The sequence below is a fragment of the Tyto alba genome, unplaced genomic scaffold (genome assembly GCF_018691265.1).
Source record: "Tyto alba isolate M040663 unplaced genomic scaffold, T.alba_DEE_v4.0 Super-Scaffold_13, whole genome shotgun sequence".
In the NCBI taxonomy this organism is placed as follows: Eukaryota; Metazoa; Chordata; class Aves; order Strigiformes; family Tytonidae; genus Tyto; species Tyto alba.
The window spans coordinates 23,459,889-23,523,049 of NW_024881275.1; the positions used below are offsets into that span (position 1 = coordinate 23,459,889).

Here is a 63,161-nt window from a genome sequence, read left to right on the forward strand (position 1 = left end):
TTATAGTGAGTTTTTGCGTGTCTTACAGCCCTCTTGTCTTCCAGATACAGTCAGTAATAGCATCTTGGTATTTTCCACTCCAGAGAAATCATCCATTTGCAGCTTGTTAGACATGGCATAAGCAAGAGACGAAAGCCTTCAGCTGGGGCAGTAAAAGCTGTGGAGCTTCTCACAGGTGCATGTTTCCTGGTGTGAAAAAGCAAACTAACATGGTGTGGATTGACTTTTACCTAGAAGCCACCTCCAAATCAGGGGGTATCATCAGTACCCACAGAAATGTTGACACGGTAATGCTGGAGTAGCCATGACATTTAAAAAGGGACAAACATAGAATTTAGAAATTCATCAGATGAAAAATTTGAAGTCACTAATGTGTCTCAATTTCTTGATTGCTGCCAGTAAGTAAGCAGGAAGCTCCTCTAAAAGGCCTGGTCTACAGCAGAGAAGGTTATCAAACCCTCTCAGGATAGATACAGCTTACACAGCAAGACTGCTTGTGCTGACACAGCTTATTACTACTGCCACAAATGAAATAACCTATATTGACTTGTTTGTCAAAATGAGTTGTATTTGCACTAGGTATTTGTTCTGCTGGCATAAAAATGCTGATTGTTTTATTTTTTACTCCACAACCCTCACAAACATTACTAGACTTGAAAAAGCTCTTTGCACTGACCCATCCCAATGCCTTTCCCTCTCCCTTCTTTATTGTCTGAATTTCAAAAGCTGACTATTGTTCATAAGGTTGCTGGATAGTCATGTTTCTGTACAAGCCCTTAAGCATTTGTTGTCTACTGCCTTTAACAACACTTTCTTAGGAGAGTTATTTTTCACTTTCATTTAATGAGACCCCAGAAATTAATTTTGGAGTGCAATTCTCAGAAACAGGCTCTGGGTGGAAATTATTGGTGGTACCATACGGCACATGCACAATTCCCAAAAGACATGTAGGAACTTCTGGACAGGTTGCTGTGGACCCAGGAGAATATTTATTTCCCCCCCTGACTGTCTAGTCCAAAATCTGGTGCTCATAGATTAAAATTTCTGATAACCCACAGGATAAAGGGTGACTATACAGAAGCTTCTTATATTCTTTCATTGCTTCCAGTGTTTTTCTGCTCCCTCTTAGTCCATATCAAGGAGATTGCAAAGACAAATGACTCTGCAGATGTAGGAATGGTAACCAGTCTAAGGAAAATTGTATTTGCTGGAAAAGGAGAAGTAGGCTACATAGAAGCCCATGTCAAAGGGCAAATAGGACCAAATTCACTTATTTTTAGCACACAGATGCTCTGCATTCCGTTGCAAGTTTCATAACATAAGCGACAAGCAGCAACTGCCAGAGAAAAAAATAATTGAGCATGTCTTTTCAGCTTTTTTTTTTTAATACATAGGTAAAGACCAAGATCCGTGTTATGCTTTGGAAATGCAAATTCTACTCATCTAATCAAAATTTTGGGAGACAACTGGAAATGCAATAATTGTGATAAAGTTGAAGGGGTTTTAGCAACTGTTTGAAAATTATGAAGAGATAGTTATTCTGAATGTCCAAGTCCCCTGCACACTATTCCCTGTGATATAAAGAAGTATTCTGTCACTTAAGGGAGCAGACCATCCTGGTTTTGAAGAACACTTCTGTACCTCCTTATAGATCAGGGAAGCATAAGACACATCAAATGCCTCCATCAAAACAGAAACTTAGCATAATCATGTGTCAAGCTCAGCACTTTCTTTACTCCCTTCTGTAAACTGGCTCCAAGCATATTTTTAAACACTAGATTTGAAAATGCAGTATCAGATGTCATCAGCCTTCCCAAGGTCTTCACAGCAACAGTGCTAACTGCCTGATGATGGAAGATGTAATTATTCACATACACTCTCTCCTCTCCCCCAGTTAAATTAAGGTCTGTAAAAAATCATTCATCAAATTGAATTAAATCGACCAACAAGAGGTTTTTTCCAAACTTGCAGTTTCTTCTGACAATATAAAGAAAAAGCTACAATAATTAAAGACTAGTAATCTCTATGTTCTACAACCTTTTTTATCCTTTATTAATGAATCTGTACTTCCCACATTTTAAGCTTTTCTTGACAGAACACCACCACCTAGTGACTATGAATGCTTATATGAGCTTCCAAGAAGCCAGATTAGCAGTCCTTGAAAAAAGGCGGCTGATAGGAATTAAAAAGAAAATGAGAGTGGGAAACAATCCCTTTTGTTCTTTACATTGGAAAAATTTCCTAAGCAAGATGAAAGAAGACATTCTAATGAAATGCAAGAAGATTTTTGTAGGTTGATTAAATTATTAACAATTAGGTAACAATATTTATCATCTTAGATAAGAAAAGCTAGGCTTTTACTTCACACTATCTCAGATCAGTTTAGTTCAGCAAAATCAGATATAATTAGAACTAAATTGAAACGTAGAATATAAAGAAAAAGGCAATTCAGACTATGTCAAGAAAACCTTCCCAGCAGTGAGAACTATTCAGTGGAGATACAGTGTCTTGATCCTGTGTCATATTTTAAAACTAGGCTGTACGTACCACGGAATTCAAGCCCGTATTTACCACCACTGCATATAGTTCAATGGATATTTTCTTTCTCAGATTTTTTTTTGGCTCCAAGATATCTAAGAATCAAAATAGAGATCTCACTTGTAGGTAAGGTTCTCCCAAATAAATCACATGCTATTGTAACCATTATTAAAGACTTTCTTTCTGTGAGTTCATACCACAACTCCAGTTTTACTCTCTTCAAATTCAAAGCCATTTTACAAGACAGAAATACAAAATAAAGGCTAACATAATACATATTTTACCTTTGCCAAATATTAAAAACCAGACAAACAAAAAACAACAACAACAAAAATTCAAACAAACAAATCAGATTTCTGAAGATGTATACATAGACCTGCAAAATTAAATGCATTACTATCTTGTGCTGAATGTAAGCAGAAGATAATACACATTTAAAAGCCGGTCAAACAATGCTGTTCCCAACATCATTTCTCCAAAGTGGACATACCTAGAGTTCTCAGCTTGATTAGACACTGAACACAGCTATAACTTAAGCTGAGCAGCCTCACAAGTCTCTGCCAAAACTAGCCAGACAATTAAATTACCTCACAGTCAGTTTAACCTGGGAATAATGACCCTGACAGCAAGGACTCTTTCAGGGAAATTCACTCCAGCATATTGGTAGCTTTGCCTCTTAAGATGCTTTCTAAAGCATTTTCTCCCCAATTCTTTCATTGCTTAGAAGTACATTGAAAGAATCATATTTATACCTTTCTTGCCAATAAAATTCATTTCCTGGCCCTGTTCTGAAGCTCTGGGAATTATTTTTCCCACAGCTTCCAGGAGGAATCCTTTCAGGGGGAATTGCACATATATCACTGTGATTAAAAATAACGGCAGCAGAAGTTAACAAGAAAGCAAGCAGGTTAGGAAATAAAGGTGTCATTTGGATGTTCCATGAAGAAAGTTGAAAGTCTGCCTTTTCCAGAACAAACCCTATTCATCAGCCTTAATAATTTGAAATTAGCCCCCAGTGTTTATTATTTTTGTTTACCTTCAGAATCTTTACAGTTTCTCTTGTACAAAAGAAATGCATCTCTCTTTATCACACCTGCAAAGCAGAGACTGTTACTCTTCTAAGCTCTACAAGAAATTATTTAAGGCTGAATCAGGTAGTAAGAGGGAATTTTTTCACCACCTTAAAAAAAAAAAAAAAAAAAAAAAAAAAAAAAAAAACTTCCTAAGTTATTTATTATTTCTAGAGACTGCCCGCTGAGGAAGCATCACTCAAATCAGCCCACACATTTCAAAACCCAATAAAACATTACCTTGAAACATATGGTATTTTGTGCCTGGTGTAGTATATATCTGGATATTTTGTGCATTAAAAAGAAACCACCTATTAAGCCTCCATTTTATCAGTATTCTGCCTCTCTAAGTGTATCACAAACCTCATTACATCGCTAGAGGTTATGTAATTCTGCACATCTAGTAGCATCTGGGAATCTACAAGAAAAGCAGCACAAAATCCTTGAGTCTATTTCATTTGATTACAGACTAACAGATTGACATCAAGGTTGGTAACACCAGGGACCCTGGTAACATTCATTCTTCCTTTTTACAAATGGCAGCAGAGCCCAAGAGCAAAATAACCATAACCAAGCTTTAAGAAATGCAACCAGCTATGCACTTTGGTGTGAACGTACACCCAAAATAAAAGAGGACAAATTCTGCTTCTGGACAGAAGCACAAGCCATCATTCCCTTTGAAGTTCAAGTTTTCATGCGGTGCCAAACTGTCAGGAATTTCTTCAGAAGAGCAGATCTCCACTCTGGTATGCTTAAAGCAGCCTTTGGGAAAAACAGTATCAACCTGTCCTGGAGACACATAACAATGGAAATGCTTCTAATATAAAGCACACTGCATTCCTGGTTATTTTCCAGAGTATTTACCAAGTTCTTGCTGTATATGTCATGGCATACTCAAGCAGAAGTCTAGTCACAAGTGGCTGGAGTTGCAGACAAAAATATTACTACTATATCACACTTGTAGTCCAAAACATTGATAACAGTCACAGCTCTTTGTGCTAGGCATTGTAATTTAATACACATGTACTACCAGGAGTCTGTGTTTTAAATGAAAACAGGCTGCAGTGTGAAGAGCAAGACACCTATAGGAGATTAAATAGGAAGCATTCTAATTAAGAACAGAACACAATTACTTAGGCTAGGTTTATAAATTATCAGTTCCAGTTCAGCTATTTCCAGAACAGAATAATAAATATACAACAAATTAATCCAAGGTAAAGATGGTCCTTTTTGGCTTCCTGACCACAATAACATTGGCAACATTCACTATTGTGCTTCTTTACAATAGCCTATTACAGCTCTGCTGTGTCTGAACAGCACTTTCATAGTACAATATTAATTCTAGTCCAGTAACTATGGCTGATGTAAATTATAAAACAATGAGTATTACATTATACCTATAAAGCCTTAAAATTGTGATCTGGCCATGGGCCTTGTAGATTATTGGTAGATAAACTTGAAGCATGAGTACAGGAAAATATGGAAAACTAGAAACTAGACTTTAATTAAATAAGTCATATTTGGTAGGAAAATAGAAAGGAAGAAGAAAAGTTTCATTTAGAATCAACCCAAAATACAGTGTTTCCTCCAAGGTCTCCTTAACTTTCTTGCTGTTCTCTGGGATCAACCTCCAAATAAAACCACTATTTTCAACTAAAAGAATAAAGCTTTAGTTTTCAAGAATTTCTGACCCAAAACTTCTGTTGGCTAAATACAAACTGACTTTGCCATACTTCTTGCCCCAAAACTACTAAGTTTGTTCTCGGACATTACCATTTTGCTTACCTATTGTCAGAACAAACCCTTAAAATAAATATAGCTGCTTTCTTCTCAGTAATCATAAGGTAGTTTTATACACAGAAAGTTCAGCAGCAACCTCTTCGTGAGTGTCCTTAAATATCTGTAAACCATAAATCAAGAAGGCAATGAAGTGACAGAGACAAGAAATTGATTGTCTGCCATGCAAGACACCCTGTAGTTACCAGGTCCCCTGTTGCCCAGGCAAGCCCGGTTCAGAGCTCTCTGAGCAATTTCTGCATCTGCAGAAACGCAGACCTGCTGCCCGCTGAGTACCACAGGCTGAAGGGACAGAGGGGAAGGGCCTTTCTTCTTCGTGTCATCTTTTGCCTAGAACTAAAAAAATCTGAAAATTGACTCCAACTTCCAAACCACAGTCCTTATGGAAATAAGCCTATTACTGGAGTCTGGAGGCAACATGACTACTATCTCTAACAGCATGGTAAGACTTTGGGTACAAGGTAGGTTTATGCACATCTTCTGTGCTAGGTCAGATTTAATGGTCTATGTGGTACAGGAGGTCAAATTACACAATTTAATGGCTGTTTCTCTCTTTAAAGACTGTGTAAAGTCTGGAAACATTCTGAGCAGAATAAATGGGCAGTCTCCCACAGGAAATAGGAGAGAGAAGACAGCCCTGTGAAGAACAAGGAGTTATTTGAGCCTCAGATGAAATCCAGAGAAAGGAAGAGGGTCACATAGAGGCAGTAATGTATGACTTCCTTTCCTTTCCCTACCTCAACATTTTTTTCACTAGCCTTAAAAATTCTGCCTACTCACCTTGCTCAAGATGTGCACAATCAGGTATTATTTAATTGGCTTTTGAGGTCTGCAGATTATGGTAAGAGCACACAATACCTGTCACAGGCAGAACAAACAAAACAGAAGATAGATGCTTCTGTCAATGAGAAAAAAAAAATCACTTCTTTGCAAACAGAATGCACAACATTCATAACTGAACAATCAAATAAAAAAAAAAATGTGGAAAACAGAAAATAGTCCTGGCAAGCAACAACCAGAACTTAATTGTTTGGACTAACTTCTAGATATCATTCCCCAATTGTATCTTGGTGCATGCACCCTTTTATTCCCCTGGCACAAGCCCAAGGAACTTCAACCACTCTCTAAGCTTTCACCACAGTTCTCTAGGAAGGTCTGTTTGCTTTGCATGTCACAGCAGGCTTTTCCCACATTACACTTCAATTAGGTCTAGGATCACACCACAGCAAAGGAGCCAGGTTAGACAGATGATTTTTCTCCTGATTTTGGTACCTCCAGAAGCAGTACATCAGCCAGATTCAGCTCTGCCTGTATTTGGTATTAATTGCAATCCATCTAAACAGGATTCCCCTGCAGAGCATGAAAGAAGCCCAGCTGCAGCAGGATTCACAGACCACGTGTAAGTAAAGACAGAGGCATGTGCTTTAATGAACACAGCAAAGCAGAAAGAACTATGAAACTCTCTACTTCTTCAGCATGGAGTTCAAGCTTAGCTCCATGCTATACTTACCTGACTTCACCTGACCTTAAAGCAAGTGCAGGTGTTGGGGATCCTCCTGGTGGTGCCTCCAAATTCAGAGATACTATTTTGTTCTACTTCTGCTACTCAGCACCTTGCCTCCATCAGTAAATGCAAACCAAACCCAAACTTCTATTGTTCCCTTAAAGAGTAAATAGGTACATCCTCATTGCCCCACAGACCCGTGAGACAATGCTCCAAGGCACTGCAGAGACATCTAAGGCCAGATCAATACAAAAGCTTTTACCTATTGCTTCAATATACGATGCTTCATACAGCTTCCACTTTGACTGCACAAAGACAAACAAAGAAACAAAAAAAATGCTGGAGGTTAAAGAAAGACATCAGTCCCCAAAATCCATAGTTTGTGCCAAGCACAGAGTACACTGTGCAATGGGAACACTCAGAGGCTGAAAATTTAGTACAAATTTTCTCTCTCCCTTCAATACATCAGCCAGTTTCAGACCTAAGAAAGAGAATACACATTCTACTTTCTACTCTTAGAAAGAAATAAGTTTATTTATTAGGGCATGGGGATCCTCCTAAACAGGCTTCCTCCAAATGCTATGTTAATGAACAGGAACAACCACTTTGATCAGACAGAGGGAAAGGGTTGCAGTCAAGAGAGAACGCAACTAGCACCTTAATTTTTCACAGCTAAACTACATATCCAACGTAAGCTCAGACTCCTGGCTTACAGCATATAAAGCACATGTTTGTAAGAAGTATACCAGTTCCTCTGATTTCAATATCAGAGCTGATTCATTTCAGCAAAATCATAAGGGAGTTACCACCCTTAGTCCCCACTTCAGGGGGAAGATCCTCCTCACCACATTTCTGCAGTTAGACACAGTTAAAATTGCAAGTTACTCAAGAAGTAATGGAGTCAAATCATATACTAGCACAAACGGTAGTAACAGCACAGCCTTTTTCAAAATAAATGTCAAAAAACATTCTTCATATAATGAGCTTCCATTTCTCTCCCATCCCAATTCAGGGAATAAGAGGTTTCTGAAATGCCAATCAGAAATAGCTCCGGTGCCTCCCTTCCATCCCAATACCTAACATGGTTTTTCTTAATTACTGTTCTGCAAGATGTCACTTAGTGTTTTCCCTTATGATAGGGATCATTATTCAACGTTCCTTTAAAAAAGAGAAGAGGAATCTTTGGAGAGTTAAACTGCTTCTGCCCTTCAAGATGACAGGGTGACAGATGGTGTCATTTTGAATATTCATCAAAAGCCAAAAGTGATTATATTTCCAGTGAAGTGGCAAAACAAGTGAGGGAGGTCAAGCAGGGGAAGAGGGCAAGTCAGGAGTCCTCAACAAAGATGTTCAACCATCATTTCCCTTACTAGTGTAGTAGCGGGTTTCTTCACCTGCAAAGAAAGGTTTGAATACTAGAAACTGTCTATTTTGTGACCACATCCACACCCAAAGTCTGGCAACAGAAAAAGGCTGAAATTTTCTGAGCTTTCACAATTCATGGGAACATTCTACAGCTGGAAAACAAAACTTTCAATAATTCCATAAAATGCTTACTGTTAGATGTCCTTTATGGCTCACATTAAACATAGTTCAAGTGTGAGTCAAAACAATTAAGAGGTTATGAGCAGTCTTTGCAAGACTATGTCAGTGGAGAACCCATGTATCTTCATTTGTGCACAAAGTTCAGAAATATTTCATGTAAGTGTCAAAAAATGGGTTCAGTTGATCTCCTGTATACTTTTTTTTTAATAAATTCATCAGAGTCTCTTTCACACTCTCACTTATGCTAAAAACTAATACAAAAATTTACATACTTAGTACATACTGCAAAATTTGAGGGCAGAATAGCAGGTCAGGTACCTACGTTGGATAATTTGTTTTTATTTTTCCTACAGATATTTTGTATACACCCAATCAAGACTATTTTTTAGCTTGCTGTGTTGGTGTTTTCTACTAAGTAGATGCACTCATTTGCCCTTCTTGATCTGGAGGCTCTTTTGCTAGTTTCTTATTCACATTAAATACTCCTCATATTTTATTTCCAGCATTCTCAGCACCTAACTCACATAAAACCCTCTGTTACAGAAAACTGACAGAAGATATTCCCACTGAGACAGACAGTTTTCCCAGAGCTGATTTCAAGAGAGAACAGTTGCAGTGCAGCTGAAAACCAGCTTGCCCTTCCAGTTGTCCGCTGCCTCAAGCAGACAGTGGATTCGAGCAGAACCTGCAAGGCACAGTTTCTTCTTGGGAAGACCCGTTTCAGAAAGGATTTCACCTTGATTGGCAGAGGGAAGTAGTAACATGACAAGAATGTGATTGTTGCCCAAGCACAGGGTTCTTGTAGGCTATCTTCACCATTTTTATATAAATTAAGAGTGCTAACATAGTAATAAATCTATCCTATGGAAATAACATAGGAGATGAGAATGCATATTAAACAACACTACTTGGTGCAAATGAGTATTCTATTCTAGATTCAAGATGAAATCATATATTAATTTTTTTTAAACTTTTTTCTTTAATGCTTAAAGCTTCTTTTTCTTTTAAATCTAGGTATCTCTTTCTGCTTCTTCTTTCTGATCCAGCAAGACATTCATATCCCCAGTAGACATTTTAGTGACTGCACTAAGTCCTGCAGTAGCCTGGTTTAGGTCTAACATAACTTTCTAATGATGCTGTGTTGCAGTTAAGACCCAAAAAGAAACATTCAGTGGTATTGGTCTGGAGTCTTTAGAGTTGGGCACTTAACTTTTCTTATTGTTCTTGTTTTAACATTACTGCAAACAGTACCAGCACATACTATTGCCAAGCCTCAAGCAAGTATAAGACTGCTGAACTTTCTTGTCTCTCTCTTCTGCCTGTTTAAAGCAGTCACTGAGAGCAAAGATGCAGATACCTTTCTGATGCACACAGAACTGTTCTTGCCTCTTCTTGAAAATATAGTCACTAACTCCTTACAGAAGTAGCACAAAAAATAGGAGATAAAATCATAGAATCATAGAATATCTTGAGTTGGAAATGACCCATAAGAATCATCAGTCCAATTCCCTGCTCCCTGCAGGACAACCTAAAACTAAACTATATGACTAAGAGCATTGTCCAGACACTCCTGGAACTCTGGCAGGCTTGGTGCCTTGACCACTTCCCTGGGGAGCCTGTTCCAGTGACCAACCCCCCTCTCAGTGAAGAGCCTTTTCTTCATGTCCAGTCTGAACTTCCTGACACAGCTTCACTCCATTTGTGTCCTACAGCTGGTCACCAGAGAGAGGAGATCAGCACCTTCCCCTCCACTGCCCACCTGTAGGAAGTTGTAGGCTGCGATGAGGTCACCCTCAGCCTTCTCTTCTCCAAGCTGAACAAGCCAAGTGACCTCAGCCACTGCTTGTAAGTCCTGCCCTCGAGGCCTTTCACCAGCTTGGTCACTCTCCTCTGGGCACACTCCAATAGTTTGATGTCCTTCTTGTATTGAGCTGCCCAGAACTGCACACAGTACTTGAGGTGGGGCCGCACCAGTGCAGTGCAGAGGGGGACAACCACCTCCCTTGACTGTCTGGCTGGGCTGTGCTCAGTGCACCCCAGGACACAGCTAGTCCTCTTGGCTGCCAGGGAACACTGTTGACTCATTCAAGTTGCCATCAACCTAAACTCCCAGATCTCTTTCTGTGGGGCTGTTCTTCAGCTCCTCATCCCCCAATTTATACATATAACCAGAATTACCCCAAGCCAGGTAGAGAATCCAGCACTTGTTCTTGTTAAATTTCATAAAGTCGGTGATTGCCCGGCTCTCTAGTCTACTTGGATCTTTCTGTAAGGCTTCCCTATCCTTGAGGGAGTCCACAGCTCCTCCTAGTTTAAAATCATTGGCAAACTTACTTAATGTATATTCTAGTCCCGCATCCAGGTCATTTATAAAAATATTAAAGAGCATTGGCCCTTTGTGGAACCCCAATGGTGACTGGCCGCCAGCCTGATGCCACCCCATTTACTGTAACCCTTTGAGCATGACCCATCAGCCAATTGTTCACCCATCGTATAATGGACTTGTCTACCTGTATGCTGGACATTTTGTCCAGTATGGACATTTTGTCCATACTGTCCATTTTGACAGTACGAAAAGCTTTGCTAAAAAAAAAAAAAAAAAGCCCCCACATTTACTGGCTTCCCTTGTGTCCTGGTTGGGGCTGGCCTAGAGTTCCCGTTGGTCTGTCAGCGGGAGGAGCTGCAGCACCCTGAGACCCCAGGGGCTCCCCAGGGCCCAGTGCCCTCACCTGTGTGCGGGGGCGGGGGGAGCGCAGCTGGAGGGCTGGGCCCCGATTGGCCGATAGTCCATGTCACGTGACATTGTGCTCACTATATAAAGGCAGGAGTGGGCCAGGAGGGGCTCTCACTTCTGGGAGTGTGGCCGTGCGGCCTTTGGGTTGGGGATCGCCGGCCAGGTGCAGGCGGGTGTCGGTCGGCAGGTGGTGAGCAGCTGTATTGTACATTACCTGCTGATACTGCTGTCAGTGTATTGTTCTGTCACTGTTATTAAATTGTTTTTATCTCAACCCGCAAGTCTCCCTTTTCCCCTCCGATTCCCTCCTCGTTCCCGAGTTGGGGGAGGGTGGGTGAGCGGCTGCGGGGCATTTAGCTGCTGAGTAGGCTCAAACCACAACACCTTGGTCAAGTAGATGGGTGACCTTGTCATAAAAGGAAATTAAGTTGGTAAAACAGGACTTTCCACTTGTGAATCCATGCTGGCTATGACCAGCAACCATGTTGTCTCTCAAGTGTTTTTCAGTATCTCCCAGAATAACCTTCTCCATAACTTTACCAGGCACTGCAGTGGGACTGACAGGCCCATAGTTACCAGGGTCTTTCTTCTTACTCTTCTTGAAAATTGGGATAACGTTTGTCAGCTTCCAGTTGATAGGGACCTCTCCAGATTCTCAAGACCATTGGAAATTAATAGAGAGGGGTCCCACAATAGCACTGGCCAGCTCTTTCAGTACCCTGGGATGAATCTCACTGGGCCCCATAGATTCATGTACATCCAGCTGGAGCAGCAAGTCCCAAACAAGTTCAAGGTTGGTTGGGAGTTTATCATTCCTCCAGTTGTGGTCTTCCAACACGGGGCTCTGAGGGTCTCAAGGCCTATTATCGGTATTAAAGACAGAGGTGAAGAAGGCATTAAATGTCTCCGCTTTGTCTATGTCTCTATTTGTGAGGTGACCAATCTCAACAAGCAACATATCAATGTAATCCCTGATCCCTCTTTTGGTTTCAACGTATTTTAAGAAGTCCTTTTTGTTGTCCTTCAAAGTGCTGGTCAGCTTGAACTCTAATCAAGCTTTGGCCACACAAATTTTCTCCCCTCCCAGAATATGTGTAGTCTTCCCATGTTGCCTGGCCTTGCTTCCAATGTCCATACACTTTACTTTTCCGTGTGAGTTCTAGATGATCCCTGCTCAGCCCAGCCAGCCTTCCACCCCGCTTGATTGACCTCTGACACTTTGGAATTGCCTGCTCCTGTGGTCTTAAGAGATGGCTATTAAGTTTACAGCTCAAGCAGAGTAAAACAAAATTTCTTTAGAAAAATTCTGTTGCTAGCAGTCTAGGACAACAGAAATAGCACAGAGCAGGGCTCAGAGTATTACAGAGAAGACTACGGATGTCTGCGTTTCAGCTGAGTGAGGAGTTGCATTTTTCATGTGCTGAGGAACAAAGATCTAATAACCAAACCATTTTTATACACAGTATTTCAGCAAGACATACTTCATGAACATTCTCTAGAAAGCTCCTGACAAGCAATGCAGATAAACATCTAAGAGGCTGGGAAATTATAAGCAATTTAAACACTTTCTCGAGTCATACTAGGTCATGGAGAAAAGCCACGTGAGGGCTGGAAGCTGGATCTTGAACCCTGTCCTGAGCTTACCTTTTGACGTAGAAAAAACATCCTCTTGTCCATCATTTCTTGCAGGCAAGTAGTGTTCAACAGAAGTAATGTTTACACAAGAAATACATTATTTAAACCCTTTAATAACTAACATATCCTCATTGCCCTGATTTCATACTCTCTCCTTTCCATAGGAAGGGGAAAAAAAAATACATAAAAAACAACTTTCAAGACATCTCTTAGTATTTACCTGTAGCCTGGTACCTCTTGTCCTCCTCTTTAGAGAAATGAAAGCTCATAGATAAATATGCCAGATAAAAAGCAACAGGCTAATATACAAATTGCTTATCATAATTCACTGCTTTTCATGGGGATAGGCCATATCATTTGCACCTGCTAAAAAATCTAAGTTTTAAAACAGTCCACAGCAGACTAGAACTTATAAGCTATCCAACTGCACCACCTAGCTTCACAATCTTCAGAGTCCTATTTTTTTGTGGAACCAGTGTTTATATTCCTTGAAGGTGAATGCTTCTTCCAGTATCAGACCTACTCATCTGCTGTCTCACCACTCATACTACAAACAATTCAACAGCTCTGAGATATTCAGAGTTCAAGAAACATGTTGTCTAAAAAAGTGTTGTATTGGTGTTCACAGGAGTGTAACAGAGCTACTTTATTTACCCTTCTATTCTTCTATGTTATGCAGACTGGTGTGACCTTCCAGTCCACAAATACTTCCTATAACTCATGTCTACATTTACCAAAGCCTGGCAGGATCTGATGTTGGTTTGATTCATTACTGAGTGGAGCATCATCATTTAAAACAAACCTCAGTACATACAAGCTCCACCACTTATTGGTTCTGTGTTTAGGAAGTTAAAGTCTTCCTTGGTCACATTTCTGGCCATATTTTCTACTCTAGGGATGTTAAAACAGGTTGCTTGTGATCTCTGACTTCAGTCAAAGTTGTCCTAACTTTTAAATGAAAACTGGCCCATTCCCATTGAGTTTCATTCTGACAAAAGCACATTTTCTGCAGTTTTTGAACTTTAGTATTGGGAAATAAAATAGCAGACTCTGCGTACCTCTGTTGGGTAAATGCACCATGGCACAGTTTTTAATTACTTTCTGACCTCACCTAGCTTCGATGCTCTGAAGAGTGAAAGCAGAACAAAGTAGCTAAGCTTTACCTCAACTTCAGACTAAATCATCATAGAATCATAGAGTGCTTTGGGTTGGAAGGGACCTTAAACACCATTTCGTTCCAACCCACCTGCCATGGGCCTGGACATTTTTCACTAGCCCAGGTTGCTCCAATCCCCATCCAACGTGGCCTTGAACCCTTCCAGGGATGGGGCAGCCGCAGCTTCTCTGGGCAACCTGCTCTGGTGTCTCACCATCTCCACAGGAAATAATTTCTTCCTTAAGGCTAATTCAAATCTACCCTCTTTCAGTTTAAAACCACTACCCCTCATCCTATCACAACGCTCCCTGATAAAAAGTCCTCCCCATTTTCCCATAGGCCCCCTTTAAGTACTGGAAGAACAATATAAATATGGCTACTGTAGTCCTCTTAGTGTCCAAGCTGGGCCACAGTCCTTTGTAACATATTTGCACTGTGCCTCTGAAGACAGAAGACCCAGAGAAATTCACACATTAAATCTACAGTATATACATTACATTCTCAGTTCTAATTCAACCAATGTATGTAACCAGGAAAATGAGACAGAACATCAGTTCATTAGTTTCTTGGAGGCTTCACAGCCTGTTTGTAAGGTGTCGTGTGGCCCTTCTTTTCTCTTTTCTCTCCCTCCTAAATTGGTACTTCTTATCAAGTCCCTAGACCTACCCTAGAATAAAAGTTATATCCCTCTTTCATATAAAAGCTGTGGATAGAGCACAGTAATTCTCTTGGTGATGACACCTCATTTAATATGGTTTTAGGGCATGGTAAAACTTAGCAGTGGCTAAGCTGCTGAAAGCCACTGAAACGCTATCCTTGCCAAGTTGCACTACTAACTTCATTACTAACTGAACTTAAACTAATACAAAAAGCATGAGTACAAAAAGATTTCCTTAATCTGAACACAGCCATGAAGACAATCAAAAAAAAGGAAGGTTTGTGCTCTTATTTTGACAGGACACACTATAAGCTAAATGTCACAGCAAGCTTGTCAGCCCACAGAGTCAGTACCCTCTTCTGCACCGCTTCCTTTTAAAAAGATTATTAAGATGTTTTACAATGGCATAAGATATTAAATCTATTTTACATGCGTCACACAATTTCACTCTGTTTCACTCTGTTTCTGCCAGCATCCAGAACATCCTCATACAGGAGCAATTTTGGCAATTGTGTTTTGTTCTTTAATATTATTTGATTGCTGCTAGGCTTCATCAGATATTCCCTAGAGATGGAACAAAGTGGTACATTATTTAAGAGCCTTGGGCTACAACCTTTGCTCATACAACAACAGTAACAAATACACTATGTCCACTCTCATAGGCAACGTTACGAGATCAGGCTGTGAATCTCAGAGCTGTGCAAGGCAAAAAATAATTTCACACATACACAGTATGGAATTAACTTTAAAACTGCTTCTGGGCTTGACACAAAATACTCTCCTTTCTGGATTACCTAATTCAATTATATGCCATGCTTTTTCATATTTTCAGGGCTCTAACTTCATTCTCTAATGTGATCCAAGGTATTCCCCCAGTATGCTTTCCTGAGAACTGATTTGTCCTTAAACTCAGACTTATACTTTTGTCTGAGGCAACACTCTTTCAATATCAGACAGAAGAATTATAACAATAAATACAGCTTTTAATTCAGAGCAGCACCATCTTCTGTGCTGGGGTATCTGTTAGAAGATGCCACAAAGATAGCAGCAAGATAGTGGCAATGATGGCTGAAAACAACATAGCATAATCCACAGAGTAGGAAACAGGGCAGCTAAGAGTGAGCAGAAAGACGTAGAGCAACAGGAGACAAACTGCTAGAATTATTCAGATGGTAAAAGCCATGACTGAATACATCTAGAAAATGGCTGCTCTGGAACAGTAACTTTAGCTCCATATGAGGGAAAAAAGAAAAGAAAAAATTAAAAACGAGTAGCTGCAGAAACCACTTTAATCCACTATGAAGACAAAGCACCTAGGGGTTACTACAAACTAATCCAACCACAACCCAGAGAAACTGGACTGCCAGGTGTGAACTAGATTGTATTTTGACAACTGCCAGGTGTGAACTAGATTGTATTTTGACAACAGCCAGTGTCAGGCATTTAAATGGAAGCTGCAAAAAATTCCACAGTAGAAGTTTGGCCTACAAGCACTGGAGGAAACGTCTTTGTAGATGTTGTGATGATAGAGCAGAAGTTGTATCAATTCAATAGTGGCAAAAAAATCCAAAAAAAGCAAACATTGAAAAAGTTGCAACAAATAAGCAATTTCAGGCTATAAAACTTTTGACAAAAAAAAAAAAAAACCTTTTAACAAACTTTCTTTAGTTCCTAGAAAAAGGAACTTAATTCTGTGTGTGGCAAAACAACTTGTCACCTTTACCTTACTTTCAGACATATGTTCCTGAGAAGGCAGCACACCTCAGCATTTTCTCACATGAGCCACTGGCAAAGCTCTTTCTTACCATTCTGAGGAACATGACTGGAGTTGTCCTGAATCAGCATGGCTTAGATAAGCTTCCCTCATGTATGAACAAATTTTGCAAACCTGTGGCTGTCATCCATAACCCTATTTCTGTTCCCTTCCTCCTCACTCTAATATTCATGGACAACTGTCTAGCTTGAAAGAACTTCACTTACTCTGAAGCAGAGTAAATCAACTCCTGGCTGACAACCTCCAAGCTGGGATTTTTACTCTTGTATAAAAGATGGTGATGGGCCATTTGTTCCCTTTGTCTTTATAGATACAAGAATTCTGTGAACAGAGTGATGTTGCTGCCCTGGTAATTTTCAGATATATTCACCTCCTTACCCTTCACGATGCTTTTTTTTCACATTCAGTCATTATCAGGCAGACTGGGCATCTCTCAGAATCCTTGTACAGACCCAAAGCACTAGAATTCTTCCATAGACTGATGATACTGCTGGTATCATCACACACGTGGCTGCAAAGATAACTCTCATCTTTGGAAATCAGGGTGATGCAAAGAGCAGAGTGAAAACAAAGAATGTCAGTACACAGCGTCAGGAAACTGGATTGTGCTTGATGGCTCAAAAGAGCGCTTTTCCAAAAGATTCAAAGTTGTGGTTTTATTAGATGTAACATAAAACCAGAGCAGAGGATTCTGTGGAAATAACTATGAGAAAGTTCATTGCTGCACAGTGAAATAACTGTAAAGCCATTTTGCATGGATTTTAGTAATGTCTAGCCATAAAGACACCATTACTTTCACCAGTGTCCTGGTTTGGGCTGAAATAGAGTTAATATTCCCTTTCAGGGACTAGATGAGTGCTGTGTTTTGGATTTAGCTTTGGGGTTGGTACGGGAAGAATGCTGATAGCACACTGGGGTTTTCAGCTGCTACCGAGACTCCAAGGACTCTCCGACTCCCCATGTCCTGCCCGTGCGCAAGGGCACAGGGAGCAGGGAGGGAGCACGGCCACAGCACCTGACCCAAACTGGCCAGTGAAATATTCCATATCATGGAACGTCATGCTCACTGTATAGAGGAGGGGTGGCTGGGAAGGAGCTCTCTCTCGCTTCCGGGATTGCGATTGTGGGATCTTGGTATCTCGCGGTCGCTGGCCGGGAACGGGCTGGGGATCGGTCAGCGGGTGGTGAGCAATTACGCTGTACATTGACTGTTTATATATTTCTTTTTCTTCCCTATCGTCGTCATTGTTCTCGTTTTATTGCCATTATTAACCTGTTCTTATCTCAGCCTGCGAGTCTCCCTTCACCCCTCTAATCCCCTCCCCCATTCCCAGGTGGGGAGGGGGAAGGGAGGATGACCAGCTGCGGGGGTTGGTTGCCCATCAGGCCCAAACCACGACAACTGGATGAAACCTAGCAAAATTTGTATGGATGACAATGCAGAAAAACAACAGAAGTTTATCGGAGAAAAAAAGGTAACTTTCCTCTGAGTTTCAAGAGTGGAATATTTTGTTGTAGACATTCAGCCAAACTCACTCAAAAATAATTTATTCTGATTTATTGAAAGTTACAATTCAGAAATGTGCATTACTATGGTATTACCAAGAAACAGTTGTTCATTTCAGATTAGAAAGGAATGACATAACATGTAATTTTATTTAGAAATAACATATTTCTGCAAATGACTATGCACAGCAAAACAAGATTAGTATGAATCACATTGTTCAGTATTATTTCATTCAAAATCACCCCTTCTAGTAATTTAGTTCAATTATAAAACCCTTAAATATACTATAGATATAAAATATACTATATGATGTTCCTTGCAGACTGTGGCATAGAAGTGTTGCACTATTGCCGTTTATGGAAAAAGCATTTACCTTCTGATTTACAGACCATGTTATTGTTACCGAATGACAGAAGTCCATAGGATGGGCAGCAGCAACTGCAGGTTAACTCTGTCTTATAAAGGTGGTCTCAGAAGTCATTAGGAAGCACTGATACACTGTGGCACTGAGCATACAACTAGAGAGATCAGAGGTAACCTTTTCTTTTTAAATCATCATTTAAAAACCAGCATAATTATCTCCTTACAGATGAACTTTTGATGCTTCGGTAGCTTCAAGGAAAGTCCCCTGGATCCGTTCTCTGGACACTGCTCAACTCTGATATGGTCATTCCTGAGCTCATATACTAATAGCAACCCTAAATGCATATCCATGAACTAATGTGCAACTTCATGGGAAATGGAGAAAAAGCAGAAAATACAAAGAGGAAAGGAAGACAGAGTACAACTGAACAACAGATTTTCACCTTCTCAGAACCAGAAAGTATTAAGTAACTGTCTACACTGTCAGCATAGATTTATCCTACTGCTATCAGCATTAAAAGCATTAAAACAAAGACATGTGAAACAAGCAAAATCATGTGAACCTTGTTTTGAAATATCTGCTACAACATCTGCTAGAATTAAACCAACTGTATGAAGTCTGATCTCCATGAAAACATTGACAAACCATGGAAGAAGAGGAAAGTAGTTTCAAGGGTACTTAAAAGCATCTCAATTCATAATTATCTTCTCTGCACTTCTTCACACATGCTTAGGGGCATTTTAACTACTTGGATTTGAGGTATGAATGGGCACAGCAGAAGCTACCTTTTGTAAGAGGTGGGCCGACATGTGGCTGGGTGCTGTGCTTGACTTTAAACCCTTTCTGAGTAGTGGGCACCTCTGGGCCACATGGGGCAATATCCACATAGATCCTCCTCTGTCACAGGGGCTACTTCTAAAGCATGATTGATAACCAGCCTAGTGATGCTCGATTCCAAATCTGTGGGACTGGCCCAGGGCATAGCCAGGGGTCATCAGTCATCTCAGCGTACTTCTCTGAATATAAGCTAATGCTGCCCAGAAGACAGTGTCCACACTTCCTGCTGAAAGGTGTACTTGGATCCCAGACCCCAAAGTGAGTCTCCAGGCTTTCCATTCTGAGATGGTGTCTCTCCTGTCACATAACATATTTGCAAGCCAGGTTAAATAATCCACAGTAACAAATCTGTGATAGCACCAACTTGTTTTGTCTAGTTCTGTGCTCATGAAGCAGCATGTAGAGGCACCTGTCATACCTCCAATAGCATCATACTCTGTTTTAACAACTGGTTGGATTAGTAAGTCTTCAGGAAGGGAGGACTCTGACACAGCATTGTCTGCATCTGAATTGGATGAAGTATCATCTCTGTCTTCAAGGTCTCTATATAAAGAAATTCCCCTTTCCACAGCTTCCAGACAATGGTCAAGTTTTTCCCAGACAGGTACTGCTGCATGGGGGACCATGTGTTGCTATAGTTTCTTCACATTAGCCTGACAGCTTTTAACACAGGCAGGGGCTAGAGTCTTCTCTATTGCAGCCCGTTTCCTGCTGGGTGTGGGCCAGTTCTTTTCGTAGGTAGTCAACTTGGGCTTGGGCTGCTTTCAAACACTGCTCAGTATCTCTAAGGAAATGAGCTACGAGATATAAGCAGGGTAATTCTCCCTTCATATTACTGTCTTTCTGATTTTCTCTAATCAAAGTAGAATCTGACATGCGGGGCAGGGCAAGGTCCCCAAATATTCAACTAGGGCACCCACTGCAGGGTCAGGGCTGGTCATGATGCAGTGCACTGTATCCCACTTCTGACACCAGAGTGTAAGGGCTTAAGGAAGCCCTAACAAATTACAGGTTCAGGATATGTTAACAGACACCAGACCACAGCTTCAGGGATAAACACTTTGTCTCTAAATAACAGTACTGAAAAAAATATTGATCAGTACAATTATCTGGGCCGTAACAACAGCAAGCCAGGTAATACTGGGCTAGACCTAACGTCTGGGCATGCAAAGACTTACATGACCATGGCTGTCAGGCAGGCAGCAGGTCAGGACCTCTTCTTCAGACAAGTGGCCCAGACCAGCCGACGACCTTGGGGAATGCAAATTCCTTGGCTGGACTGTCCTTCTTTATCAACCCGCAGAAGCACTATTTGGGCTTGTTAACTAAACATGACACCCCACCTCTGCCGCCCCTCTGTGCCAGCTCTGTCCTGGCTGTGCATGCAGCCCGGGAATCCTGTAGAAGGTGATATCGCCTCACACTCCTTTGTGGGCACAGGCCTGGAAGTATCATATAAGGCGATATGAGCCTCCTAGCTCCACTGTACGCACCATCTCCAGAAATACTGTATTAGGCAATACTAGCCTTACTAGAACACAGTTAGTCTTGCAAAGGCAAAAACAACTGTTTAAGTATGGAAGTCATGGCACAGAATGCAAGAATGAAAACATAGGGTACTCTGAACTGTGTGAATATTCTTAGCAGACATGGAAAACATGGAAGCATGGAAAAGTACAGACTCAGAAGCAGATGACCAAAAACATAGGGCTGAGAGTGAGCAGACTGAATTTATAGTACACTATATTAACAACTAAGGAGAAGCCAAATAAAACAAAACAATAGTAGTATAGAAGAAGAAAGAAACTGAAAAAAGAGGTATAGAGAGAAGGCACAAAGACTACATTGAAAGATGAAGAAAGTCGTACTTTTAGGTTTTTTTTTGAAAGAAATAAAAATCTTCTAATAATGCCTAAGTTAGCAAACAAGAGTAGAATTTGGCAGCAGGCCTCTAAAAGACTGTTTCAGCTCGCCAAAGTGTAAGTACCTTTAAAAGATGAAAAATAACTGAAACTGGAAATACTGCTAGACCAAGACACTATCTAAAGTCTCAATGCCCCTTTCACTTATATATTTAAATTAAAATTTTACATTCTCCAGTTGCCCTGTTGTTTGTATGAATATATCCTCCTCTCTTGCACTGTGCGTACAGAAATTCAACAAACACTTATGGAATCTTTCAATATATTTGGAGACATCTATTCTCAATTTTTTTATTTTATACAAGCTACAATATTAATTAATATTACAGTGGTTTCTCATATATTTTGCTGTTTCAATAAAGCTTTAAATGTAAACTATATTTAAGTTGTCTGATGCGCTATTTTAAACCCACGAAAACCTTGTATGTGGTCCATTGTTTCAAACTTAATTTTGAACTTAACCATGTTTTTAAGTATCAACTGTACACTACTGTAAAAAAATAATTCAGTCAAAAAGAGGCTGGTGAGTAATGTTGTGACATTTGTTAAGACAAGGAAATACTGAACCCAGAATAATTCCCTCTTATTTTTCCAACGCTAGCTGCACAGCATGGCTAACAACCTCAGGAGCTTGTTGCACCACCTTCTTCCTCATCTTTATATTATAGACACACTGCTAGTTCTAGTAGTTATAGATTATATTTCAACAACCACAGCTAAATAAGAAAAATCAAAAGGAAGGTAATATTTAGTATTAAGTGTACTAGTTCTTCCACAAACTACAAAGGAAAGCCAGTACTGTAACAATACAATGCATATAGAGAGCTTTTCCTCTACCATAAAAATGGCAAGTAATGCATGAAATAACTACCTCTATCACATTACTTGACATGCTCAATCAGTTGATTTTTTTCCTGACAAAGGAATACGGTCCCAAAGCTGCAGCAACTGCTCTCCAACTTGTGGTTCCAGCTCCTAGAAATTAGCAGGAAATTAGAGAAGTCATTTGCCCTGCTACTGTTGAACATATAGAAACTATTTATAACAAAATTGTTAGATTAAGTTATTAGTGACTGCTTTCAGTCTTTCTGAAAGAACTCATTCCTTTTGTTATTGAGACACACATTTGAATTCCCCACACTATATGGGTTTTTTGCTAGAGCTTAAGAGGAGATAAAAATTTTCATATGCATCCCTGGCCTACAAGTTGTTGGAGGCTTTTTTTCATTCACAGTAAGACGTCAGTTCTTAAGAATAGAATTATGAGTGAACACATCACCACCATATACAAGATCATATACATCATATACTTTTTACCTTCCACAGGTCACTTAGTAACTAAAGTTCATTATTCTCCACATCCCTTGAGTTTCATTTCCTCAAGTATGGTGGAGAATGTGGAAAGGCAGGTCACAGGTAATACAGTGACTGTCAGTGGAATCACAGATACTAATATAAACCAGTTGGTTTTGAGATTGCTAAGACTCTTTAGATCTTTAGAGAGACTTAAAACAGGAGCATGGTTAGCTCCATCACGTGTTATGTTCCCTTCCCCGTTCTTACAGTATGTTCTTTCACTCATTCTTACATCTGGGGAGTTTTGGGGGAAGTAGTAATAAGATGATACAAAAAGGTTAGCTCTAGAATCTCAGATCAAGGAGATATTTTGGGAGCAGGACTGGAGAGAACGCTGAAACTGCCACAGAGAACTCTTGTGCCAATACTCTTCCAACTTTTTGTAGTTGCATTCAACTTCAACAGATTGGAGAACTGTCTTAAGCTTTATTCTACCTCAAATCTCTTCAGGCTTTACAGAAAACTCATAGCTATAATTATGAATGGCTATTTGGGTGTGACAGACTATCTTGGGTAACAAATCTGAACCAAACAAGGAACAAATATCCAGAACCAAAATTACAAATTCCAAAAAGCTTTTACTATTGGAAGCATCCAGCTTTACATCTTTTTTTTTTTTTTTATATACATATTAAGGAAGAAACTGCTTTGATTTTATCAAAAAGCCTCCATTACTTCAACCATAATGCATTAGCAGAATGTACAATGTGCACCAGCAAACTGTCACTCAGATTAACAGATATATGAGGACAGTTGAGATAAATGTCAAGGCTAAGCAAGCTAATAAACAATACACAGTCCCAACAAGTAAAGAAGATTTTAGAAGAGAGTAACGTTACCTGGCCATCTCTGCTTATTTGTACTTTCTTATTGTCATTCCAAGGGTTGAGCAAATGATATGCAAACTGAAAAGGAATGCTTTCTTTTCGGATCCACTCCACCTTAAATACACCTCCCAAACCAGCAGATCCCCAGTCTTGACTTTTCTCACACCCTATCTCTGAAGCCATTCTAGCAAAACCCTGGAGTAAAAATTCAAGTATGAAAGGAAAGACATAATTAGAGTATACCTGCTTACAATGGAATTAATTAAAGACTGGACTTCATATGAAACTTTCAAATTAGTTTAAAAGTGATTCACACGCTCTCCCTCATGAAGCTGGATCTTTTAAAATGTTTACATCTGGAAAGTTGAAAGTAGTATAAATTGTTTCTCCATTTCAAATATGCTTTCTAAAGTGTGACCACAGAGAATGTCTTTCAATTAATCTCTCACAATTACAAATTTTTTAAGCTTTGTAACAGAGGCTGAAAAGTTGTTGTAAAAACATTTGAAGGGAAAGGAATCAAGATGAACATTCCACTATGTAACAGTCCACTAGCTATTCCTTGTTAGTTTTAAGTATTATTTGAAGAAATCCATTCCTTCCTTCCCATGTTCCCTCTATGTTAACAAACTTTCATAAAGAATTAAGAAAGAGTAGGTGTTCTTCAAAGAAAGAAGTCAACTCTGCTTTTATTTCCTTCTTCAACAAAGCCAGAAGAAATTCCAACATGACAAGTAATCAGAAAGAAAATGGAAGAAATCCCAAGATTGCTTCTACCTTAAGGGCTCTGCTACTTGCCCACGCACCAAAAATAACAAAACAAAAAACCCTACCACACACACAATTTATCGACTATTCAGGCAAATTTATGACAGTTACAACTTAGCAGTACAAGAGATGCAGTGCACTTCTTAAGTTGCCAGGACACACTAGTGTGGTAAGCCATGCAGTCCTACATAGCTTAAGCCAGACTTAAATGAAAATTAATAAAAGGAACAGAGGAAAAATAAAGGTGGCAAGTAAAGAGCCACTTGGTACTAGAGACTATTAATGGGAATGTCAATCTCACACTCTGATGAATGTTCACTGTCAAAACTGGAACAGCAAGGTAACATCAACCACCTACACTCCTGACTTCAGCATGTCTTCCCCTCTAAGCTTTCTCATCTAAGAGCACCAATACAACAGCCCATTTTCAGTATCAACTGGCAGACTGAAAATTACTTTCCAACATTAAATCTGCATTTGCCAAATCATCATATGTACATGTCACCATAATCCTTCAGTGGAATCACAAGACAGCTGTATTTGGGCTAGTTCATTAGATTTTCAGTTTAGCTGACTTTTATGAATAGTTTATATATAAAGAGGTAAGTTGAACATTTTTTACCTGGAACAACAGAGTTTAGCCCACTCTACAACACAGCTAACCTGCAGCTTTTCACTACCGGGTCAAGTCTTTAACTTCAAATTTGCTACAAATTTGTCAACAAATTGTTGACAAATACCTTGCTAAACCTGAAGTCAAGACACAGCTCTGGAAGAATCATTGCCATGACTTTCCAGCTTCCTATCTTTTAGAAACTACGTTTCAGGCAAAACAAATTTTATTAAAATTTGTAATAGACATTTATGAGTTTCCTAGTTTTGGAAAGCTATGACTTTGTTAAAACTGCTTGTTCGCTTACAGTATTTATTTTGGCATGCAGAGAAAAGAATAGCAATCCCAGCTTTGTTTGGATTTGTTTGTTTTGTTGTTGTTTTAAAGGATTAAGGTAGGGTATAAACATTATTCTGAGTCAGAATGTTTAGAGACAATTCAGTCTTAGCCTTTGAGTGACAAACGCAGTTAGCTAAAAGAGCATATTTCAGAGAATGAAGTACCCTTTACTCAACAACCAGACACTGTACCTATTAGAAGGTCAGAAGTCATAAGCAAAAACCTCCATACTACACATAGTCATTTGATGCACTCTCCACCAACCAAAACTAATACTTAGTGTTAACTATAGACTCACCTGAAAGTGTCCAGAACCTTGAACAGAAAACATTAAGTAAACCATGCTGCTCTCGCAAAAGGCTCTATTTAGTTTTCGTTCATTACTTGGCATAGTAGACCATATACCCTTCTCTTGAGAAATATCAATGTTTTGCAGATTGCTACTCTTCATTATAAAGTACCGAACTGGCATATTTGGCCTTGGTGAAGGAGATTTTGAACCCTGGAAAAATTAAATTAAATTAAGCTATAACAAAATAAAGCAGGCTTTAGTTCTAAAATTTACACACATGAAGACAGAAATTCCTCAACTGCGCTCTTACCCTCCTCCCACAGTTCTACAACACAAAATCTATCAGCTGGCACCATCTGAATTTGTTTCTAAAATGTATTTCACACCCATTTTATATTTTTTAAGCTTTTAAAACTCTCCAAAATAATAATTCATTCATGAGGGGCAGCAAACAAGTATAGCAGAACAGGCCTAAATAGTCTAATGATTAATTATAATTCTTTGAAGTATGACACACCTTCAGATAACGCAGAATTAATCACTCTAGACTCTAGCCTGAAGCACAGGCTCACATTTCCACCTTCAGGAAATGTAAGTTTTTTCCCTTCTATATTGGCTGAATTTAAAAACTGAGAGACTTAAGAGGAATTATTAAATCTTCCAATGAGTCCATGCCTAGAGGTACAATGGGTTTTCCTCTCTGTGATCTGTTTAATATTACTGCAGTTTACTATTCAAGAAATAGGGAGAATTATGCCAATAGTATACAGGGAGAATTATGCCAATAACCTCACTAAAAATGTGCGCTTTGTTAAAATAACCTTCACAAAAAAAGCAAGCAGTCATTATAAAGCAGATAACACAAAACATAAAGAGAATCATTATTAATGTAGGCTATTACAGAAACAGAGGAAGGCAGAATCAAAAGAATTCAGAAGTGCATGTACTGTATACTAATTTAGAAGATAAAATAATACACCTTCAAGTTTTAAAAAAAAAAAAAAAATCCAATTTTTTCTGTTTTGGATAGCTTTACCTCAGCAGTCTGCAAAGAGTAATATTTTTATTAGACTAGTATTAAGGATATTTAGTCTAGATTTTATGTTCCAGAAAGAAATAAGTGCTATGCAGCTGTTAAAAATAAAAAATAAAAACCTAAATTAGGTTCTTAATTTATCACTGTAGTACCTGATAGATGCTGAAAGGTATCAGCAAATTTATTTCTGAAATTCTATTAATTTTGAAGAGTGGAGTAATTTGTTTATGAGAACTCTACCTTTCCAGATATTGGAGAAGAAGGACTAGCACAGGGGCTAGGATAGCTACTGCTGTTTGTAGACTTCATGGATGATTGATCTGACCTGTCATCTGAAGTTCGTTTGGAGTGCAAAATGTTTTTTTCTTTGTTTTTCTTTGGCTGGTGAAGTGCAGGAGGTGTAGATTTCACTAGAACTCTAAGAAGTGAAGGTAGATACAGGACAGACCAGGAATTTCACAAGAAGTCACACTATGATTTATATCTACATATCGGCCTATTGCATGACTATATATATTACAGTAACTCCAAAACATATTAAACACTAACTAAAAAAACACTGATCATGCATTGGTTTTGAATGCTAAAGTTTAAACCTCCTCTGCTACTTCTTCCCAGACATCACAATTCGTGGACAATATTCCTGACTGCTCTCTCAAAAGAGCAGGCACACATATGAAATACTTCTCAATGAAATCACAACTACAATGCAGCATAGGACAGTACAAATTCTTTCAACTGTATCTCTACTGTTTCTTCCTTTTTATTACTAGCAGAAATTCAAGTGAGGCTTTTATAGCTAAATAAATTACAACCTACAGTCTTCAGAATATCTCAAAAGCTTACTTTTCAGCATTAGAGGAGTCATCAGAGAGTTCAGTTTCTGCTGAGCTTTTTCTAGTGTTGGTTGACCTCCATGCAGATGCTAAAGGAAGTTCTTCAGAAGTCATAGGTCTCGGTCTCTGACCAATTCCTGAAGGCTGCTGCAAACCTGCAGACTGTTCTTCAGTACTTAAAACAGCTATAATTGCTCTTACAGTTGTTTCATCAACTTGAGACCATGGTTTAGAAGGAGCTCGCATACGACGCAGAAATAAGCTATGCCACTTCTGTCGGAGTTGAAACAGCAAACCAGCAGCCTGTAATAAATTTAAATTCTGTTAATGACTAGTAAAAATGAGATCAGACAGGTAAGGGTACCCTATGACTTCCCTATCAGGCAGCATCTGGCATTCTAAAATGAACTGGAAAGCAAGACTAAAGTGCTGGGGAAGGGGAAGAAACCCCACATTTAAACTAAGACATTATATTTTCTTTCCTTGGGTTCAAGATAATTTTTAAAACATTTTATTTAATTTAGTTCTGCACCAAACTTAAAATTATATTGTAAATGCAAAGGTTTCTTTATTTTTCATTTTTAAATTTTATCTTTATCACGTTTTATGCCCTTCCTCTCAATTCCACCTGTATTCATGCACTCTTCATTTATACCTGAGAGAAAACAGCTATAAGCGACATATTTTTCTTACACAGACTTCTGCTCAAATGAGATGACTGAATTCAGAAGACTACAGTCCAATTCCCATGTTTATCAGAAATGTATCCATTTAAAAAAAAAAAAAAATCACACTTTTCAACATCTCCAGAAGAGACAGTGTTATTGTTAAATCTGGTAAATCCGGGTATTTCATAACCTGTAAACTACCTCCTACCACAGCCATTGTTTCTCATTGACCTGAAGACTTCTATCTTCAAAAGGGTTTTTTTTTTCCCTTTTTCTAAAATCTGACAGTAGCTTTCTTTCCGGAACTCCAAGTGCTCCATTTTGATCTAACTTTAGTCATCCTCTCAGAGAAGGAAATACACAGTATGTCATTTTGACTGTTCACTCAACTCCAGCTCAGATTTTAGTTAATGCAGTTCATGCTAAGGTTTGATATGTGCTGGCAGCAGTGCCATTAGGTCAAAGCAAAAGCACCACATAGGCAGGACGGGTGGCCAGAAAGAGCTGAAGGGCCATTATGCAGCTACAATCACCTGCAGCTTGCTGTCTCCTGCAGCCGTTATCTTTTGTCTGTCAGTTTCATCAGAATCTGATAATTTATGGAAATGAACAAAACCTCCAAGCTGGAAGTATAAAACCTCAGCTTACCCAAAAAGCTTTGAAGCGGATCCAACAGCAGCTAGACTGCTGAGGCTTTCCTGCTTCCCAGTGTGATACAGGGGACACACACACCATGACACAGGAAGACATCTAAGCACTCTCGCCATCAGCTAGGTAACTAATTCTCTTTTTCTTTTTTGCTCATAGGTGCATGAAGTGAGTTACAGGTTATATGTTACTTTACAACTTGAATAGTGAATAAGTGAATGCACACAATAGACTAGTCTGGACAAAAGGGGATTAAGCCCCTGTTTGTTTGTTTTATTTCTTAATGAGCTCATGAAATAAAGGTTAAATCACAGAGTATGTTGTCCTATAAATCTGAGACACTGAAGTGGACCGTGACAGCCATTCTTACAGAAAATTCTTGGCTACCCAACTGTTTTTGAGAAATCTTTTTAAGAATACATGACATAAATATCCTTTTACAAGAAACATGCACTGAAGTGATACACTACTTACTTCAAGGTCCAGTCTGAGCTGGAGCCATTCATCTAGCTTCAGTAATGCCAAATTAGCAGTTGTTTTGTCCTCCATCTCACTATCACTGGTATCATTAGGTACCCCATCCCCTGAATTAAATATAAAAGGTACATTAACATTTCTATATGATTTAGACTTACATACAAAAAACCTAAACACTACTGCATTACCAGCAATAAACTAATTTTCCCCTAATTTTTTATTTTAAAATGTAAACATTTATAAAACCGCTTTTTATTTTCAGCAGAGACCTCAGCCAAGTCTTTGCTTCAGTTAGAACTCAAGTAGCTGTGTAAGCACCTGTATTGATGTGATCTGACTCACTCATATACCTTCAACATCAACAAGCCATTATCACACTTTTTCCTGAAGCTGTTTGAAAAAACACACATTTCTCCAGGCTTTATTTCCTAATAAAACAGCAAATCTAACGACTCATTAAGAAAAAAATAAATTATATATACATATGGCTATTAAGTAGGATTCTTTTTTTTTAAAAAAAGTGCCATTAAATCACCGTAAACACTATTTTAAGGGTAAGAGAAAGGAAAGCTTCAGAAATAAAGTGGATTCAAACTTGTATTTCTAGAGAACTGGCAGCAGAATAGATTATTTTAGCATCTATTCCTACAGCACTACATTTAAATTAAAAAAAATGAAATTTCTATATATTCCTTATTAGTACCAGCTAATAATATATCTAATAGTCATTAAAAGTTATCAGTAGAAACTAATCTTTAAAATGCATGCTTCAGCTGGAAGCCATATGACTATTTGCCATACTGATAGCTTCTATATTATTATTCGGTTTGAATAACCTAGTTCAAAGTAACAGATAACCTAGTCTGTAGAAAAAACATACATGATACACTTTTCAGCATTAACACTGTCATTAGACATTTCGTTTGCACTTTTTATTTCATTACAAACTACACTGTAATTTTTGAGACTTCAGAATTATTTAAGTGTAATTTATGGATATAAATCTATAAGGATTCACAAATTTGAGACATTTACTACAGAGCTTATAATCTATTTTTAGCCAATACACTTATTAAATGTTCTTGAAAAATAAGCCTCCCATATCACACACTTGTATATACCAATGGAACCATTCCAAATCCAAAACCCACTATACCTCGAAAGGATGAAGGTTCCTGCAAAGCATTATTTGGTAATCGAGCTGGTCCACAGAAGAGTGACACAGTGACAGGTGTTACAACAGAACAGCATCTGATATTTGCTATCCTGTGAGCTCTTGTCATTTCATCATATATAAGCCAGTTTGTAGGGAGTGCCTGAATGGCTGCAGCATGCCCATTTGCTGGGGGAATCTGTGCAAGAACAAATAAGACTAGGCTATTTTTCCCTCTATTTGTAATTGAAGTAAATTTTAACGTATTTCTTACTTTATATATGTAGAAATAAATAAATATTTATATACAAATAAGCTTATACACACAAATAAAAAAGCGAGAGAGAATTCAACCAGACTCACAAAATATTCTACCACCTTGAAACAAAATAGTTTGCTTTAAAAAAAGATCTAAAAAAAAAAAAATCCATTTCAGAGCAGAACTTTCTTCCTGCTATGATGAGCAGGAATTGTTACATCTTTAAAACAATTTCATATTTTTTTCTTTTTACCATTTTGTCTCATTCCACCAAGAAGGACTAACTGAAGTAAGTTTTGATGAAATAATGCTGAAAAAATAAACCCACTTCGATTCATTATTTTATCAACTGCCAGGAAAAATATTTTCCAAAAACATAGTGTTTAATGCAGATGCTGCTTCTAAAGTACTGTGAACTATGAAGAGACATTTCTAAAACATTTGATAAGAGTATACTGCTCTTTTTTGTGAGCTATAAATTTGAAGTAATTTTACCTTTTTATACTGAGGTTGACTAAGAACAGAGGTAGGATGAAATCGCACTTTCTTTTCCTTTGGTCCAGTCAAAACCAGGCTTTCTTTGTCTACATACACTAGATTGGGATACATCCCAGCCACTAAGGCAGCTTTAACTACAGCCCAGTTTTCAGAGTTAGTATTAACATCTCTAATATCAGTTCCTCCTCTGGCTCTAACAAAACCTGAAGAAAAAAGAGGACAAAAATGTGTTACATTTGCTTGTATTCAAGATCTATTTATTTGCTTCTCAAAAGGAATTTAAAAAAAAAAAAAAAAAAAAAGAACGAAACTGCAAATTTGTTGCATTTTTCATCACTACCAACCTTAACAGCACCAAGAAGAAACCATTATATTGAAATCCTTCCTGACAAGGGGTTTTATATTAACACAGAATAGAACTACTTTTTACAACACTAAGATATTTCCTATGGAAATAATATATTAAAACATAAAAAAATCAAGGAAACATATCTCACACTGGAAGCCAATGGCATGTCAAACTGTCTTGGTTTGGGCTGAAATAGTTAATATTCCCTTTCAGGGACTAGAAGAGTGCTGTGTTTTGGATTTAGCTTTGGGTTTGGTATGGGAAAATTGCTGATAGCACACTGGGGTTTTCAGCTGCTGCCGAGACTCCAAGGACTCTCCGACTCCCCATGTCCTGCCCGTGCGCCAGGGCACAGGGAGCAGGGAGGGAGCACGGCCACAGCACCTGACCCAAACTGGCCAGTGAAATATTCCATATCATGGAACGTCATGCTCACTGTATAGAGGAGGGGTGGCTGGGAAGGAGCTCTCTCTGTCTCACTTCCGGGATTGCGATTGTGGGATCTTGGTATCTCGGGGTCGCTGGCCGGGAACGGGCTGGGGATTGGTCAGCGGGTGGTGAGCAATTACGCTGTACATTGACTGTTTATATATTTCTTCTTCTTCCCTATCGACGTCATTGTTCTCGTTTTCTTGCCATTATTAACCTGTTCCTATCTCAGCCCGCAAGTCTCCCTTCACCCCTCTAATCCCCTCCCCCATTCCCAGGTGGGGAGGGGGAAGGGAGGGTGACCAGCTGCGGGGGTTGGTTGCCCATCAGGCCCAAACCACAACAAATATTTAGAAAAGGTATGCTGTCATCCTGGTAACTCAAGAGAGACACGGATCACAGCAACATGCTGGGGACTGGCCCATGCCTACCGAGCCCTGCTCACCAGTATACAGTGTCCTCAAAAAAAAGAGGTCTCTGGATCAGAGAACAAAACAACAAGCACTGCAGCCGCTCTGACACCCCCACCAGACACTGCCGCCACTCAAACTCTGGCAATAGACACTGCAGCTAATCCGACCCCTACAACAGGTACTGCGGGTGAACCAGAGAACCAACCCATGACTGTGTCAGTTGCCCCTGTACAGAAGAAAAAATATGCAAAAAAAACACCCCGCCTTGTAAAGGATGAGGATGAACCGGGGCCATCACAAGAACAGGAGGAGGAGGCAAAACCGGTGGTAGTCACCCGATCACTATCCCTGAGTGAGCTGCGAGACATGCGGAAGGATTTCAGCTGCCGTCCAGGTGAGCATCTCCTTACTTGGCTGCTCCGATGCTGGGATAGCAGGGCCAGCAGTGTGGAATTAGAGGGGAAGGAGACCAGGCAGCTGAGATCCCTGGTTAAGGAAGCGGGCATTGACAATGCCATTGGAAGAAAGACACAGACCCTCAGCCTTTGGAGGCGACTTCTGTCAGGCATGAGGGACAGATATCCCTTCAAGGAAGATCTTGTATGTCATTCAAGCAAGTGGACAACCATGGAGAGAGGCATCCAATACTTGAGGGAATTAGCCGTGCGGGAAATAGTTTATTTTGACCCAGATGATGCACAGCTACCCACAGACCCAGATGAAGTCCAATGCACCTGGCCCATGTGGTGGAATTTGGTACAGAGTGCTCCATCATCACATGCCAAGGTATTATCAGTAATGGACTGGAGAGACGAAGACGGACCAACTGTGGATGAGCTGGTGCGTCGACTCTGGCACTATGATGAAAGTCTCTCTCCCTCCATCATTGCAGCCGTGAAGGAACTAAAGGAACTATCCCGCCAACTCAGAGAGGATATGTCTTACTCTCAGCCTGCATGGACTAAAGTCTCAGCTATCAGGAGCAGACGGTTCCCTTCTCAAGAGACACAGTATACACCACGGAGAGACCTATGGTATTACCTGTGCGACCATGGAGAGGACATGAGGAAATGGGATAGGAAACCTACCTACCTTCTAAGACAGCGAGTTCAAGAGTTAGAAGGAAGAATGGCTAAAAATCAAGGTTCTTTCAGGAGAAACACTGCTCTAATCTCCAGTAAACAGTTGCCCCGACTGAGTAGGAGAGTTGACTTGGCTTCCGATCCTATGAGGAGGACTCCTGGTTCGTACTTACAAGAAGTAAGTAACCGAGATGAGCCTGAGACCCGCACAGACTACACTAACCCCTTCATCAACAATGGATACTAGAGGGGCCCTGCCTCCAGCCAGGGGGAGGAGAGGGACAACTGGGTTTACTGGACTGTGTGGATTCGATGGCCTGGCACATCTGACCCCCAGGAGTACAAGGCTCTGGTGGACACTGGTGCCCAGTGCACCCTAATGCCATCGAATTTTAAAGCAACAAAGACTATTTGTATTTCAGGAGTGACGGGGGGGTCTCAACAGCTGACTGTGTTGGAGGCTGAGGTGAGCCTAACTGGGAATGAGTGGCAAAAACATCCCATCGTGACTGGCCCAGAAGCCCCATGTATTCTTGGCATAGATTACCTCAGAAGAGGGTATTTCAAGGACCCAAAAGGCTACCGGTGGGCTTTTGGTATAGCTGCCTTGGAGACAGAGGAAATCAAACAACTGTCCACTCTGCCCAGTCTGTCAGAGGATCCTTCTGCTGTGGGGCTGCTGAGAGTTGAAGAACAACAGGTGCCAGTTGCTACTACAACTGTGCACCGCAGCAATATCGTACCAACAGAGGCTCTGTAGTTCCCATCCACCAACTGATTCGTCAACTCGAGAGCCAAGGGGTGATCAGCAAGACTCGCTCACCCTTTAACAGCCCCATATGGCCAGTGAGGAAGTCTAATGGAGAGTGGAGACAGACAGTGGACTATCGGGGCCTGAACGAAATTATGCCACCACTGAGTGCTGCTGTGCCAGACACGCTGCAGCTTCAGTATGAACTCGAGTCAAAGGCAGCCAAGTGGTACGCCACAACTGATGTTGCCAATGCCTTCTTCTCAATCCCTTTAGCACCAGAGTGCAAGCCACAGTTTGCTTTCACCTGGAGGGGTGTCCAATACACCTGGAATCGGCTGCCTCAGGGGTGGAAACACAGTCCCACTATTTGCCATGGACTGATCCACACTGCACTGGAACAGGGTGAAGCTCCGGAACACATACGATACATTGATGACATCGTTGTATGGAGAAATACAGCAGAAGTAGTTTTTGAGAAGGAGAAAAAATAGTGCAAATTCTTTTGAAAGCTGGCTTTGCCATAAAGCAGTGTAAAGTCAAGGGCCCTGCACAGGAGATTCAGTTTTTAGGAATCAAATGGCAAGATGGATGTTGTCAGATTCTGATGGATGTGATTAATAAAATAACCGCTATGTCCCCACCAACTAGCAGAAAGGAAACACAAGCTTTTCTAGCTGTTGTGGGTTTCTGGAGAATGCATATTCCAAATTACAGTCAGATTGTAAGCCCTCTCTATCAAGCGACCCGGAAGAAAAATGATTTTTTATGGGGCCCTGAGTAGCAGCAGGCCTTTGAACAAATTAAACACGAAATAGTTCATGCAGTAAGCCTTGGGCCGGTTCAGGCAGGACAAGATGTTAAAAATGTGCTCTACACTGCAGCCGGGGAGAATGGCCCTACCTGGAGTCTTTGGCAGAGGGCACCAGGGGAGACTCGGGGTCGACCGCTGGGATTCTGGAGTCGAGGATATAGAGGATCTGAAGCCCATTGTATGCCAACTGAAAAAGAGATACTGGCAGCATACGAAGGGGTTCAAGCTGCTTCAGAAGTGATTGGTACAGAAGCACAGCTCCTCTTGGCACCCCGACTGCCAGTACTGGGCTGGATGTTCAAAGGAGGGGTCCCCTCGACACATGCAACGGATGCTGTGTGCAGTAAGTGGATCGCACTCATCACACAGCGGGCTCGAATAGGGAGCCCCAGCCACCCAGGAATATTAGAAGTAATCACAAATTGGCCAGAAAACAAAGACTTTGGAATGTCACCAGAGGAAGAGGTGACCCGTACTGAGGAGGCACCACCATATAATGAACTACCAGATAATGAGAAGAGATATGCTTTGTTTACTGATGGGTCCTGCCGCATTGTAGGGAAACATCGGAAGTGGAAGGCTGCTGTGTGGAGCCCCACACGACGGGTCACAGAAGCTGCTGAAGGAGAAGGCGAATCCAGTCAGTTTGCAGAAGTGAAAGCCATCCAGCTGGCCCTAGATATTGCTGAGCGAGAAAAATGGCCAGTCCTTTACCTCTACACTGACTCATGGATGGTGGCAAATGCTCTGTGGGGGTGGCTGCAGCAGTGGAAACAAAGTGGCTGGCAGCGTAGAGGCAAACCCATCTGGGCTGCCAACTTATGGCAAGATATTGCTGCTCGGGTAGAGAACTTGTCTGTGAGAGTATGTCATGTAGATGCTCATGTACCCAAAAATCGAGCGACTGAAGAACATCGAAACAACCATCAAGTGGACCAAGCTGCTTAAATTAAGGTAGCTCAAGTGGATCTGGACTGGCAACAGAGGGGCAAAAAGTTTAGCTCGCTGGGCCCATGATGACTCAGGCCATCAAGGAAGAGATGTAACATATCAACGGGCTTGTGACCAAGGGGTGGACTTAACTATGGACATTATATCACAGGTTATCCATGAATGTGAGACCTGTGCTGCCATCAAGCAAGCTAAGAGGTTGAAACCTCTTTGGTATGGAGGGCGATGGTTAAAGTATAGATATGGGGAGGCCTGGCAGATTGATTACATCACGCTCCCACAAACTCGGCATTGTAAGCGTTATGTGCTCACAATGGTAGAAGCAACTACTGGATGGCTGGAAACATATGCTGTGCCCCATCCCCCTGCCCGGAACACTATTCTGGGACTTGTGAAACAAGTCCTGTGGTGACATGGTACCCCAGAAAGAATTGAGTCAGATAATGGCACTCATTTTTGAAATAATCTCATAAACACCTGGGCAAAAGAACATGGCATTGAGTGGATATATCACATTCCCTATTACACACCAGCCTCTGGGAAAATTAAGCGGTACAGTGGGCTACTAAAGACCATGCTGAGAGCAATGGGAGCTGGGACTTTTAAACACTGGGACACACATTTAGCAAAGGCCACCTGGTTAGTCAATACTAGAGGATCTACCAACCAGGCTGGCCCTGCCCAGTCCAACCTTCTGCGTACTGTAGACGGGGATAAAGTCCCAGTAGTGCACCTTAACAACATGCTAGGAAAGACTGTCCGTGTTATTCCCACTTCAGGTAAAGGTAAGCCCATCCGTGGAATTACCTTTGCACAAGGACCTGGGTGCACTTGGTGAGTAATGCAAAACAACAGGAAAGTCAGATGTGTGCCTCAAGGGGACTTAATGTTAGGTGAAAATAGCCAATAAATTAAACTGTATTAGGTCAATCACCAAACAGCCCTATCAATATATCGCTATGATTGACACATATTATATAATGGCATTGTATTCATGAAGGAACACATGAACTCAAAGTCAGGATTGGCTTCAGCAACCGATGCCCAGTGACTCCCATAGAACATGAATACAGAGGGCATCAGATGTATCAGCCACCCGTTCCAACTGTAACAGGGACTGCATGCCTTCCTCCTGCAAGGTCACCTGGTCACCTATTCCCTACTGACCAAGCATCACCCTTCCTGCCTTAAAAGACTATTATGACAGATGGAACCCAAAGTTATGAACCAAATGAACTTATGATACATTCTGCAGTGATGGCCCAGTGACTGAGGGAATGATGTCTGTGTGCACATGCCTAAAACCCAGGAGAAAGGATAATGCTCAATTAGACTGTATTGGGTAATATGGAACTTGAGCATAACGTAAATGATATGGAATAAGGGGTGGATACTGTCCTGGTTTGGGCTGAAATAGAGTTAATATTCCCTTTCAGGGACTAGATGAGTGCTGTGTTTTGGATTTAGCTTTGGGGTTGGTATGAGAAGAATGCTGATAGCACACTGGCGTTTTCAGCTGCTACCGAGACTCCAAGGACTCTCCGACTCCCCATGTCCTGCCCGTGCGCAAGGGCACAGGGAGCAGGGAGGGAGCATGGCCACAGCACCTGACCCTAACTGGCCAGTGAAATATTCCATATCATGGAACGTCATGCTCACTGTATAGAGGAGGGGTGGCTGGGAAGGGGCTCTCTCTCTCTTGCTTCCGGGATTGCGATTGTGGGATCTTGGTATCTCGGGGTCACTGGCCGGGAACGGGCTGGGGATTGGTCAGCGGGTGGTGAGCAATTACGCTGTACATTGACTGTTTATATATTTCTTCTTCTTCCCTATCATTGTCATTGTTCTCGTTTTATTGCCATTATTAAACTGTTCCTATCTCAGCCTGCGAACCTCCCTTCACCCCTCTAATTCCCTCCCCCATTCCCAGGTGGGGAGGGGGAAGGGAGGGTGACCAGCTGCGTTGTGGTTGGCTGCCAACCAGGCCCAAACCATGACACAAACAATCAAGGCATTTTCAGTTAGAATATCTGTTCCCCAGCCACACTTCCTCTAGCATGTGCACCATACCCAGCATGATTGTGTACTGGTCTGTTTCAAATTAAAGAAGGCAAATTATACCAGTGAACACTATTCTTGTTACAATTTGTATATACTTGTATTAGATATACACTTGACTCGAAAACTACATTCGAATTTTTTCCAAGCTATTTACCTGAGGCTCTAAGCTGGCCAAGCAACTGTGTTCGCATTCCTACGATGATTTCCATTGTGGCTTGAGACAGGAAGTTCTTTTCACAGAAGGTTCTCTCCCAGCCATCACTGCGTGCCTTCTGCCATGCCTGTAAAGAGTATTTGCTTAGACTTGCCTATTAATTCAACTAAAATTTAAAAAATGCACTTTTTTTTTTTTTAAATTACATTTATATCAATAAAGCAAGGCAAAAACCATTCTGAAAGAAATTAAATGTATCCAACAAGATCTTATTTTTTTGGTTAAATACTAAATTCTCTTTACCTATTCCCTAAATTAACATTATGATCATTATGTTATTATAAGATCATTTCTTTATAATAAAGTTCGTTATGTTAAGATCATTATTTTAAGGTATCAGTGTAGCGGAATACAAAGTAGCACCTTGTCAGAACATTCAGAATTAACCAGGTTTGAAAATATAAACAAAATATCTTAAAAAAAGTCTTCCCTCACAAATTCATGACTCCATTATACCGAGAAGCCACTTGGTAAAAACAAAGTTTCTCCTCTAAAGTTTCTTCACGGTCTATCAATTCTATATCCAACTTGACTGGTACATCATTTACTTTGATATATGATCTATTGTGATTAGTACTCTTTCTGAACATGAAATAATACCTGGAAAGCCCTGAGAAGCGCCATATGGTCACTAAATGATCCTGCAGTAAAACGTTTTCTACACAGCATGGCTGCACGCTTTTGAGAGGCCAGTGTAGGTAGGACAAAAGGGTCTCGATATGCAAGAGTGCAAGCAATAGTAAGAATAGGATCCAGGCACTTCAATACAACAGCACACAACACCATTTTACCAAGGTGTGGCTCTACTGGTAATTCAGTGAGATGGTAACCAAGTTCAGTGAGATCTTCCCAAGGGTCCATGGCATCTATTGTCTGTTTAAAAAAATTAAAAAAAAAAAATCACAATAAAAGCAGAAAGGATGTGAATACTGAACATTACCTAGACTTGTTCCTAAACACTAAAAAAGCAAGTCAAACTCTCAACAGTTTGAGACAATACTTTTAAGCACTCTTCCTGTAACATGGAAAAATACATACATACACACAAAATTAAAATAGACAACGCACAACAACTCAAACCATCATTAAGTAACTAAACAACAGTCTCAGAACAAACAAAACTCAGCAAAACATGCTGCCACATTACAAACACAGAATGAAATACAATTCCCATCTAAATCTATTCCTCTGCTGACCTTAAGCATCTGCACAGCATTTCTCACAATTAAAGCTGGTGGAGGATCAGGAGCTTTTGTAAGAAAGTCAACAATTGAACAATTACTTGGAGCCAGAAGTTTTGTGTGTAAACAAAGCTCCTGCAAGTTAAAAAGTAAAAAAGGATGGTTAATGTTGGGGCGGGGGCGAGTGGGGCAGAACAAACACTTTGTTGGAGTTAATAGTATGGTTGACAATAATACATTTTTTAAAAGTTATCATTTCTAGCTGAACATGCACCTGAAGTGGCATTCTTAGAAGTTCTGGAGTCTGATATTCCAGCATACTCTGAAATCGGAGCCTGCTGAAGAGACGAAAACAGACTCCAGGCTGACAGCGTCCAGCCCTAGAAAATAAAACATGGGAAGTTGTTGAAAATTTACTAAAAGAAAAAAACCCACACATTCACAAACTTAGAATGGAAATGCAGAAGCATGTCTAAGAAAAAGATAATTTTGTCCTTAAGTGTAAGTCCCACACATGAGGTGAGAGTGTTGCAGTACATGGATAATATTTGATAGTATGGAAATCTGTTATTATAATTTTACCCCAACACTGAAAGATCTGAAGAAACAAAAATAAGGCCTATCTGAAAATAAAATGATGTGGATTTTTTGCTAACCTAAGATCAATCCAAATCTCAACTGTTTTTTGCCGTAAGGAATATAAATCATAAACTTAATTTTTTCCTCTTCACATCCCACAAACAGTTGGAAGTTACTCTGGGAGTAAATGGTAGCATGAAGACTGAACAACTTGTGAGTGAGGGGACAGAGACAGAAAACACTCACATTCATGCTCAAATTCCTGCAGGTTAATGCCAATATCATAACACCAAAGATAGGCATTTGTTGCTACATATCCTCTTAGCCCTCACCCAGTGTTGGGAAGAATATGATAAAGGCCTGTTAAATCATGAATAGTTTGGAGAAGGTAAATAATGAGTCATGGCTCATTGTCTCTCCTAATATAGGGATGAAGGGACATCAATTAAAAGGTATCAACAGGCAGCCCTTTGCCCATAGGTAAGTTGTGAAACACCTTATTGGACACTGTGGCTGCTGGTGCTACCTGGGAGAAAGAGGAAGAACAAGTTCATGAAGGGAAACAACCTAGACCTAATGTAAGCTTTGGAAAATTCCAGAGCACCACTTTTCTACAACTTGGGAAATGACTCCAAGGAAATACATGCTGACCTTACTCTTGTGCAGAGAATTAGCGTTGGCCATTGGCCAACACAATACTGGACTAGGTTAGTAACATGACCCAGTGTGGCTGCTATTACACTGTGCACTTTACCCTTAACATATAGGATGGTGGATGTCTACAATATAAAATTCAGTATAAAGCATTTATTACCTGCCTTTTCTCTGGATAGCACTGGCTTTTGAAATCCACACCATTTTTAGCATAGTAACACAACTCAGTGCATCAAAAGACTTCTATAAAAGCAAAACAAGGAACATAAACCCAAGATTGAATAGCATACATGAAATAAAAGTTACTAACGATTTAGATCATCAACAGAAGTTCTCTTTAAAAAAAAAAAAAAAAAAAAAAAGCGCACCATCAGCTTCTGGCACAAAGGTATGTTCTAAATTGTGCTACACAGTTTTCTAAATTACAGTTTACCAGTCAATAGGTAATTGTAAGTCAATAAAAAACAGGGATTGCATTTTGTGGTATCACAAACCAAGCAAAAATTACATTGAATAACGTTTTCCTCTTTGTCTCACTTGGAAATTATGTCCTTATTTTCTTACATTTTGATGCAAAATTACAAAAAAATTATATCAAATTTCTGAAGTTCTTATAATAATACGTGTATCTCCTATGAAATCCAGTTTTACTTTCTAATCCATATACTTGGTCTTAAACTGCCTCATTATGTTATCTCACTTTTCTCGAACAAATAATTAGGGAATGTGCATTCAACATATCAAAAACAATGCTTAAAACTTAATGGATTAGACTCGGTCTAGATACAATTGTAGGACAAAGGAAACTCCCAGTGTTCTCAAAGTCTCATAAAGATAGTGGTCCGAACTGCTAGATTTATTTTAAAATCCAACAGAAATACTAAATCTAAAAAGCAAAAATATAGGTATATCAATATATCAACGGCAGTAGCTTTTACACAGTTTTTAAACAGCTAGCTGTTTACAGTATTTGTTGTAAAACAAACGTATGTCAAAACTTCTCAGTGAGTTTTGTTGCTTGACATAAACTAGCTTTCACCCTACTATAAAAAAAATAGTTCTCCAAAATTTATGTATTAAGTGTTTTCAAATAACACGAGAGAGTTTACTTCCCAAAGAAAGTTTAAGCCAATCATACCTCTTTCATCTTGCCTGAATCAATAACAAATACAACATCATTGACTGTTATGCTGGTTTCTGCAATATTAGTAGAAAGAATCTGCAATTAAAAAAAAAAAAAAAAACAAAACCTATAGTAATTGTAAAAGCAAAGACAAAATAGATAAATAGAATATCTGAGAAAGTCCTCTGATACTTGCTATTTTGCGGACGCCAGAAGGTGGACTTTTAAGTACCTTCTTCTGATCCAAAGTCTGCATATTTGAATGAAGCATGAAAACTTGATACCTAATGTAAGACAAAGAGCACATTTTAAGGATTTTTAAAAGAAATAATAAAAATTCAAGATAACCACAGAAACGAGAGGTTTTACCTTTGAGCATTATCAGCAAATCTCTTGTCATCAAAAAGAATACGGTCCCTCAGGCTAACTATCTCATCATATCCAGGAAGAAATATTAAAATCGCTCCTAGAGAAGAAGTTGGTTTGCAGAATTAAACAGAAAATTCACTTCAAATAAATGTCAACACTGCATATACTAGCACTCAGAAGGTTTTACCTCCTTGGTATTACTGAGAAGAGAGCACAATTCATCAGAAGGTGAATCCACAGCAATTTATTGGTGGTGTGTATGTATACCTACCAGAATCATAACTATGACAGATGTTATAAAGTAAGTGCATAATCAGGTCCAGATCCACTTTTTCATCATCAAAACTGTGATGATAAGCTTTCAACAGTTCTCTATCCTCTGCACTAAGGTCATTACCACTTGTTTGGACCAGGGAACTTTCATCCATATTTCCAAATTCCACTGAAGCACTACAATATACAAAACACAGGCCAGAGTGTTTGCCTTGGGTTTGCATTCAGCCATCAATTCTAATTTAGATCAAGACCAACATGACTACTCATCTCAAATTTTAATTTTAAAGAGTAGCAGAACAGCATCTCCACAATACTATTACTCTTCACCGATTTAAACGTTAACCCAGCAAAGCATGCAACTTCAATTTTAATCTTAACTTTATTACACCTCTTTGAAACACAGCCATAAGCAATTGTGACGGAACTTGAAGTATAGAAAACCATTTGTTTATCTGTTAAAGGCAAAACATTTAGAAGAAATATATTTTCCTAAACTCCCCTACTGTAATAGTCAACCAGGTACTACACTAACAGAAACTACACTAAGAGAAATAATAATAAGTCTCTGCAAAGCTGTAACTAAGCTATGATAACTACAAGGTAATCAAAAAACAATTCTTGAACGACTTAGTGTATGTGTTACTCATATAGTTTCTTTAATATGGCTATCATGTATCAACAATATACAGATAAAAAAACACAATCGATTTGTTTCCAAATAAGAATCTGAAATTAAAACGGTACATGGAACAGTACCAGCATCTCCTCTGTATATTTATTTAAGTTACTATAATCATATCCTGCCTAGATATATAATCATGATAGGAATGTCCATATCAAGGTGATAAACACTAATAGTGTAAAAGAAGTCCTACACCACTATATTTATGCTAGTTGTGCAAACATAATCACTATGATACTGAATACAAACAAGCTTCTTTTAAAACAACTGTGTTTTCAAAAATATTCCTATTCTCAAATAAATCTTGATATTTAGGCCAGATTTGAAAGCATAAAAAGTTAAAATCTGTTCTGATTAAAAGATGGCAAAACACAAATTTCCCTTCACCACGTTATACAACTGTTCTGCAAAGTAGTTTTAGCTTACCTGTAGGACTCCAACAGGTCAACAACCTCTGTCTGTCCAAAGCGCTTAGCCCAGTCCAAAGCCATCCTGAAAGAGTTGCATAAAAATCTTCATTATTTTCTCACTTCAAAAGATACTTATGAGTAGCACGTTATGTGAGGAGGCAACTGGCACTGTATTTTTCTAGCAATTTCTGCATTATTGTTTAATAAGCACTGTTATTGCTGGATCTGCAACTTTCCATTTTGAAGTGCATACACAGGTGTAATAGTTACACAATTTTTACATAACTGCAATCCTTTACCAAGAAAGAATCTCTGTTTTACACAGAAGTATATGCAAAGAGGCAGAAGGGAATGATGAGGGGTAATGTGCCATTCTTTCAAAAACCACACACCAACATGCAGAGATAAGTCATGCCCTTATGCAGTAGCCTTTACTAGCTCCTTCAAATCATCCCTAGAAGTCACACCCCAGACTTTTTTCTTCAAAATGTGTGAAAACATTGGGCCTTGTAATGTTTTAGGGAAGTTGCCCTCTTTACAACACATTTCACTCTGTCTTCCTTTTGAACTACATTCCTTCCCAAGTTTTCAAGTGACAGTACCAAATACCAGACCCCTGGAATCATAATTCTTATCTTTCCATATTACAATCATTTACTGTAGTTCCCTGTTTATATGAAGACATAATTCATGGCCACAGAAATCCGAAGTTTTACAGATTCACAAATATTTTTACATGACACAACATATTTACAGATATAACACAGCAAAGATCCTTCACCTGTTATACACTATTTTAAACCTGATATAAGTTACTCTCACGAAATAAGAACTGCCAAACATTTTGGGTCTAATTCAACCTACCCAGTGAGAAAGATGCCAATTTTCCTTTTAACCAGTGTTAAATCAGACTCACTGAAAACAACAGTGTGTATCCCATATTTGAGACTGTTTAATTAAGAATTCAGTTTAGAAATTACAGAAGACAATGTGATAAGCAGAGTAAGATATTGTTTAGACTCTCAAAACCTATTAGTGTTTACAGTAGTCTGGTAAGTTAGCAAATCAGTTGAGATGTTACAGAAATTTTTTTCTCATTTGTATATTGACAAATCTATCTTTTAGTTTATCTGTTTGTTTTTACCAGCCATTGGATGATTTGCAGTGGATACTTGCTCCCATACTGATCAGTTGTTCTACTTGACTCAGAAAGCCTCTCCCAGAAGCTATCATTAGTGCAGTTGCACTGGTTTCACTGTGCCTATAGTCAACTGAAAGTGAGAAAAAAAAAAAAAAAAAAAATCAGCAAAACCAGTAAAAACATTGTTATCTTTACATCTAAATGTATTATGAATGTGACTTCCAAAACCAAATCCAAAGAGAATTTTTTTCCTCACTTCATCCCACCAGTCAATCCATGTGAATTTAATGCTATTTTAGAAATATATTACATCTGTGAATACTTTGAAACAAGCACAACAACAAAGTACAAAACTCATTAATTCTGCTAACCCTATTCAATCTTCAATAGGCATCAGAATTCAAAAGGTAACAACATTTGAAATTGGAGATAAAGTAGCCACAGAAATTCAAGTAATTTTGTGGGGGTTTTTTCTTATACAATGAGAAACTTACCACTGACATTTTCAGTTAAAATGAGATGGAACACTTGAGCAAAGGAATCGATATCTTTATGCAACCAGATTTCAGAAAGACAAGAATCCATTTCTTTTATTAGCCATGGTTCAAGGCAATTCGCATCTTTTTCAGTCTGAAGAGAAAAAACAGGACTGAAAGATTAATCTATTCAAAGAGCTGTCCCTGAAGATGCTCAGGAATTTGAACAGTTAGTTTTCCAAGTAACAATCAGAAATACAGCATCCAGATACCAGTTAAAGCATTCATTGCACCATATGTAAGTACTTTAAACAATGGCATTCTTGCCATTTGATCTAAACAAAAGTTATGTACAGCCACCATAACTGAAAAGCACACTTTAGCTAGAGTAGTTCATGCTAATAAAAAAAAAAAAAAATTAAATATGTTAATATCCTTCTAGAAACTCTACAGGAGTAATATCTTTAGAAAACAGTTTTAAAATGGGTAGTAATAATATAGCGCAGATTTAAACATCTCTTCCAACAAAAGGGAAAACTTACCAGTTGATTAAATACTGTGTCACCACTATCATCAAACAGATTGTACTCCTCAGTTGTACTTGGGACAGATCTTTGTTTCCAAGACTCCAGGTTGCTATTATTTTCTTGAGCAGAACACCACTCAGTAAGAGTGCTTTGCTGTTTTTCTTCTAGAATGCATAAAGTATTTCCAAAAAAGTTACAGAATCATCTTAATTATCCATTGTTTTTAGTTACAGAAAATAGTTTTATCAAGTCACAGAGTTTTACCTATTCAATATTTTATTTATTCTAGAACAACGTTACCAATCCAATATAAATTCCTTGATTAAGAACAACATTGCAAACATCTACTCTAAGAACAAAGTAAAAAATACTATGTGGGTGCTGAATCCCCTAAGCCTCCAGTATTCCAACTTACTGCATTCAAATGAGGTTCCTAAGTATTTACTACACAATCAGTCCAGATCTTTCTCCAGAAGTGAAATACCAAAGAAAAGTGATGTAGCTCCTGCATGTAACAACTGATTTATGTGTATGAGAAACCAGTGCCTTAACTGAACTTTTCTGTCCAAAGTGATGAGAGCTAATGCCCTGGCTTCAGATGAGATGCAGCTAATTTTTTTCCTCCTTCTCAGTTGCTAGAATAGTGCTGTGTTTTGGATTCACTATGGGATTTGATATAAGAATGTTGATAATGTACTTATGTTTTTAGTTGTTGCTAAGAAATCAGGGGCTTTTTATCTTCTCATGTCCTGCCCATGAAGTTGGGAGGGAACAGAGCCAGAGCAAAGGACCCAAACTGGCCAACGGAATATTCCATATCATGTAACGTCATGCTCACTATATAGATGAGGGTTGGCCAGGAAGCTGTCTCTTTTCCTTACAGGATTGTGGTTTCAGGATTTTCTATTCTCTGGGATCACTAGCCAGGAACGGGATGGGCATCGGTCAGCAGGTGATGAGCAATCGCACTGTGCATTACTCGTTTGTATTTTCTAATATTATTAGCATTATTATGATTTTGTTGCAGTTACCTTAATGAAACAGTTTGAATCCTAGAATATTATTTTGATTTTAGTTTAAAAGTATGATTTTGATTTAACATGAAGCTACAGTAGCTATGAGAATATAAAGTACACTAAGGCCCTTAGGATTAAGCAACTAGTATGCTGCGTGCTTTGAACATCATAAGAATCGTCATGGACTCTGAATTAACGCAATGGGTACTGGTTATGGATCTTGACTTGAAACAATAGGTACCTGAGGAAAACTGGTTTGGTTGGGAAGATCGGCCAAGGGAGAGGTGAACATTAACTAAAGGTGGAGTGAGCATGCACAAGGATGGAGTTCAATCAGCGGACACAGTGATGAAGACTATCAATGACCACCAGAGACCCCCATCCAGTATAACCACGCATGCGTCGGAGACATTTGCATATGATAATAATTTCCAAGAAATAACATGAATATGCTAATCATTGCCCTCCCCCCATTCTATTTAAATCAATTAGTGAGGATGACCAATGATTTCTGCAGAATAGGAATATAGGTAAGGTGAGGTAACTAAAAGCCAATCATTATAAAGGTCAACTTAAACGTTATGGAATTATTGATCTTATGTAACTATGACTCTGCTGAAAAAGTGTATAAATATGTTGTGCTTTGTACCTATCGATGAACACGTCTTTGGCGGAGTTATCCCCCGTGTTCCCCAGCGCTGGAATAAAGAAGTGCCTGCTTATCTCCTTTGTGTAGATAAGTTCTATTCGCGATTGCGACCGCTAACAGTTTGATCTTATTTCAATTATTAATTTGCTTTTATCTCAACCTACGAGTCTTCTTACCCTTAAGCCCTCCAAGTCTCTCGCCCATGCCCGGGGGCTGGGGAAGAGTGAGCTAGCAGCTGCGTGGTGCTTGGCTGCCAACCAGGTTTAAACCATGACAGCTGAGCACCATGATAAGCATACAGTTAGAACTGTATGTCACAGCTTTAGCTTTTGCCTTTTCTTTTCTTTTTTAATACATACTGGGATCATTATTCTCAACTGTCAAGAAAACCTCTCAAATAATATATCTACTTAATCAATTGTGTTAGTGCTTCTGGGCTACATATATTAAAAATATCCATGTCTGAAGAATGCAGTGAAAAATGTTACCAGTAGGAACTACTTCTGTGCAAGATGTATAAAATCCTACCCTCTTTAATGGCTGCACTTCAAATTTTATCCAAAAGTCAGCACATAGTGCCTTCTGCTTCTATAGTTTTCGCATGGCCAAAGCTCCCAATTATATGCAATTCTACTCCATAATAATTTGGAAAAAAATAACATTTATCAACTGAAAGCAAAATGAACGCAACCATTGAAAGAAAGTGAAATTATATTTTTTTAAAGTTACATAATCTACTTCAATAACATAAACACTGAGAACTTAAAGATACTTGCTGTCATCTATTCACTTCTAATTTAATATTCTGACTTTCGAATTCTAACAGAGAATCATCCTATTTAGTTGTTCAATCAATCAGTTGGACTTATTGCAAACCCTAACAATTAAGAAGTCCACCAACCTCGCTGTTTCTCTTTCTTGTACTTTACCATTTCTTTGTTTGTATACCCAGTGCTTCGTAAAACATCCTCCAAAAACATATCTTTAACTTCAAAAGGTCTTCCTTGTACTGAAAGTATAAATAATTCATTAAATATTAGATAATTTATTAATTTATAACCTTAATTCTTTAAAAAAGCATTTTTGTAGACACAAAAAGTGAATTAAACATTATTAGGGTCTGATTTAAGGAACTATTACTTCTCTTGAAAAGTCTTGTTGGAGTACAGTCAAGTTTACTTTCTTAAGATTAGTGGGACATGAAAACAACATTTGGGTTACCTTGGGTACCTTGCTTCTCATTATCCTCTTCAATTCTATTAAGTGTTATAGCAAGAGATACTCATAAGACTGGCAGTTATTCATTGCAATTTTATCAAAATGAGATAAAGAAAATAGCCATTCTTGTTTAGGGTTACAAAAAGTAATTCATTGTGTAAGACTGCCACCTGGATTACAAAATATAACAGCAATTAATACAGCTTTAGTGCAAGATCCCACAAGCAGATTGCCACCTTCATATGAAAGTACCTTTTTTCGTGAAAAGTATATGAGGAGATGGACTTACCTCAGTTTTCTCAATGAATTCAACCAAATTTGGCTTTCTTTACTGAATACTTCATGATAAATGAGACATTCCAATGGCCTTTATCTCCTAATAATTTAGCCTGATTTATTTTTCAATATCACTGTATCTAGAGTTTATTTATGGACATTAAAGGATAATTTCCTTTAAAATCATGTGATTAAAACATGAAAAAACAATTTGCCTAGGACTGTATTTCTGAAGTGACCAGTTGCAGTTATCTGTGTTTTATCCAGTTACCAGTAGCAATCTCAGTGAGGCCAGAAGAAGTAGAATCTACTGGAATTAATTAATATATATCACACTCTTGTAGAACTTAGGGTCTGTATCACCACAGAGTTTGGCACTTTAAGAACCTTTTCCTGCTTCTTGAATTGATTATGGAGGGGGATAAAAACACCTCACTCTGAAGTAGGTGCAGAAACAAAAATGAACAAAGAAAGAACAGATGTTTCTGTACTACTCTGTTTTCATGTTGTTCCCTTTTTCAGAATGGTTCACTAAGTCCTAGGGCAGCTATATGCAGATTTAAAAGTTTACATAAATACTTACTGTGTATTACTGGGCAACTTCCAAAATACCTAATAAAGAGATCTGCATCTAGAGCAGCACTAGAAATAATTAGTTTTAAATTAGTCTGTTTTTGCAACACATCTCTCAGCTTTATTAACAAGAAGTCACTGAACCTATCCCTCTCATGTACTTCATCCTATAACAAAAGGAAAAAAAAAAAAAAAAACAAAAACCAACATATAAACATCACAGATCCAAGATCGTAACTGCTCACAAATACGAACTTTGTTAAAAACTGAAATATATAATTTGCTTGTACGCTACAGATGCATTAAAATGTTTAAGTCTAGTTTAAGGATTTTTTTCAAAACTGTCAAAAAATATTTAAAAAATTTTTATAAAGATACCAAACTGCACTGATAATGCCACATACACCTTGATTTCAGAGGTTAAAGTGAACTTCTGAAACTTTTCTAATTCTTATATTTTAATCTCATTTTCAAGTTAATGACACAAACTACAAATCTTATTTTAATAAATTCTCACTTCGTAACTGATGAACATTTAAAGAAATGTATGATACCACATAATCAGAAAAAAGTTAGATTGCTCAGCTCCATTAAGTCATGCACAAAGCTTATCATCAACTAAGGCATGTGTCTGATTAATCACCTTTGTTGGTGTGTCCTTCTGTTTCGTTTTATATCATGAACATATGAAGCAGAGACCCTAATAGAACATTTTTAGGCTGAAGTCAAAAGTGTATAAACCATTCTCACACTTTTTTCCATTTTGATAAACAGACAGGCACCTAAAATTATCACGAATTTTTCTGTTTTCAGTAGTGGAGAACTTAATCTTGCAGTAAACATTCTGGTTCCGCTGACTTATCAAGCTCCACAACAGGATTATTCACATAATCATAAATGAACACACTTAAATAATTTGCTCAAAATTAGACTACTCATTATCTTGAAAACCTTTGGGCAAACAAATGGAATGCAAATCTGGTATTGCTAAAACAAGTACATGATACAAGAAATTCTGACACACTCACACTGAATCCTATCTACATAAGCCTCCCTAAGGCTTTTCTACTTTCTGACAGAGGAAGTTTAGAAAACTTTAGAGCTCTGTCATCCACAAGTGCATCATGATTCCAAAATTAATTACTGGCATGAACCTAAAATAACACACTTCCACAAAAAAAAAACCAACCAAAAAAAAGTACATGTTACAAAACACTCAGTAGTCTTTAACTCAGATTCTAACCAAACAAAAAAAACTTAAACGCTCAGCAAATTAATAAAAACTAGGATCTCATCTTCCAATAAACAAATAGTACATACTGTTCCACCTCACATGAAATACAACAGGATTCTTACCACAATAATATGTGTCACAGTTGATAGAGTGCTGTCTCCTGCCATGAGCGTGCGAAGTAGTATGCCATTAGTGCAAAATGTTAACAGTGTCTTTGGAGAAACCCTATTGAACAGTTCATAAAGATATTTTAGGTTTTTGCACCATTTAAATACTGCTAGCTTTCCACTACTTATTGAAAATCAAAGGTTCTGCTCACCAGAAGTGGAATTAGTTCTCTCACCAGATAATTCATGCATACTGTTTATTTTTAAACTATGCCTCTTGTCAGAAAGTTCATAAGGAACCTTAGTGCTTATGTTCCAAAACTTCAAACAATGGATTAATTACCAAAGAGAGAATCAAATTTACATAAATAAATAAGCAAGTGAAAGAGAACTTTGGGAACCTCTCCATGTTTTTTTAATTTACTGGAAAATTCAGAAAAACGGGTTCCAATTCTTCTGCATATTCTTATATATAGTCTTTGTATTTGCCTCCATATGGTGGGCTGACCCTGGCTGGATGCCAGGTGCCCACTAAAGCTGCTCTGTCAGTCCCTCTCCTCAGCTGAACGGGGGAGAGAAAATACAATGAAAGGCTTGTGGGTCGAGATAAGGAAAGGGAGAGATCACTCAGCTATTACCATACCAGGCAAAACAGACAACTTGGGGAAATTTGTTTAATTTACTATCAATCAAATCATAAGAATGAAGAGGGAAGACATATGGAAAATTACAAATTGTCAGTAGCAGCAAGCTCTGTTTACAGGACTGTCTAATGTAATAATATTTTGTTTGTAGTTCTGCTTAGGAATCTGCCTAACAAAGGAATAAGGTACACTTTATCTATAATTAACAGGCTTGAGCCTTGAGCCTGTCTGCTTACATGATTTAGGAACACTCTTATTTAGGAAAAACAAGAAAATGGAAGAAGGATGCTGAAGATTACAGAACTACCAGATGCAATTGGTTTTGTGATCTCAGCTGTAAGGGAAAGGGGCAGACAGAACCAAGTTCACAGAAAGGACACTGTGATGAAGATGAGAATGATGAAGTAAATGACCACCGGGAGTCCTAGAAGACCACCTAGAGACTTTAGTGCGCATGCAGAAGTAGGCAGCAACATATTATGCTTTCTTGGAAAAGTAACGAATATTGTAATTAGTTCTTGGAAATTACATGCATAGGTAAGTGAACTGTGTATAAATATCATAAACTCCACTACAGTGGTATGCATATTAGGAGGAATGATCCCCTATGCGTCCAACGTGTCGAATACAGAATACCTGCTTAATAGCTATTACAGCTATTGAGACTGAATTCCCGGCTTCAGTAGGATAATGAGAAACAAAACCAAATCTTAAAACACTTTTCTCCCAACCCACCCTTCTTCCCAGGCTTAACTTTACTGTTGATTTTCTCTACCTCCTCCCTCTGAGCAACGCAGGGAGGACGGGGAATGAGGGTTGCAGTCAGTTCATCATCCATTGTTTCTGTCGCTCCTTCCTCCTCAGGGGGAGGACTCTTCACACTCTTCCCTTGCTCCCATGTGAGGTCTCTCCCACAGGAGACAGTCCTCCATGAACTTATCCAACACAAGTCCTTTACACAGGCTCCAGCTCTTCACAAACTTGTCCAGCACATGTCCCTTCCACAGGGTGCAGTCCCTCAGGAGCAGACTGCTCCAGCGTGGGTCCCCCACGGGGTCACGAGTCCTGCCAGCAAACCTGCTCCCGCGTGGGCTCCTCTCTCCACAGGTCCACGGGCCCCGTCAGGACCCTGCTCCAGCACAGGCTTCCCGTGGGGTCACAGCCTCCTTCGGGTGCAGCCACCTGCTCCAGCGTGGGGTCCTCCGTGGGCTTCGGGTGGAGACCTGCTCCCCCCTGGACCTCCGTGGGTGCAGGGCACAGCCTGCCTCACCGTGGGCTGCACCACGGGCTGCCCGGGAATCTCTGCTCCGGCACCTGGAGCACCTCCTCCCCTCCTGCTCCCCTCACCTTGGTGTCTGCAGGGCTGTTTCTCTCACGTATTCTCACTCCTCTTACAGCTGCTGTTGCGCAGCAGTTTTTGCCCCCTTCTTAAATATCTTATCACAGAGGCACTACCACTGTCACTGATGTGCTCGGCCTTGGCCAGCAGCAGGTCTGTCTTGGAGCTGGCTGGTGTTGGCATTGTAATTGACCAAATCATGAAGAAATCATCTGATCCTTTTCAAATTCTCTAATTTTTCTCTTCAAGAATTTAAACACCTTTAAACATTACTATTCTAGTACCTGTGGCAGAGTTACTGTGCAAGTAAAAACAGCAATTGCCACTACCTTCTCCAGCACTGCCACCTTAAATACTGAGATCGTACTCTACACTTCTTTTCTAGAAGACATGAGCTCACTGGTTATCCTATGTATATTCCTTTTCAAGTTTAGAATTCATCCCTCCTTTTAAAAATCCTCCTACCTATTAAATTCAAGGAACACATTTAGGACAGAAATGCTCTACTACACCCATGTCTACTGTTCTCTCTTCTTCAGCAGGCTTCTAGAAATCGCTGCTGTCTAATAGTTAATAAAGTTTAAAAAATTAGACTCATGTGTTTCTGTAGGCACCCCCTTCCCGCATCTTTTTTGCCCAGAGTGGGAAATACTGCAATTCCTCTCTTTTGTTCTTTCTCCAAGTGGATCTATTCTTTCTTCTTAAGCAGGATTTTCTACGCTGTGCTGCTTCCAGTAATTCTTCCATTTTGACCTGACCTATACTTTGTTCTTCTTCAACCAGCCTAATACTTCCACACATTAATCATCCACCTTATTTGCAATTCATCTTTATTAGCTCTTTTAATCCCTTAGTAGCCTTGTGAGCTTTTGTACACATATTCAAGTTCTTTAACTTGGCTTTGTTGTTCAAGCGCATTCATTTTCATTAGCTATGTGGTATCTTCATCCATATAAACAACATAACCAGCTATAACTTTTGTCATCTTCTTCTCACTCATATCCCAACTGCTGCCCATTCTTGGAAATCCTACTATTTACACAGTTCAAAGAATCTAGAAAAGGCATACAATCTTCAGACATTCATGAATTCCTGCTCTGCTTTTGGAACAAATTCCTCAAATGAACTAGGAATCCCTAATTTTGTACCACTTCATGCTTTAAACATATAAACTGAAACAGAGTAAATTTAACCCAATCTAGATGGGTAAATAATGCTCAACTTCATCCTTCACTTTCAAATTTTGCTTTTTTTCCTTTTATGTTCCCTATCAACTCTCATTATATAGCATGTTAGAGCATGCTTGTCTTCCTGCCTATCTTCAAAGCTTGCAGAACTTCTGGATCTATACATGATAAAAAGGAGTGAAAAAAAGAAGAAATGAAAGCATAGACTTGATCTGAAAATAAGACAAGGAATTCCACACACACACACAAAGAGAAATGAAGGGAAAGCACCTGCAATTCACTTATGTAAGACAACTTACCACATGAAACTGCGAAATACAGGAGGAAAACTGTCCTTTTAACTCTTAAATATTCTACTACCTGGAATAGCATACCCTACCTATACTTTACATGTTGAGTTTTTACTGGGCTGTATTCCAGATGTAGTATAGTTTAAATGTACACAAGATAAAGATACCAACACAAGATCAATTAACTTTAAGAAATAACATTAGTACCTGCTTTCTAATCGGATCTGATAACCAACTGTCTGGCCAATTTTTTCTCTTCTTTCTGCTGCCACTCTTTCAGCCACCGCAACAGCTGCTAAACGTCTTGGCTGAGTGCAAAACACACGACAAGGAGTTCCATTTTTGTAACAGTCGTCAAGAAGGAACTGAGGGATCTGTAAAGAAGTGGTTTAAATGCACTTTTTAGTTTGATAAAAGTCATAGCTTTTTCAGATTATCATTGCAAATGTACCTGAAGGGGCAGAAAGGCAGCATAAATAAATTTCTGATTTTAAGCTTAATCTGTTCCAAAAAAAAAAGTTGAACCTTCTCTCTCCTGCTTCAGAGAAATCTATTAAAAAAATACCTGTACGTAATCTTTCACTTTAACACAGTAATATTCTACTCTAGATACTATGAACAAAACTAGCTTTAGAAGGAAAAGGGCTATATAAAATCATAGCAATGTTCTCTTCAATATTTTATATTATTTTAAGGAAAAACTAGTATCTACCAGAAAAATGCGCAGAACCAGTTATGCTTTCTGTAAGTATCTGCTGGTTTAGTATTTTAAAAGCAAGAAAGTGAATTAGAACACAAGACTTTCAACTATATTGGAAAACAAAAGCCTTAAAACTAGCATAAAGAAATCCCTTACTACATAAATATTACAAAATTGTCATTAGTTTTGTATAAATACCATTATCTTTTTTACTTCATTAAAGAAACTTACTTGAGTAGTTTTTCCTGACCCAGTCTCTCCTACAATCAACACAACTTTATTGTCCTTTATTATTTTGACAATTTCTTCCCGTTTTTCAAAAACTGGTAGTGATTGCCTGAAGGAGTCAAACTCTGATTCCCCTCTTTTCACTGGAACCTGAGGGATACCATTGTTAAGTCGTCCACTTGTCTTGTTCACTTCTCTGTTCTCTGTGAAGAGAAGTTAACAATTTACTTAGACACAAAAGAAGGTCACTAAAACATTGTTTAAAAATTGTACATAAAAATGAACATTTCTGACTTTACATGCATCCCCGTAGATAAAATGACAAGCCCATCACACATTTAAAAGCCATATTCATAGAAATGCATCCTGTTGCAGTGCTTGAAATAAATATTGTTCAAAGGAGTTATTACTTTCGTAGATATTTTGAATAGACTGTTCCAGTGCATTGCTCAAAGTCAAAAAAGGTCACGAAAAGCGAAACAGAAATACTAATTAAACCCAAGAAAAGCAGCCTGGCATATTTTCTTGGCCTTTGTATCATGCTTACACATTTACACCTCCACAGTTTGCCCAGAAATATTCACTGTATAGTTAAACCTTAAAGTTATTCCTAACTGACAGGCATGTCTGATGAGAAGATTACTGTGACTCATATGCCTTTTTATTCTTCCTGGTCTTTCACAACCTCCTTTCAGTCAGTCTTACACAACCTAATGCTCTAGTCTGCAAGATTTGTCTTAAATCACACAGATTGAACCATGTTGTAGCTAGATCCCTGGACTCACACAGCACAGTCTCATGTGCAAAAAAGCAAAGCCAAAGACCCTGGACATCTTCAGAGGAGACTCCTTCAAATTCAGTATTGTAAATCCTACTCTATAATTCCTTAGTAATTCTTTTCCAGAAAAATTAAAAGCTTGCTGTATATTCAATTATATATATTTAATGTGATTAACAGATTAATATACTCAATTATAAACACTGTTTTACCAAGACAGACACAGGCTAACAGATTAAAAGAGCCAAAGAACATTACAGAGAAGTAAAGAAAGATAAATTTTACCCTATTCATTAGTTCATGCCTTACATTCCTAAGGAATTGCTTTTGTTATAGTTTCCCTCCATCTGTTCATTAAACAATCCTATTAAACAACTGAAAAAGAAAACTAACAAAGAAAGCACGTAAAATATAAACCATCATAAATCAGAAATATACAGTGAAACAAGGCTTACTGGTACAAGTGTTTTCTGTGCACTACACCCAGCTTTCACACATAAACACAAAATAACTCTTTACACTTGTAACTATTAAAAAAAATAATCTTGTTAAAAGCACTGTTTAAAAAACCGCATAATATATCAGAAGTTCGTCTTCCAGTCAACGCTCTCATATTCTAGAAATCAGTAAGTCTAAGTAGTCTCTTAGGGAAGGAATCTATTTTAGAAGACAACAAAACAAAAAATAAACTTATTTATCAAGAATATAAATCTCTATTAAGAACAGTCAGCCTAATTTTCTCATAAAGGTGTTCTTATATGGCAGTCATGGTAACACTTCTCTCTTTAATCTCACCTCATGGAACTTGTAGAAACTCACATTTCAGAAATATACTTCCAAATAAATTTAGTTGGAACTGGCTCAAATATACAGAAGTTGGCACAAGGTAGACCTGACTGCCTAAGTTCCTCATGACACCAGTTTTAAAAGACCCTACATTAACAATTAAAAGTTAAGAAAATTAATGTGTGTGTTTGAGGGGAGGATGTCAGTTGGGACAGGGGAGGAGACAGAAAATAAAGGGTTTTGTTTTGTGTTTGGGTTGTTTGGTTTCTTTTAAACAGTGTTGATTCGCAAGTTCGTATCAGATGACACACTGAACATACCAGGTTCAATACACACATTTCCTCGCTCGGTCTTTGGCAGAAGTTCTGTTTGTTCTTTATTTGTGACAGGAAAAGTTCGAATTAAACTCCGAATGGCATGCTTTGTACTGGGAGCCAAGCAACAAGTCATTACTGCACGTGTTAGTTCTGATCCATCCTTCTTCCGTACAGTCAGGTATCGATTTGTTCCTTTTCTGGGTGGGGGGGAAAAAAGTATTTCAGGAATAAGTAACCTATTTATCTCTGTGTAACAATCTTTGATCATAATTCTTTCAGGATGGCTGTCAGATTATTTTCAAATATAATGCCATAAATAGAAACTTCCCAATAATGTCCTGTGTTACATAATGCACACAAAAATAACAGAAGTATCCACAATACCCACCATCAAAACCACCCTTTATTCACACACAGGAGTGCAGCACAGGACCTGCAGACTTTCGATGACAACATTCAGCACAACCTCACAATTAGGCCTCCATAATGTAACGCTGTTCTGCTACCTTTCTGTTAAAGTTTTATCACTGCATTTGCTTCCCAAAAGACAGCCAGCTCCATCAAACCTCTCAGTATTGATTGATGGAGCGAATCACACAAAACTGTTTCCTAGACTAATTTAAGAGATTCAGGGGTTAAAAATCAATAAATACATGTAACAGAGAAACAAGCAGCCTTCTAGTGATATTCCAAGCCTTAATGAACTCCAGCAGAACTAATCAGATTCCCAGGATGTTCATTATCAAACATTCAAAATGGAGAATTAGAGCCAAAACACTTAATCATAACACTCCATTTGTTCTCAGACTGAACTCTGAAACTGAAATACACAGAACCACTGTAAATATAATCGAAACTGAACTATCTGGTGCCTGGGCTACAATAACATGTCAACACTTTGAAAATTATTTCCCAGGGTAAGAAGGTCACATGACAAATCCAGTGCCCTGTCCCTGGCAGGAGTGGTGTAGCGGTGCGTGTGTGCAGGGTGCAGGTACCTAGGTGCTGGCAGGGGCAAGCCTCCATGAGGAGAAGCTGGGGCTGCCCCATGCCAGACGCAGCTGGCTCCACAGGGCACAGCTGAGCCCCTCAGCCGTGATAGTGGCGACTGTGCAGCGTGGACTCTGTAATAACACATTTAAGAAAGGGAAAAAACACTGCACTGGAGCTGTGAGAGAAAGGAGAAAAATGTGGGAGAAACGGCCTTGCAGACACTAGGATCAGTGAAGAAGGAGGGGAAGGAGGGGGAGGAGGTGTTCCAAGTGCTGGAGGAGAGACTCCCCTGAAGCCCACAGAAGAGACCTCAGTGGAGCAGGTTTATCCTGAAGGAACTTCAGCCTGTGCAGGAGACTCCATGCTATTTTCTCCCCATGTCCTGTTGAGGAAAGTGAGAGGCAGACCAAGCTGGCTGGGGACCTGGCTTGGATGCTTTCTAAGTTGTTGGCTTGGATTCAGCTCCTGGTCAATGCAAGATAGCATTTCAGAATAGCAAAAATACTGAAGCTGAAACAGTATTTGAATATGCATGTCCAGGGAAAGGTTTGCAGAATTGGAAAAACAAACTACAATGCTTCACATGACTATGCTCCCAGTCTTCAGTAGTTTATATCTCAGCAGCTTAGAACCACAGAACCATTGAGATTGTAAGGGACCTCTGGAGGTCATCTGGTCCAAACCCCTGCTCAAGCAAGGTCACATAGAGCCAGGTGCCAAGGACAATCTCTAGATGGCTTTTGAGTACCTCCAAGGAGGGAGACTCCACCACCTCTCTGGGCAACCTGTGCCAGTACGTGGTCACCCTCACAGTGAAATACTGTTTCCTGGTATTCAGAGGGAACCTCCTGTGTTTCAGTGTGTGCCCATTGCCTCTGGTCCTGTCACTGAGCAGCACTGAAAAAAGCCTGTCTCTGTACTCTCTGTATCCTCCCTTGAGGTATTTATATCCCCCTCTGAGGCTTCTCTTCTTCAGGCTGAACAGTCCCAGCTCTCTCAGCCTTTCCTCATAGGAGAGATGCTCCAGTCCCTTCATCATCTTGGTGGCCATTTGTGGAACTCTCTCCAGTGTGTCCACATCTGTCTTGTTCTGGGGAACCTAGCACTGGACAGAGCACTCCAGGTGTGGCATCACCAGCGGTGAGTAAAGGGTAGTCAAAAAAAGATACAGTTTATGTCTTCCCAGGTGCATACTCCCTTTTTCTCAGCTGTTTAAATTTCAGTTCAACTATCCTCCAAGCTAAAAAGGGGTACACTGCTCTGGTGCAGCCCCAACTCAAGTACTGTGTGCAGTTTATATATAAGAAGAACGTCAAATTTTTGGAGTGTGTCCAGAGGAGAGTGACCAAGCTGGTGAAAGGCCTCGAGGGCAGGACTTACAAGCAGTGGCTGAGGTCACTTGGCTTGTTCAGCTTGGAGAAGAGAAGGCTGAGGGTGACCTCATCGCAGCCTACAACTTCCTACAGGTGGGCAGTGGAGGGGAAGGTGCTGATCTCCTCTCTCTGGTGACCAGCTGTAGGACACAAATGGAGTGAAGCTGTGTCAGGAAGTTCAGACTGGACATGAAGAAAAGGCTCTTCACTGAGAGGGGGGTTGGTCACTGGAACAGGCTCCCCAGGGAAGTGGTCAAGGCACCAAGCCTGCCAGAGTTCCAGGAGTGTCTGGACAATGCTCTTAGTCATATAGTTTAGTTTTAGGCTGACATTTGAGCACGGAGTTGGACTTTTTAAATTCTTTTCTCTAGTATTACTCCCTGCAATAGTGCAGGATATGCTAGAAACAGCAGTCACTTTAAGACATCATGAAACCCTGCACATTTGCACCAAAAAAAGAAAACAACAAATAAATATTGGACTCCCAACTTACCCTTTACTTTTAGATATCAGTCCAAGAGACTGACAGAGCCGGTGAACAAATGCTCTTTCAGTACTAGTGAAAGAAGAAGGAAATTCCATTTCTAGAAAGACAATTTAAAAAGCAAACTTAATAATTTAACACACAGTATTTTTGACATATAATCTCGATGTTCCGAGTTGTTCTGCCCTCAAACCTATCACATCCTCCCGTCAGCAACGGGACTAATGGCAGCGCTCTTACCTTCCTCTCTGCAAGCAATGCAGGGTTCGCAAGCAAGCCAGCTTTTTCGGGCAGAAAGAGGCTAAGGAGAGGCTTCTACCGGTGAACCGGGGAAGAGCCTCCGGGCCTTGAAGTCTGTCACCCCCACCCCGTGCCCCGCCGGCCCAGGCCAGGCGCCCACAGCCGCACCGGCTCCCCGCAGCCCAGAGCCCGCCCGGGAACACCTGCCGGGCCGGACGCCCTCACGCTCCTTCCTCCCCCGCGGCCGGGCTACCGCCACGCACCTTTCTCCTCTCCATATCGGAACCGCTCCAGGGCGAGGCTCACCGCGATCTCCACCTCCTCATCGACGCGGACATCCATTAGCCCTTTGCGGCGGCCCGCCGCGGGGCTGGCGGAGCCGACCGCAGCGAGGTTCCCGGAGCTCCCCGAGCCCCCGCCGGGCTTCCGCGGGCAGACGCTGCTGGGCTGCGACATGGCTCCGCCACGGGGGAGTTTCGCAGGGACGCCGCGGGAAGCTACATGCGGCGGGGACACGGAGGAGGGAGACCGGGTCTGCGCAGCGCCGTGACGCCAGCGCGACGAGCCGGGCGAGCGGGAGGGGCCGCCTGACAGCCGCCCGGTTCCTGCCCGGCGGTGGCTCCGCCCACGGGGCGCTGAGGGGGAAGCGGGAGCCGGGGGCCGCGGCGCAGGCGCAGGGGCGGGCCGGGCCGGGCAGAGCGCCCGCGCTCGGCCGCCGCCGCAGCCCCAGCCCCCTCCTCAGGGTCGGCCGTTGGCCGCCTCTGCCTCTTCCGGGCCGGCCGTTAACCGCCTCTTCCGTGGCGGCGGCGTGGTTCCCCCTCGAGGCCCCGAGAGACGGCTGCCTCGTGGTTCACACTCGGACTTCTGAGGCGGAGGCCCTCAGGGCGGGAGGCGCCGAATTCCCGGCCCAAGGAGCTGGAGGTTATATTACGTCACGCACTCCTTTGAGGCAGTTAGCACAAGTAAACGGGGCAGAAGGTGTGGCGTGCTGCCACCACTGTACTTTTGGTGAGAGTGAAAGCCGAGTAATGAAACCTACCTTCCTCAAGTGAGAGAGGTGGCAAAAGTGCCCCCTGCTGATGTTTTAAGTGCAGTTAACGGCGGGGTGGTGCACGCCCCAAACTGGTGTCAACCAAAAAAGTTGTATTATAAATAGAAGGAAAATGGTGTTTTTTTCATTAGGCTGCTGAAGTGGATATCACTGAAATAGTGTACAATTGGCAGTGAATAAAAAAGTAGCACTGACATCTGTCTGGTCATAAACTATGCAATGTAACTGAATGAGTGTAGGTGGCTAAGATCAATGCAATCCTCAGCCTCTTCACTGTAAAGTATTATTTGCCCTCGATTTTATAAAATGCAAGTAGTCTTTCAAGGTGGCACTCCAAGGGGATGTTGTTTAGCCAATTAGCGTTTGGGGGGTTTGTTGGTGTCTTGAGTGTTCTTTATATCAGTAAATAACCCTTTGGCACAAATGACCATCTTTTCCTGCAGTCCTTTGACTCCACACTGAGGATGTGAAAAAAAACCACTCTTGGACCCGACACAGGATTAACTATTGAAGGCTGCTACTTTGGAAACATCATTCAGTCAGAAGGAGAATACTTCGAAGAACATTAGAAAACTATTTCTCACGTGTCAACTTAAGTGGAGAACTAAATAAATAGCATATAAACACTGACTGTCTGATGAAGCTGCATGAAAAATATCTCAGGAGACTTCTACCAGAGCTGTATTCAAAGCTCACTTCAGCATAATTCTGCACTAAGAAGTGGCACTGGAGCTGAAGGTTTGCTGTGTTGTAAGGCTGCTTTTAACACGTTCTCAGTTTTTTAATCCTTCCTATACATCTTCAACCAAAGTACTAAATGCTGTTTCCTTACAGCTCTTTCTATGACATTCAGTACTGTCACGTTAGAGCACATCACATTTATTATGAAAAAATAAACTCTTTAGCTGAACATGATAAGGATTCCTCTTTTTTTCCTTAGTATCAACGGTAATAAACGGGAGATTATAACTCATTTGAAAGTCACATCAGAAATCTTTAATTATGAACCCAGATCTGTTATCAATTTCTGTGTATATCATCTTGCCTTCCTACAAAAAAGCGTGTGATTCTGCAAAATTACTCCTCAGGCCCTATTCCGATCTCAGTTTGCAATCTTCTATATACAAGACCTCACAGAGAAAATAACTAGCTGTTACATCTCATCTATATAGTTAAGAGCACGATGAAGCCTGAGTGCATCCTGCATAACAAATTTCTTAATACACAGCTCGCTTCTTTAATTGCTGTGTTGACTTGTCAATGCTATTAAGTGTGAAAAAACAGCAAAGTGTAGTCATTCAAATAAAAAGGCATGACTCAAAGCACACAGTGAGGATACACATGGAGAAAGAATCATTTTCACATACCCCTGCTGGAAAATAAGGCTGCAGCCTGAATTCACAGGTAATGTAACTCTCTTGGTAGCATTACACTAGAGGTTAATCTGTCTCCAGGAGTTTAAGACAGGAACTCTTAAAATATTAGTGAAATAAAGGTAAACCTGATTGATTAAACTATTAGTGTTTGAGTTTAACACATTGTAAACATGATCAGAGTGCTGGCACACTGAGCATGACTTAAACTATCTGCTTGCTATAGATTCTCACGATAAATATACATTTTAAAACCCCCAAACAGCTGATAAAGCATCCTCCCCAAACTGCTGGTACAAATTAGAGGAGTCAGCATTTAGGTAATAAAATCTACCGAACACAGAGTAGTTCCATGCTACACTGAAGCAGGAGGAAGATTCTCATGATAAAGAGTTGTCACCCACATACTTTGTGCTGTGACAAGTGCTGCGCCCTGCTAACCAGTTGACTGCAATCTGCACTGAGTGTACAAAAAAAAATAAAGAAAGATGGCGTTGTGCCTTAAACCCACATCTTGGAGCAGCTGTGCAAACTGGTCTCCTGTTTTGGTGAATTTAATTCCAAACACACTAAGGGGCATTCTGGACCACCTTTGAGGTTATCCTCCAGCTCTGGCTGGCCTGTGTGCAGGCAACAGCCCTGGGAAGGAGGAACAGCAACATACTCTCTGGAGAACATGGGATCCAAATCTGCTGTTTTGGTTTGAGCTCAGAGGGCAACTGAGTGCCACACAGCCGCTCACTCCACCCTTTCCCCTTCACTGGGAAGGAGAAAATAAGAGGGGAATCAGGATTTGAGATGGGGACAGGGAGGGATAAATCACCCCTCACAGTCACAGGCAAAAGACAGGCTTATTAGAGGAAGAAAAAAAAGTATGTAGATTTAATAGAGACACTAACAACAACATCACTTAACAGACAGGGAGAAGTACAACCACATCTTGAAAACATCTTCCCCCACCCCTCCCTTCTTCCCAGGCTCCACTCTGCTCCTGATATCTCTACCTCCTCCC

At 39.8% G+C, this 63,161-nt stretch overlaps 1 protein-coding gene across 5 annotated transcripts; it reads right to left on the minus strand.

Moving 5' to 3' along the window:
- Positions 1 to 17,954: 17,954 nt before the first annotated feature.
- On the minus strand, positions 17,955 to 60,331 carry YTHDC2 (YTH domain containing 2). Of its 5 annotated transcripts, none has more exons than XM_032984085.2 (30): positions 59,989 to 60,331; positions 59,495 to 59,585; positions 56,639 to 56,832; positions 54,758 to 54,957; positions 54,034 to 54,200; positions 50,382 to 50,484; positions 49,036 to 49,192; positions 47,860 to 47,967; positions 45,309 to 45,457; positions 44,785 to 44,920; positions 44,294 to 44,420; positions 43,166 to 43,231; positions 42,053 to 42,231; positions 41,782 to 41,878; positions 41,609 to 41,696; positions 41,428 to 41,508; positions 40,450 to 40,532; positions 39,331 to 39,436; positions 39,072 to 39,191; positions 38,476 to 38,748; positions 37,816 to 37,942; positions 30,809 to 31,014; positions 30,058 to 30,253; positions 28,899 to 29,008; positions 27,119 to 27,411; positions 26,513 to 26,690; positions 25,243 to 25,446; positions 23,237 to 23,419; positions 21,913 to 22,016; positions 17,955 to 19,416 (listed from the first exon to the last, which is right to left on the minus strand). In XM_032984085.2, exons 1-29 carry the CDS (start codon positions 60,179 to 60,181, stop codon positions 21,936 to 21,938), a joined length of 4,296 nt encoding a protein of 1,431 aa, XP_032839976.2. In that variant the 5' UTR covers positions 60,182 to 60,331; the 3' UTR covers positions 17,955 to 19,416; positions 21,913 to 21,935. The 5 variants fall into 5 exon arrangements, with proteins under 5 accessions (XP_032839976.2, XP_042643654.1, XP_032839977.2 ...); XM_042787720.1 differs by having other exon boundaries at positions 17,955 to 21,757; XM_032984086.2 differs by having other exon boundaries at positions 17,955 to 22,016; positions 41,645 to 41,696.
- Positions 60,332 to 63,161: the final 2,830 nt, after the last annotated feature.

What these genes read in the sequence shown, in the direction of transcription:
- YTHDC2 (XM_032984085.2), bottom strand. Translation starts at nt 60,181, where the DNA reads ATGTCGCAGCCCAGCAGCGTCTGCCCGCGGAAGCCCGGCGGGGGCTCG. An exon ending in AAATGTGTGTATTGAACCTG is followed by an intron (nt 54,958 to 56,638) that starts GTATGTTCAGTG and finishes TTCTCTTCACAG; the next exon opens with AGAACAGAGAAGTGAACAAG. An exon ending in CGCTTCTCAGGGCTTTCCAG is followed by an intron (nt 37,943 to 38,475) that starts GTATTATTTCAT and finishes TACTCTTTACAG; the next exon opens with GCATGGCAGAAGGCACGCAG.